This window comes from Trichosurus vulpecula, chromosome 5 (assembly GCF_011100635.1).
Source record: "Trichosurus vulpecula isolate mTriVul1 chromosome 5, mTriVul1.pri, whole genome shotgun sequence".
In the NCBI taxonomy this organism is placed as follows: Eukaryota; Metazoa; Chordata; class Mammalia; order Diprotodontia; family Phalangeridae; genus Trichosurus; species Trichosurus vulpecula.
Window position 1 is genome coordinate 293601747 of NC_050577.1, and position 72089 is coordinate 293673835.

Sequence of the window (72089 nt, forward strand, 5' to 3'; positions counted from 1 at the left end):
TGATTCAGCTAGCCAGCATGGTGGGTAGAGGGTTGGACTTACGGTCAGGAAGATCTGAATTCTAATCCTGCCTCAGATACGTGGGGGCTTTGTCCGTGACCACTTAACATTTCTCAGTCTGTTATCTCATATGTAAAAGAGGGATAATGAGGCACCTACTTCACAAATGAGATAACGAGATCGCGCGTGCGTGTGTGCGTGCGTACGTGCGTGTGTGTGTGTGTGTAAGGCACTTTGCAAACGCTGAAGTGCTCTATCAGAAATGTTCATTATTATTATGATCATTATTCTTAATCTCAGAGGGTGAGTGATTTTTGCCCGGGGCCATACTCAGTATGTACTAGGGACAGAATTCAAAATCAGGTTTTCCTGACTCTGAGGCTGGCTCTGTCCACTAGGCCGCATTTTGTCTTGTGTCTTTCTCATTGTTCAGTCACGTCTAATTCTTCATAACATCATAGACCATGCTGTCCATGGGGTTTTCTTGATGAAGGAATGGTTTGCCATTTTCTTCTCCAGTGGATTTAGGCAAACAGGGGTTAAGTAATTTGCCAAGGGTCACACTGCTACTAAGTATCTGAGGTCAGACTTGAACTCAGGGCTTCCTGACTCCAGGCCCAGCACTCTATCCACTGAGCCACTTAAGTGGTATTTGGATGGATGGATGGATGGATGGATGGATGGATGGATGGATGAATCCGGTGATACATTTTAGTGGCTGCATAGACCCTCCTCCAAATCTCAAATCAATTCTTGTCCTTACCAGGATTTGCCTTAAGCATAGGCCGAGTGGATGACCATCAGGGCTACGTGTGAGTATGTTGTATTAATGGGGACCCAGAAATAGTTATCAGACTCAAAACTATAGGAGAGTAGGGGATACCACTCCCATTCCTTATTTCTGCAGATGTCACTCACTCTCTGAACCATCAACCTAAGATCAGCCAGAAGCAGTTTTAATTGGGTTTTCAACTATGCTGATGAACAGTTCAGACAGGGACACAGAGATGCAGAAAGACCCTAGAGGTATCTTTTTACTCCTGGCTCATCTCAATTATGAAATACAAGAAAGAGCCCAATAGTCAGCACCCTTCATTTGGAGTCAAAGGGTGTGAGTTCAAATCTGAGTTCTGCTATTTACTGGCTGAGCACCTTCTGCACAATTCCATCAAGTACGGATCCCAGTCTAGCCTTCTATTCTGGTGGCCTGGCTAGGGTCATCATTCTAATTCTGGCTCTGATCCCAGTGTTCCTCTCCCAATAGTGAAGCCAGAAGGATATAGCTGAGGGGACTAAGGGGTCAGTCTCTCCTCCTACAATTCTAGCCTCCTTCGTTGGACAATGGGAGTATTTACAATGTCAGACTATGAGGAATCCTTCACTCTGGTGAAGCTACTTGGTAAATGGTGGCCCTCCCTCTAAGTAAAAAACTACCTTCATCTCTTGAGTATACTCAGGCTGCTTGGGGGATATCATTCTCAACCCTAAGCCAAGTATATCCATTCTAAGGGCGTCCTTACTAGATGTTGTCCCTCAGTCTACAGGCATGCCAAGGATATCCTGAGGATATGTTTAGCCTGCTGGTCATCCCGCATTCTAAACCACCATCATCAATCCTTGGGAATAAATTCATTCGGCCAATCTGTGTGTGGTTGTGGTTGTCCCATGATCTAAGCCAGAAAACATCCCAAGGATATGCTCATCCTGCTTGCCCCACACGCTAAGCCAGAAGCTTCCTGGTGATGTAGGCAGGTGTCCCACACACTGATGCAAGGTGAGGATATGCTCAGCCTGTGCGTGGAAATTGTCCCACTTACACCCTAAGTCAGGGACCTAAGGAGGTCTAACTGTTCTCTTTCCCTTCCTCCCTCTGCCTGACACTCTTGGTAAGGATACAATAAGGCACAGATGCACAGCTCCAGGGGAAAGGACAGCTATAAAGCATGGGAGCTTCTCCCCCAAAGCAAAGACAAGGACATCAGCCACATGAACACTGATTACTCAGTGACAAAAAGTCAGGCCATTCACCAACACCTTGGTTTTTTTCAGATGAAAGCAATCAGTCCCTACCAAGTTCTCTGTTTGCAGGTCAGAACATCACTGTGCTTTCTCGGAGAACCACATCAAGCAAGGTGGCCAGGGTTAATGAGACCAGGACCAGGATTTTAGAAGCACTTCCACTCCCTCCCACAAGCCCAATCCTTGGACTTACTCTCGTCACGTAATTTGTCCTCCCTCTCCCAATTCAAAGGCCACAATCAGTCCCCCCATAGTAGGGGAGGATCATAGGGTCAGACACTTGCCTAACAGCCTGCCCACGGAAAGCTGGGCGACCAAATCAAAAGCACGGACCGGTCAAGCCTGACGCAAAGTGGCAGGGCTGACCAAACAGTAAGGGATGAGAGGGGACGAGGTGGCCCCTTGACTGGAGAAGAGAAGAATCTGGGAGAGAAGTGATAGTTGCCTTCAAGTATCTGAAAAGCTACTGAGGGGGAAATAAATGAAGCTTATTTTCCTTGGTCCCAGGGGCAGAACCAGGAACGACTGGTCACAGCTACAAAAAGGCAGCTTTAGGCTTGATGTACGGAATGAAGCAATGAATGAAAAGTTATTTCTCAGACACTTACTCTGTGCTAAGGACTCGTGATAGCCAAACCAAAGTGATATAATCAAGAAGTTCATATTTTTTCTAATGGGGAAGACAATACATTTGGGAAATAGTGGCCAGGGAAAGGAGATGTGGTCTGGGAAGTCCCAGGGGTGCTGACTCAGGGGCAATTAGAGGAAACGCCCTTTGGGAGCAGCAGGAGAATTGCTTTCATTACAAGGTGTGGGGGGAGGGTCTGCAGAGCGGGTGGCGAGATGGCCGAAGCAGACAACTAGGCCGGACTGGGTGTGAAGCATGTCTGATCCGACTCCCACCATTTAGAGAGAGCTACATGGGTTTTGGCTAGCTTACTCACCCATCAAAATACAAAATACCAAATTGAAAGGGGCACCATTCCCCCACAGACTTATAGCATAGCGTCTAGAAGTCTGATCCGGAGTTCTAGGTCAGAAGAAGCAGAACAGGGATCCAGAGGGAGTTAGAAAGAAAGGAGGGAAAATCTCTCTCCAGTCGAATTGGCCACCAATGGGATGGGTCGCCTTGGGAGCAGGAGAGTGCCCCTTCACGCAGTCTGCCACTGAAGGCTGGGTGGCACCTTGTCAGGAAGATCACGGAAGGGGTTTGGATTAGGTTCAGACCGAACTCAACGATCTCTTGTAGCTTTGAGATTCAGGTAACCGATACGGCATGATGCCTGAGATTCAATTCAATTTGACAAATACTTGTTAAGCACCTTCTCTGTGCCAGGCAGCAGTCCGTGCCCTCAAGAAACTTACATTCTACTGGAGGAATACAACATAGAAACAGATAGAGGATGTGGCGGGGGCGGGAAGCAAAGGGAAGATCTGACGCATAATTCTGGAAAGGTGGAGAAGCAAAGGAACAGGAATAACCAGAAGGAACCAGGAAGGCTTCACAGAAGAGGTGGCCCCTGAGCTGAGTTTTCCATTAGGACCACATCCTGGGTGGAGGTTTGTTCAAAGGCACTGAGGTGGGAAATTGCATGTCTAGTTCAGTAAGCAGTTACAAAAACTTCTAGCTGAAAAACATAGCATCCAGGAGAGTAATAGGAAATCAGCCAGAAAGGAACAGATGGTGGTGAGCCTTAAATGGGAGTTTATTTCTGATCCTAGAGGCAATAGGGAGACACTGAAGGTTTTTGAGGAGAACAGCAAGGACACACCTTTGCTTTTTAAAAAATAATAATGTTGTGGCAGCTTTTTGAAGAAGAGCAAAAAAGAGGAGATATTGAAGGTGGGAATATCCTGTAACAATGGTCCAGGCAAAAAGAAACAGGGTCCTGCTAAAGCCTTCACCAACAAAATTGTTTTATTCTGTGAATATTCTAAACACACTTAAATATGTACGTACATGGCATCTCTCCCAATGGAATGAAACTTCCTTGAGGGGTGGAGAGTATGTGGTATCTGTCTTCATAACCTCAGCACCTAGCACAGTGTTGGGCACATAATAGGTGCTTAATAAATGCTTATTGATTGTTTGCACTAGTTAGTTGTCATAAAAGATGCCAAGGTTTTGAGTGGAGGTTGGATTCCATGACTGCTGACATCCCTTCTAATTTTGCAATTCTATGACAAATTGACTTAAAATGGAGAAATAATAGTGGGATTTCAGGTACTCTGGTGGGACATGGTAGAGATAGGGGAGCAGGGGAGGATGACCCTTTAGGGCTTCCCAGATAGTGGCACCTCCTACAAGAGACCTTTCCTGATTGCTTGCTCAGCTGTTAGGGGTCTGATCCATCCCTACCCTCTCCCCCACCATGAAAATTAGTTTGTATATAGCTTGACTTACTTATCTCTATGTACTTTTTATTTCTTCCCATTAAGCTCCTTGAGGACAGTGACTATTTGTTTTTATCTTTGTATAACTTTCCGTCACTCCATTACATTCACATGCCATGATTTGTTCAGGCATCCCACCACTGATGGGCACCCCTTGGTTGCCAGGATTTTTTTGCTTCCACAAGAAGAACTGCTCTAAATATTTTTGTACATAAAGGTTCTTTTCTCCTTTCTTTGATCTCTTTGAGGCATAGGCATACTAGTGATATCACTGGGTCAAAGGATATACAGTTTATTAACTTTTAAGTCATAGTTCCAGCGTTCCCCAGGATTGATGAACAATTTACAAATCCACCAGAAGTGTACTGATGTGCCTGTTTTCCTACAGTCCCTCCAACATGTGTCATTTTCCTGTGCGTCTGTGTCTGTATGTGTGTGTGAACTTTGCCAAGCTGATAGATACGAGCTGAAACCTCAGAGTTTCTTCAGATTTAATTTCTCTGATTATTAGGGAGCTGGAGCACTTTTATGTAGCTGATGATATCTTGCATTGCTCCTCTTAAAACTACCTGTTTAATATCTTTGGACCATTTACCAACTGGAGAATAACTTTCATTTCTATAAATTTGAATCAGCTCCTTATATATCTTGGAAATGAGACCCTTCTCAGAGAAACTCCATGCTAAGGATTCTCCTAGTCATCTCTTTCTATAATTTTAGTGCACTAGCTCCGTCGATGCATAAAAACCCCGTCAATTTTCTTTAACCAAAATTGTCCATTTTATATTTCGAGATCCTCTGAAAGGCAACTTCTTTTTTGCTTCTCTAATTTGTTTACGACGTCACCTTTTATTTGATGTAACTATCTGGAGTTCGTCTTGGTATCAAGTGTAAGATGTTGGTCAATACCTAGTTTCTACCAGATTGCTTTCCAGTTTTCCTAGCAGTTTTAGTTAAATAGTAAATTGTTACCATAGTAGATGGGGTCTTTGGATTTACCAACACTAGGATATTACATTCATAGAATCATATGATTTTTATTTTTTATTTATATTTATTTATTTTTACTTAATCTAACCCACCAATCAATCTACTTATTAACCAGTACCAAATTGTTTTGATGCTCACTGCTCTGTCCAACAGTTTGTCTGTTGCTTCTAAGGTCACTTCTTCCTCGTTTCCTTGAAATTCTCAACCTTTTTATCTCTTCCTGATGAATTTTATGATTATTTTTTCTAGCTCTATAAAGAAATCACTTGGTAGTTTGATTAGCATAACATTAAGTATGGCAACTAGGTAGCACAGTGGATTGAATGCCAGTCCTAAAGTCAGGAAGACCAGAGTTCAAATGTGGCATCAGGCACTTTCTATTTGTGGGACCCTGCGCAAGTCACTTACCCTCTGTTTACCTCAGTTTCCTCATCTGTAAAATGCGGGAAATAATGGCACCTACCTGCTAGGGTTGTCACAAGGCTCAAAGAAGATCATTACTGTAAAGAGTTTGACACAGTCCCGGGCACAAGTAGCAGCCATTATTATTCATTTCATTGAGTTATTATTGTGATGTTTATTATATTGGCTTGCCTACTCATGAGCACTTAATGTTTCTCCAGTTGTTTGAGTCTGTCTTTATGTCTGATCATCAGCACATACGTTAAACCAACAGATGGCATCGATTGGCATTGGCAGGTCCTAGGTTCATCTTGGCACTTTTTACAACCCACCTGAATGAAGTGCTGAGGGAAACACTCAAAAAGTCAGGACCTCCTAACCCTCAGCACTACCCCTCTCCCTGTGGGGCGGCATCAGCTCATCCTCAATGGGCATATGGACTTTGAGGTTCTACCCAAACAAAACGTTGAGCCCCTACCTACTGTCTCTTCTTCTGAACTTGTTGTATTTCAGTGCCCTCTAGTATCATGTCCTAGACATGTAAAGTTTGGCTCCTCCTGGGAGCAGACTCAGGTACTTGAGTACCACTTGTAGCATTTATCAGTAAACAAACAGAGACTATAGTAACTACAGGATGATGTATAATAAACATGGGTAACATCTGCCACATAGCACCATAAGCCAACCATTCTCTCAAGGAAACCCACCGGTATCAGACACTGGCCCCAATATATCTTTCCAGCCTCGTTGGACATTACTTGCCCTCCTGTCATCTATGTTTCAGACAAACTGGACTTGTCTCTATTCCTCCTACATGACCTTAAATCTCCCACTGGAGTATCTTTGCATTGGCAGTTCTCCACACCAGGAACCTCAACAAGACCCTCTCTTCCTTTAAGATTTGCTCAAGCATCTTAGGAAGCATTTCCTGACCCGCTCCCCAACTGCTGGCACCCTCCCTCCCAAACTACTTTCCACCCCCATCCCCCATGGAAGGTAATGTTCTCTCTCCTGGTTGTCCTGTCCTGGAAGGGAAGTCCAGCTGCCCCTGGCCAAAGGTAGCCTAGCCCAGAGCAGAATAACTTGTATTTCACCTGTATTGTATTAATTTGCTGTATTCTTATGCTGTATATGTTTTTATAGCTACTTTTTTGTCTTCCTCACTGGAACGTCAACTCAGTGCAAGTAGGGATCATTTCGTTTTTTGCAATGGTATCCCCAGTGCCTGGTGTGATTCCTGCTTAATAAATTCTTGTTGACTCATTGATTGTCCCAGGCTCATGAGTTATTAATAAGTAGCTAGGTTTATATATGTTTGTAAAGTGCTTGACAAATAGCATCTCACTTTATCCTCATAATAACCCTGGGAGGTAGGTACTACTATTATCCCCACTTTACAGATGCAAACATTTAAAAAGGCAGAGATTAAGTGACTTGTCCAAGGTCCCACAGCTAGTAAGCATGTGAGGTCAAATATGAATTCAGATGTTCCTGATTGCCAGTCCAGAGCTCTATTCATTGTACCATCTGCATTCTAGCTGAGTTCTAGGAAATGTACAGTTTCAGTTTCTGCGGTTCACCACCGTCCCTCCCCTTCAAGTGGGCAAAAGAGTATAGAGAGCACTGTTTACCCAGGATGTCTGACTCATACTTCCTGTATGAGGACCAGTCATCAGAAGCAAAGGCAGAAAGTCTGGAGGAACTCTGATTCTGAAACTTGAGGCCCAAGGAATGGGCACGAAAGCCAGTTAGACTCAAGTAAAGAGCAACCCCACCCTCAAGCACCATGGAAGGTAGGTAGTTCCTCCTGGCGATCTCATCCCCTAGGTGGGGAACCCCAGTGACTTGCAGCCAAAGCTAGCCTAGCCCAGAGCAGAATGGGTGGATTGAACAGGTAGCTCAGAAGCAAGAAGCCCCATTGCCCTCATAGGTCCTGGGGTCCCTTTCTCTCTGACCTTGTGAGGTCACATTCCCTCCCCTTGCAATACCTACCCCCAGCTCCTGATGGATCTAAGCCGCTCTAGAGTGAGGGAGCAGTGTGCCTGGATCCCTAGCACCTGGCCTGCTGACTGTGCCTTAACAGGACATTAATGGATGCTCACTAAACTAAATGTAATTAAAAGGAGCGGCTGCTGTATCTTCTAGGTACATAACTTTGGGCATGCTATTCCTTGATTAGAATGTAAGCCCTTGAAGGCAGGAGCCATGTTTTGGCTATTCTTTGTATCCCCAGTACCTGGAATAGATTTAGTGGTTAAAGAATGTTTGTTGAGAGATAGCTAGGTGGCATCATGGATAGAGCACCAGACCTGGAGTCAGGAAGATCTGAGTTCAAATGTGGCCTCAGACATTTACTAGCTGTATGACCCTGGGCAAGTCACTTAACCACATTTGCCTCCATTTCCTCATCTGGAAAATGAGCTGGAGAAGGAAATGGCAAACTACTCCAATATCTCTGCCAAGAAAACCCCAAATGGAATCACAGAGAATTAGATGCGACTGAAACAAGTGAACAACTGAATACTTATTGATCAGATCTAATCTGTTGGCCAGATTCGATCAAGCTTCTTACCAGTGACTCAGTAAATGCTTATTCTCTGCCTGGGGCAGCCTTACCCCCATCCATCTGCCGACCTCTCTGCCCCCCAGGCACACATTCATGACAGAGGAGTCAGCGGGAATGGGGTACCCACAGCAATCCTTTAGGAGACTGCCCCTAGCATTCCTCTGGTTGCACAGCCACATCTGTAGTGACTAAAGTCCACTTGGCAGGGAGTGCCACAGCTGGAGCCTGGATCCCCATTCCCAGGGCCTTGGCCTTCCTGTCTATATAGCAATAATCTATGACCCATAAATTCTTTGAGCTGTGTAAACACCTTTTACGACAACTTAAACTCTTTACGGGGCCATTGTTCGCTTAGGAACCCCTTCTTCTCTCTTCCCCTCATTCTAGCCTGGCTCTCTTCTTTGGACCCTCTCTGATGCCACTGCCTGAAGTCTCCTATTCCCTCTTCCTCCCCCTTCCCTACTGCCCCATTTACCTTCTTGTTCATACAAGCCCTGCCCTATGAAGGGGATGGACTCTTCCATATTATTGGGTGTGGTTTATTATCTCCCTACCCCCACCCTGGTTACACAGTAATTCCTTACAGGGACCCCAGCCTATCAGGTCCAGAACTGTCTGCCCATTGGACAGAAGGAGACAGAACTTGCCAACATTGACAGATAAGGAAAGTCCAACAGAGGAAGGAATAAGGAAGCAAAGAAACGGGCTGAGAAGGCATCTGAGAGAGGGCACTTGAGACTGGCAAACCCTGAACTAGAGGAAAGAGCATCATACTGGAGAATCAACTAAACCTTCCAACGAACACTACCCTGGATAGTGTGGACTTGGAAAGAGAAAGAGACCAGAATTCTCTAGAGAAATCTGACACATTTATCCTCTGAGTCACCTATCCCCAGAGAAGGACCAAGAGGGACCAAGAAGCACCTTGTCTCTGCACCAGCCCCAAAGCAGAGATGAATTTTGAAGGGTGAGATGACACCCTGCAAAAACAAGCATGGAGACAAGAAGATGAGGACCCTTCTCAGTGACTACAATTTGGTTCTGGCACTTCATCTCACCATTGCTCCCCTCTCTGTGGACTCTTAGTCCCCAGTAACAAGGTGATCAAAAACAGAAAGGCAAAATCTGAACTCTGAGAAGATCCTGAGCCTGATGTCCCAAGGCTGACCAGAGAAAACACATCCAGGATCACTTACTCTGGATTCAGGGATTGATGGACCATCTCTGTGGAGACTGCTAAGGGGGCTCAGGGGTGAATTTTAGCTTCCTGGAACATGATCAGCCTCAGGGAAAGAAATAGTCTAGTTCCCCAAGGCTGTGTTCAGTGGTTTGGATGAGACCCACCAACCCTCAAGAGTTTGGACCTCAACTCTGTTGGATCCAAGAACTGGTCTCTTCTCTTTAATTTTCATTCTTTCTTGTCCCTGTTTCCTTTCTTCATGGGATCTTGTTCCTGCTGACTAATTTATGAAAGAGAAAGAAGACTGGAGTTGGAGAAGATTGTGAACCCAGCACCAGAGGTCCAAGGCCAGAGCGGTGGCTCTGCCATACCGAGGTTACTCCTTCTCTAAGTCTACAGCCTCCAGGACTGCAAGATGGCCAACAACCCATCTTCCAGCTTGCCCAGCAGTACTGGAGTGGCCCATTCTGATGTGATGTGATGTGTGGTTCCACTTCAAAGGCCACTGGGCTCCAGGAGACAGAGTTACTGGAAGTCGGAGAGAATGGGCTGGGGATGGTGGGAGCCTCTGACACAGGGCTCAAGTGTCTCTCTCACCATTTCCTAGGTCTTTAGTTTGGTCCCAAGGACTGCCAGGGAGTCTCTCTCATTTCATTTTCAACTGCCAACCCCAAGTCCTCACTCCCTTCCTCCCCTACCCTTGGCTCTCAAAGAGCTGAAGCTGCCTGACTTTTGTTTGGGACAGAGGGATGGAGAGGGAAAATCTGGACAAATGTGATTGCCCAAAGCAACTGGGTCTGCCCTTCTCCATTGAGGAGATCCTGAAGAAACCAACAAGAAGAGACATTGCCAGGAAAGGTAGAGGGGATGGCCAACAGGGTGCTGCTGACACCCTAAGACAGGAGAACTCTCCACTGGACCTCCCCCAGGGTAAGTATCCCATGAGACTTTGGCTTCTTACCCTAGAAAATATAAGGAAGGTTGGTGGAGTCTGTGTTTGCCTCCTATAGCCCCTGTGCTGAGCACAGATTTCCAGTGTCAGTGGAAAGCTTTTGGTCCTAGAATTATTCCTTCAAGAGCATTCAGCCTGCACATATGCCTGCCCATTTAACAGGTGAGGAAACTGAGAGGTTTTGTGATTTGCCTAAGGCTGATGCCTAAGGCCTAAGGCATAATGAGGTAATTGTACGGGGAGTCAGCACTAGAATCTAGGGCTCTTGGCTCTTAGAATTAAAAGTTGGGAATGTTAAAATTTTTAAAGGCCCACAGAGATCATAAGCCACTTCAGAAGAGCTCTGGGTAATCACAGAATCATAGAGTTCTAGAGCTGGAAGAGACCTTAGAAGCCATTGAATCTAAACACCCCTTCCATTTTGCAAATGAAGAAACTGAGCCACAGAGAGATTAAGAGATTGCTCAAGGTCACACATATAATATTTAAGGCAGAATTGGAACCCTGGTCTTCTGACAGTAATTCCTGTGCCCTATGTAGGTGGTGGTGGTATTCAGTCATTTTTCAATTTTGTCTGTTTCTTTGTGACCCCATCTGGGGTTTTCTTGGCAGAAATACTGGAGCAGTTTGCCATTTTCTTGTCCAGCTCATTTTACAGATGAGGAAACTGAGGCAAACAGCATTAAGTGACTTGCCCAGGGTTACACAGATAGTTAATATCTGAGACTGGATTTGGACTCAGGAAAGTGAGTCTTCCTGACTCTAGGCCCAGTGCTCTATCCCCCGTGCCCTATCCAATGTGCTAGTCTCCCATTTGTCTGAGAGACAGAGAGAAAGACAGAGACAGAAAAAGACAGAGAGAGAGAGAGAGAGAGAGAGAGAGAGAGAGAGAGAGAGAGAGACAGAGAGAGAGAGACAGAGAGAGAGACAGAGAGAGAGCTGTGTGCCAAATGAAAGGCATGGCTTCTAAGCAGACGGCAATGACGTGTTCAGAAAGGAGTGAGAGAACTGACCTCCTCTCAGAATACCTAGATTTAAACCCTAGCACTGAGAGGTTCTGCCTGTGTGACCTCGGACAAGTCACTTAGCTCCTCTGGCCAGCTGTTTCCTCATCTGAAAAACGGCTATAATAATGCTTCTACCAGCTTCCTCCTGGCTTGTCTTGGGAAAGGTTCTACATAAAGGAGCTAAGCCTCAGAGCCCCGAAGTTCACTGCGGCTGACTTAGACATTAACAGCTACTGAGTCACTAACATAATCATGAGAAGCGCCATGGAGCACTGACTAGACGGGAGTTAGGAGAACGACTTTAAATCTTACTTCCGTACCTTGCTGCCTGAGTGACCTTGGGCAAGTCACCTGGGCCCCCAAGGCTCCATTTTCTCATCTGTATAACGTGGGGTCAATAATACCTGTAGGACTCGCCTCTGGAGCACGGGGTTATGAGAAGGTTCAATTGAGATCATACGTGTAAAGCACTTTGCAAACCTTTCAATGCCATATAATGCCTCCTGGGATGATTATAATGACCACTCTCTTGACCAAGGACGTTTACATTTTCCCAGAGGACTCTGGGAGACTTTAATCCAAAGCAATGAGTGCAGAAGGAGCACTCCTGGTGGAGTGGGATGAAGAGGGGAAAGCCTTCCCAGAGCCCTCAAGGCAAACCTGCTTCATTTCCGTATAAGGCCTTCACTGTCCCCACTCATCCATTAGAGGGCTAGGACTCTGGGCCCGTCTGCTCTTCTCAGGCCTGACACTGTGTCTACCAGAGTAGAAGGGAAACTGAAAGTTCTCAGAGAGACAGACCCTGCCCCATGGGTCTGGGGGATAGGGAGGAAGAAGGGCTTCTCCCGGAAAGTCATGGGGAAATGCTTGGAGGCCAAGCCCGGAAATGGGCTGCCTAGGTCTACTAGGCCTACTGTTCTCCCAGCCCAACCCTTTGTCGAAATTAAAAGGGAAAAAAGTCAGATCACCACTGAAGTGAGCTATCACCAAAATTAGGGAATTAGAGAATGTTGTAAGTAAAAGAACATAAACTATCAGAACAAAGCATAGAGGAGCCTGAGAACAGGGGATGTTGGAGCTGGGAGGGGCCTTTAAAGAGGGCAACTATATTAAAAATTACCTAAACCAACCTTTTCATTATACAAAAGGCCCAGAGAGGGAAAAGTATTTGCTAAAACTTTTCCCACTTCAGGGCAGATGTGGAGTTACTCCTGGGGTTGTCCAAAGCTGGCCTGAGCCCACTGTTCCCTTTGCCTTGAGCTGCTGGCTCTTGGGATACTTTCTTTTTCTTGTTCTTCTTCTTCTCCTCCTCCTCCTCCTTCTTCTTCTCCTTCTTCTTCTCCTTCTCCTTCTTCTTCTCCTCCTTCTTCTTCTCCTTCTTCTCCTTCTTTTCCTTCTCCTTCCTTTCCTTCTCCTTCTTTTCCTTCTCCTTCTCCTTCTCCTCCTCCTTCTTCTTCTTCCTTCTTCTTTCTTCTCCTCTACCTTTCTAACCCACTTCCTCATTCTTCCCCCCAACACCCACATATTTCTCTCCTCAAACATGGGACACAAAGGTGTTTCCAGAGATGATCCCATTTAATTCATGGATCTGCCTTTTCTAGGTCCCAGGCTGGTGGGAAAATGGGAGAGGGACCCCCAGCAGATGACACCAGCCACCTCTCCGAGACCAAAGCTCCTTGAGGAGACAACCCCAGGGACATCAGACAGCTCTCCAGAACCCCAAGAGATAGTTTCCCAGCTGACTGACTTCCCGACAGCAAGCCCTGCATTGGAGCCTTCAAAGGAAAATAGGAGCAATGGAGGAGAGGAAGACCACGGGCACAACTTCCTTACTGATCCACCTCTACATGGTAAGTAGGGCCATTGTGATCTACGGACCAAGACTCTTTGTTCCTATGATCCTACATAGTGTTGGGCTTGGAATCAAGAGAATAGGACTCAAATCTTGCCTCTTGTACTTAACCTGTATGACCTTGTCTAAGTCCTTTTACCCCTCCGTGTGCCTCAGTCTTTCCATCTGTAAAATGAGGGGATTGAACTAGGGTCATTGAGTTCCCTTTTAGTCCTAGGCCTGCATGTGTGTATGTGTGATCTACACACACACACACACACACACACACACATAAATATATACATATATATTCACTTATACCACCCTGCCTCCTATTTTTATGTAACATTAAATATTTTCCATTTTATGTGTTTGCATCATAATCCCTTACTACAGTGTAAGCTCCATGAGGAGAAGGACTAGACTTACCTATGTGACTTTAGTCAAGTCTCTTAATTTCCCTGTGCCAGGCAACATAGGAATATTGGAGAAAAGTGCTGTATTTGAAATCAAGAAAACCTAGATTCAAATCCCACTTCAGACATTTACTGAATCCCTTAGAAAGTTACTGAATTCCCTGTGCCTTGGTTTCCCCATATGTAAAATGAGGGGGTTGGACCTGGAGGCCTCCACAGTCCCTTCCCACTCTGAATCTGTGAATCTATGATACAAGATTCTCATTCTCTCCTGGTAGTATGTTCTAAAAGACTGGGTTGCTAGACTGGAAAAATGAGGAAAACAGTTTTCTCTAAGAGTCTCGGGATGGGCTTGGTGTGTGTGTTGGTGCTTGAATTTTGTTTTGATGGTCCAGGGAGCACGGGCCAATGGGTAGACACAATATTCCCCCTGGCCTCAAAGCTAGTGTCTCATGTCTTCTGCCAGCATTTCCAGGAACAAGAGTCAGTACCTCTGCCCTGCTCTGCCCATCCCAACCACTGGGGCAGCACTGATTCTGTTATCTCCAGAAGGGGTGATTAATAGCTCTGGCATTCGAGCACATGGAACCCTGAGCTGGTTTGATCGGAGCAGCCAGCACTGACAGCAGGGGAAGCCAGCATTGGGAGCAGCTTCTTGCTGCCTTGAACCCATAGAATCATGAGGTTCAGAACCGGGGAGGTCCTCTGGTGCAGCCCGTTCACTTTATAGATGGGTAAAGTGAGACCCAAAGAGGAAAAAGCACTTTTCCAAGACCACATAGGTAGTAAGAAGAAAGCTGGGATTTGAACTCGGGTCTCCTGTCTCCAGCTTTAACTAGTTCATTCCCTGCCTTGCCACGCACAGCCTGGCTTCCTGTTTGGCCACTGCATACATACATAAGGATCCCAGAGGCTGCCATATTGACTTAGTTTTAAAATGTAATGTTATCTCTGCTTTATTGTATTTCTATTGTGTTAAATATTTCCCTGTTACATTTTAATCTGGTTTAGGCTGTACTCTAGAGTGTTGCTGATCACATGCTGTGTGTACAACACTTTTGTTTATAAGCAATGGACACAGGTGTGAGCGCAGCTTTGGAAGTAAGGATTGGTTTATATGCCTGAGGACAAAAACGAAAAAACCAGGAATATGACCAAGAAAGAAAGAAAATAGGCTGCAATCCCATAAGGGTACAGTGTGGTTCCTTCCCTTTCTGTAGGCTTTATGCAGGAAGGAGGGTGTAAACTTCCAGGCAGATTTGCTGAAGAAAAATGTTCAAGGTCAATGTTCACTTCCCTGGGCCTTTGCAATGAAAGAGCTAGACAATATGGCCTCTGAGAAGCCACCTGAGATCTAGGAGGCTATGATCCCTAAATACTTCCTCTCTCTGGACCTCAGTTCCCCACCCCCCTTGAAATGGAGGGGTTGGACTACATGGCCTCTGAGGTCTCTTTCACCTCTAGACCTAGGATCCCATGACTAGAACCCCTAATGATAGAAGTAATGAGAGACCTGAAGAAAAAAAAGGGCCAATCAAAGCAGGAGCAAAGAGATTTCTCCATGATAGCTTGAGTAGCTTTGAACAAAGGATGCTTTAAAATTCTTTGCAAAGTCCCCTAGAACAGGGCCCTATGCATAGCAGTTACTCAGTAAATACTTCCTGAAGGTCATTTGGGGGTCGCTGTTGTTCTGTCATTTTTGCTCTTTGTGGCTCCATTTGAGTTTTTCTTAACAGAGTTACTGCAGTGGTTTGCCATTTCCTTCTCCATATCATTTTACAGGGGAGGAAATGGAGGCAAACAGGGTGAAGTGACTTGCCCAGGGTCACAGATAGTAAGTCCCTGAGGGAGGATTTGAACCCAAGTCTTCTTCACTCCAAAGCCAAGCTTCTATCCACTACTCAACACTACCTCTGATTCTATACTATGAAAAGGGAAGGAGACTGAGTCAGTAAAAAGAATATTAGTGAGACCACATAAGCTTGATGAAAGGAAAAGCCTTAAACAGAATCCCACCAAGAGCCAAATGCCGTGGGGTGAAAGTTGTCCCACCTGGCATTCAGTGCCTCATGGGATGGGTCCAGTTCTTATCTCCTACTGAAAAGTACTGGAGCCAAGATGAGGGCTAGAGGGGGTCATCCTGGGCCAGAAAATCAGGGGGATGGTTTGGGCCAATCCTGGCTATGCCCCTCACTACCCAAGCTCCTAAGGTCCTCAGGCCTCAACTTCCTCATCTGTAAAATTAGAGAGTTGCGCTAGATCATTTCTGAGATTGCTTCCAGCTCTAGCTCTAGGATTCAAAATCATCACATCCCTAGGGCATGTAAAGTTAGGGGATCATAGTAAATGGCCTCTGAGTTCCCTTCCAGCCCTAAATGGTCCAATGACTTGCAGACCCAGCTCAGACAACCCAGAAATACTCTCAAGAGAATCTTGAACTCTTGGGGTGGCATCTAGAACCCAAAAGGAGTTTCAAGTGAAGGGAGACCAGGGATCCCCTACCCTGAACCCACCATATTGGTCTGCATTCATTCTCCCCTGTGGAATTAGCCTCACTCTGGATCTTCGTCAAACACTGCTCCCCATGTAGTGGGGTGGATAAATGAGCAAATGAACAAATAAATGAACAGACTAGATAGGTAGATGGATGGATGGACAGATAGACAGATAAGTAGATAGATAGATAGATAGACAGACAGACAGACAAACACATAGATAAGTAGACAGATAGATATCTAGACTGATAGATAAATGGTTAGATAGATAGACAGATAGATAGACAGACAGACAGACAGACAGACAGATAGATAGATAGATAGATGTGGATGATAGATAGATACATAGATAGATAGATAGATAGATAGATAGATAGATAGATAGATAGATAGACAGATAGATAGAGCAAGCACACTAGGAATAGATCTAAGCAAGAGAAACATTGGTCTATAATTAGGTGGCCTAATCACCTGTGTAAATTGTGTATTTCTTATGATCAATGTGCTAAACGGCTCAGGCTTAATTAAGCTTTGCTGACTCTCTCACTTTGAAGGCCCACTGGAGTGTGATGACACATCTCTCACAATTAATAAAAGTACAGGAGGAACTCAGAAGGAGGCATTTCCCTGCTGGCATCTCCCTCCTTCTTCCCTTCTCTCCCACCATGGTGCTTTCGCTCCACACAAACACACATACATGCATATTTCAACCCTCCCTTGCTTCTCTTTGAATGGACTGGGTTTTTACAGATTAGGGAGAGTGAGAGACAGACAGAGACAGAGACAGAGAGAGAGAGACAGAAGTCACACAGTGAATAAAGTGATGGGCTTGGAGTCAGTAAGACCTAAATTCAAATCCGGCCTTAGATACTTACTAGCTTGGCAAGTTATTTAATCACTCTGTGCCTCAGTTTCCTCATCTATAAAATAGAGATAATAATAGTGCCTCCTTCTCAGGCTGTTGTGAGGCTCAAATGAGATAATATTTGTAAAGTGTTTACTTAGCACATAGTAGTTACTTAATAAATCCTTGTTCCCTTTCTTCCTTCTAAACCAAGAACCTACACTGGCTATGAAGTCTCTGCAAGGCAGAAAGAAGCCTAGACAGGGTGGGTTATGGGTTAACCCATGAGAAGGTCTTAGAGTTTGAAGGAACCTTTGGAGAAGTATCTGATCATTAGCCAGCTATCCAACCTTAGATGAAGCACTTCCTCATTATGTCTCCTCATCTCTCCTAGCTCTGGCATTCCCCATTCTAAGGGCCTTCCCAGCTCTGAAATTACCTGTCCTAAGGCCCCTCCCAGCTCTGACATTCCCTCTTCTAAAGTACTTCCCAGCTCTGACATTGCATGTACTATGATCTTCCCCACTTCTAATGTTCTGTGTTCTATGAAGACTCAACTCCCAGTAGAGCTTTCCCAGACTTCCAGATCACACTGATTTCTTTTCTCACTAACCTCATTTTTAACTTCTTAATTACACCTGTACCCTCAATATTTGGTTATATCCAATCCTATTCTGTAATGTATTTCTTACATGCACATCTTGCATGTAGTAAGCCCCTAACAAGAAGAAATTGCTTCATTTAATGGACTTGTACCCTCAGCACCTAGGACAGTGCCTGATGTATAAAAGTGCATTAATAAATGCTTGTTGATTGACTTGTAGATTGATTGAGGCTTAAGGACAGGCAAGCTCTGTCCTCTCTGTCTTCCTTTGTCAGTTGGAATAGCAGAAAAAAGAACTGGATTTAGAGTCAAAGACCTTGGGTTTGAATCCTGGTTCTGACACCTTTATCCCTCGTGTCATTTGGCTTTTCTGGGCCTCAGTTTCTGTATCTATAAAATGGGAAGATTGGGCTAGATAATCCCTAAGGTGTCCTCTCATCCTGAAGCTGTGATCTGGTGATCCAGAGAATGTCAGGGCTGGTAGAGACATTAAAACTCACCATGTCAGTGCTGAGGTAGACCTTAGCAAATGAAAGAGGCTGAACAAGGTGGCATATAAGTCCCCTTTCTGGCTCTAAAATCCTCTGAGACTGCTTCTTCTACTTGCCTCACTTCAGGGACCAGCACAAAGACGGCAACAGCCATTTGTTTGATGGATGGATTAATTAATGATCCCACTTACTCTGATCAACCCCAATTAGTCTGGCTACCCCGTCACTCCCTTCAGAGCCACCCCACAAGTTATGACTATATAATAAACCGATGCTTTGGGGATACTTACTTCATACATGAATGCTCATAGGATGCTTAGCAAAGCGTATTTTCAGTTCCAAAAACACAAGTCTAATTAAGAGGAAAAGTGTGGGTACTCTCTGCTATTGGCCATAACTAGGAGAAGCCTGGCTGTTTCAACCATAAGGCTTTAAAACCAAGGGACAGCTGCTGACTTGATGACAGCATGTCTTAACTAGAGACAAAATTCCCAAGAGCATAGAATTAACATCTTGAATGCTAAGTTTCAACAATCCAGTTGGACTCAACAGTTATTAACACCTTCTGGGTACAAGACATTGGGCCTAGGCCTGGGGATGGAGAGACAAAAACGAACCAATCCCTGCCCTCAAGGAGCCTACATTCAACTGGAGTTTACATATTACATGCAAAAAAAAATCTGGATTTGAGTCCTAACTACCACTTACTAACCACGCAATTTAACTTCTCTGAGTCTCAGTTTCTTCAACAGTAAAGAAAAGGGATAATACCTGTATACTATCTATATTGCAGGCACAGAATGAGAAAACTGATCTCAATGAAAAGGAAAATATCTTTATTAGCTCTAAAGTAAGACATGACTTCACCTAAGTCTTTAAGAACAAGCAGATAACCTCACTCCCTTCTTCGAAAACTTGGGGTCCATGAGCATGGAACATTACATCTTCTGTCAGATTCAGCTGGTGTGATTATTTTGCCTTTTTTTATTCTTTGTACGAGGGTCTATGATTCTCTTGCATGGGGAAAGGGGGAAAGATACAAGGTGTTCCAAAAGTCTTAGTGTGGTTTTAAGCTTTAATAGCTTTAATTTTTAAGCTTTGACAACTTTACATTTTAGACTTTAATAGCTTTAAAGTAAGAGAGGACTTCACATAATAATGTTTCTTTAAGAACAAAATGATAATCTCCCTCTCTTCTCTGCAAAGCTGAGATCTATGGGCACAGAACACTGCATATTTAAAGCTTTAATAGCTTTAAGTCTTAAGCTTTAATAGCTTTAAGTTTTAAGCTTTAATTTTTTTTTATTTTAGGCTTTCAGCTTTAATAGCTTTAAGTTTTAAGCTTTAATACCTTTAAAGTTAGAGAGGACTTCACATAAGTCTCTTTAAGAACAAAATGACTACCTCCCCCTCCCTTCTTTGCAAAGCAGAGATCTATGGACATGGGACACTGCATATTTAAAGCTTTAATAGCATTAAGTTTTAAGCTTTAATAGCTTTAAAGAAGACAGGATTTCACATAGTAAGTCTCTTTAAGGACAAGAGGACAACCTCTCTCACTTCTGTGCAAAGCTGGAGGCTAGGGCATAGAACACTGTATCTTTAAAGCTTTAATAGCTTTAATTTTTAAATTTTAATAGCTTAAAATTTCACTAAGATTTGAGGGACATCCTATATTTGGAAATGAAAGGAATATAAAAACCAAAGATATTAATTTTTAGAAAAGACATTGGCAGTTCTGAAATTAGGGTAAAGGGTCATCAGGGAGAGACACTAAACCCAATTTTCTCATCAAAAGAGTTAACATACATGATACATTTTGCAAACTTTAAAGCACTATATAAATGCTATCATCATCATCATCCCCCTCTTCCTCCTCCTCCTCCTCATCATCATCATTATTAATTATTAAAGGTGAACCACTACCTAATTGTTTGCCTTGTAAATATAGAGACTCTAATCAATGCTGCCAAGAAATGGGGCCAGGGATTCTTAAGCATAAGCGTAAAGGTTCAAGGCACAGCTTGGATTGAAAGGCCTTCAGGGGATCACAAACAGATTAATAGCAAAGAGGGAAGGAAAGTAGGCAGAGAGTGAAAGTGAAGGCAGACAGCGAAATCTTGTTTCCACAACAGAAGTGATGGGGCTTGGTTGATTAGATGGGGATGAGAACAGCCACTTCAGCTCTCTATACAGCAAAGCTTATCTTTATCCCTTATAATGTCTCTCAGTCTGCTTTTGCTCAGAAATGGTCCTCAAGGTAAGGCTGTAGGTATGGAGTTTTAACCCATTAACCTCCACTTGTCTTGAAAAAGAATCTTGGAATTGCCACATGTCAGCATGGGAAGGGACCTCAGAGGCCACCTTACCCAATCTTCTCATTTTACAGAAAAAAAAAGCTGAAAATAATAGTGAGAGTGACTTGTCCTGGGTCCCACAGGAAGTCAGTGGCAGGGTCGAGATCAACCCCCAGGACATCTTACTTTTAGCCCATAGTATTCTCCACGGGCAACATCAACTATTTACTGAGTGCTTGTCTACCCTTTCCCTGCTTCATGTAGTTGGACTTGTGTTCTCTTCAGTATAGACCTGTTTCCCGAACTCTGACTACTGACTTCTCTGGCTTCCTTTAAATCTCAACTGAAACCCCACCTTCATCAGGAAGCCTTCCCCAAGCTCTCTTAATTCCAGTGCCTTCTCTCTTAATTATTTCCTGTTTATGCTGTATATCATTTGCTTTGTATATGTTTGTTTGCATCTAATCTCTCCCATTATACTGTAAGTTCCTTGAGGGCAGGAATTCTTTGTCTCTTTTTGTATCCCCAGCACTTAGCGCAGGGTCTGGAGAAAACAGGTGCTTAATAAATGCTTATTGATTGACCAATTGGTTGATTGCTTGATATACTGCTAATTGTAGAAGTTTCTGCATCTGATGGAGACTTGGAATAATACCATTGCCTCCCTGCCTCCTTGAATTGGTCCTTGAATGCAACCTTCCCATTTTGCCTAAAGAGGCCAGGTCTTGGAGAAAGAGGGTCATTAGGGAGAGAGTTTGAAAAAGAGTGAAGCAATAATGTTGGGACTTACCTCAGGAAACAGTTATAAATGGCATGAATCTGGTGATTTGTGACTTAGAAAACATAAGAGCACAGCACTTTTATTTCATTTGGTCCTCCCAATACCCCTAGGAGGTAAGATCTAAAAGCACTTCTTTATAGATGAGCCAAACTAAGACCCAGGGAAATAACTGGTCCTTAGTCATGCATATTTAGAGCTAGGATTCAAGTCTCTCCTTAATTCCAGAGTAATATGACTAGTAATGAGGTAGAGAAGTCCAGAGAGTGAGGAGTGGAGTGGAGCCTGGGAGTGAAATGAACAAGGCCTGAGAGCATCATGAAATGGTGATCTTAGAGATCCAGCTAGCCCAATCCCCCTCCTACTGTGGGAATCCCTTCCCAGTTGGTAGGTATCCAGTCTCCCCTCAGGATGGTAGCAGTAAAGGCAGGGCATAGCAGCTAGTGACTTGTGAGGACACTACACTGGTTGAAAGACAAAATGGTACTAATCAGCCTAGAGAAAGGCTCTGGATATATTCATGAGTTAATTACCTTCCACTGAAATTTCAAATCTTTTCCATGCTCCTCAACCTCTGCGTCCTTCCGTAACTCCAAACAAATGGCTCCAACTCTAACTATGATGAGAGTATTGAAGCCACAGGAATTACAGAGAATGACTTAAGTGTAAGGGACTCTAGAGAACACCTAGTCTAAGCCATATTGAGTTTTTCACTCACCCTCACCTACACCGCAAAATTCAGGCTTGTTGATCCACTCTCTCTTCCTCCCTTCTTAGCTCAGAGGAAGAAGTGACCCTCTTTCTTGCTGAGGCTGAACCAGGAATTTGGATCCCACCCCTCCCTTTTTTTCTTAGCCACTGAACTCTTTTTCAAAATTTATTTAGTTAGTTTTAGTTTTAGTTTATAGCATTCAGTTCTTCAAGTTTTTGAGTTTCAAATTTTCTCCCTCTCCCTCTCTTCCCTCTCCCCACCTGGGACAACATGCAATCCAATATACCTTCACACTAAACATATTTTCGCAATAGTCAAGTTGTAAAGAAGAACTATAACCAATGGAATGAACCACTAGAAAGAAGAAACAAAACAAAAACAAAAAAGAGAGAGAGAGAGCAAATAGTTTGCTTCAATCTGCATTCAGACTTCATAATTCTTTCTCTGGATGTGAATCACTTTTTTCCATCATGAGTCTTTTGGAGTTGTCTTAGAACCTTGCATTGCTGAGAAGAGCCACGTCTATCAAAGTTAGTCATCAGAGATACCATGTGTCTGTAATCATGTATAATATTCTCCTGGTTCTGCTCCCCTCAGCATCAGATCAGATAAGTCTTTCCAGGTTATTATGAAGTCCATCTGCTCCTCATTTCTTATAGTACAATAGTATTCCATTACATTCATATACACAACTCGTTTAGCCATTACCCAATTGATGGGCATTCGCTTGATTCTTTGCCGCCACAAAAAGAGCTGCTATAAATATTTTTGAACATACGGGTTCTTTTCCCACTTGTATGATTTCTTTGGGATACAGCCCTAGAAGTGGTATTGCTGGGTCAAAGGGTATACATATTTTTATAGCCCTTTGGCCAAAGCTCCGAATTGCTCTCCAGAAAGGTTGGATCTACCAACAATGAATTAGTGTTCCAATTTTCCCACATCCTCTCCAGCATTTATGATTTTCCTGTTTTGTCATGTTAGCCAATCTGACAGGTGAGATGTGGTACCTAAGAGTTGTTCTGATTTGCATTTCTCTGATCAATAGTGATTTAGAGTATTTTTTTCATATGACTATAAACATCTTTAATTTCTTCTTCTGAAAACTGCCTGTTCATATCCTTTGACCATTTATCAATTGGGGAATGACTTGCATTCTTATAAATTTGACTCAGTTCTCTGTATATTTTAGGAATGAGGCCTTTATCAGAGACACTGGTTACAAAAATTCTTTCCCAATTTTCTGCTTCCCTCCTAATCTTGGTTGCATTGTCTTTGTTTGTACAAAAACTTTTCAATTTAATATAATCAAAATTATCCATTTTGGATTTCATAATGTTTTCTATCTCTTGTTTGTTCATAAATTCTTTGCTTCTCCATAAATCTGACAGGTAAACTATTTCTTGCTCTCCCTAATTGCTTATAGTACCAGCCTTTATATCTCAATTGTGAACCCATTTTGACTATATTTTGGTATATTGTAGGAGATGTTGGTCTATGCCTAGTTTTTCCTATACTATTTTCCAGTTTTCCCAGCACTTTTTGTCATATAGAAAATTTTTATCCCAGAAGCTGGAGTCTTTGGGTTTATCGAAGAATAGATTATTATAGTCATTGACTACTGTGTCTTGTGTACCTAACCTATTCCACTGATCCACCACTCTATTTCTTAGCCAGTACCAAGTAGTTTTAATGACTGCTGCTTTATAATACAGTTTGAGATCTGGTATGGCTAGGCCACCTTCCCTAGCATTTCTTTTCATTAATTCCCTTGATATTCTGGGACCTTTTGTTCTTCCAGATGAACTTGGTTATTACTTTTTCTAGCTCTATAAAATAATTTTTGGTAGTTTAATTGGTATGGCACTAAACAAGTAAATTAATTCAGGCAAAATTGTCATTTTTATTATATTAGCTTGGCCCAACCATGAGCAGCTGATGTTTTTTCCAGTTATTTAGATCTGACTTTATTTGTGTGAAAAGTATTTTGTAGGGGCAGCTAGGTGGCACAGTGACTAGAGCACCAGCCCTGGAGTCAGGAGGACCTGAATTCAAATCCAGCCTCAGACACTTAACACACTTACTAGCTATGTGACCTTGGGCAAATTACTTAACCCCAATTGCCCTGCCTACCCCCTCCAAAAAAAAAAGAAAAGTGTTTTGTAATTGTGTTCATATAGGCCCTGGGTTTGTCTTGGCAGGTAGATGCCCAAATATTTTATAATGTCTACAGTAACTTTAAGTGGAATGTCTCTTTCTATCTCTTGCTGTTGGGCTGCCACTGAACTCCTAATCACCCCCTTCAATCTATTCCTCCCTTCTCATTTCTCTTGAAGGATCTTCATCATCTCCCCCCCAAAAACAGTTCCCATCATAGATGAATTGAATTCTGTCAAGAATAGCACCATTCTCCCCATCTCACAGACTCAACTTCTTGTTGTCGGCCTTGACTTGTCTCTATCTTTCTCCCACTCTATGTTCTTATTGACTTTTCCTTCAGATTGTTGTTAAGTTGTTTTTTAAGTCAAGTCTGACTCTTCTATGACCCCGAGGTTTTCTTGGCAGAAATACTGGAGTGGTTTGCCATTTCTGTCTCCAAAAGGAAACTAAAGCAAACAGGCTTAAGTGACTTGTCCAGGGTCACACAACTAGTACATGTCTGAGGCCAGATTTGAACTCATGGGGATGAGTCTTTGTGGTCCCAAGACCAGTGTTCTATCCACTGAACCACCTAGCTTCCTTCAGAACATTCCCCCAATTAATCTTATTCTTTTTAATCCTACTGTCACCAACTTAATCCAGGCTCTCATCACCTTAGACTTGAACTGATATCATAGTCTTCTTAGTGGTTTCCTTTCCTCTAACCTCTCCCCTCCCCCCCCCCGCCTGTAATACTGAGTATACAAACACCCCTTCTTTCATTAGGTCTTATAACTGGATGTGACCTAAGAGAGCCTCTGGTCCAACACCATTTATTGCTCTATTCAATAAACCACAATGGCCCCCTATTGCTTACAGAACTAAGACTGATGTCCTTACCCTGGTTTTAAAGGCCTTTCATCTCTGGCCTCAATCTTTCTCTCAACTGCATCCTCCATGATTACTCTAGTGAACCCTCCAATCCAGTCAGTCTGATCTGTTTAGTTTCTCACCTCTTTGCCTTTGCTCTCAACATTTTCCTTGCCAGTCATACCTACCTTCCTCCACTCCACTCAGCCAAGTCCTACCTGACTTTCAAGGCCTAAGGATGGTCTGGCCTCTTCCACAAAACCTAAAGGGATAGTTCTTACCTCCACTGAATTTCTCTAACACTGATTGGCCAGACTTCATCCAAGACACATATTAAATCTTACCTTGAATTGGTATAGAAAACATACATACATACATACACGCACACACACACACACACACATATATATATATGCACATATAACACACATACATATGTACATACATATATATGTATATGTGTGTATCTGTCTCCATCTGGGCTGTAATTTCCTTGAGGGCAGGTCCTGTGTCTAATTTATCTTTTCCCCCCATGGTGCCTAGCGGAGTGCCCCAAACATGGTTAGCATCCACACCCTGTTGATGACAGAAGAAGAGAGAGCAGGGAGCTTTGCCAGATCACAGAATATGTGGGTGGCCAAGTAAAAAATAAACCCAGAGAAAGTATGGCCTAGTGGAAAGAGTGGAATTTGGAGTTAGCAGACCTGGGTTTGAAGTACCTAGCCTGCTACTTCCTCCCCAGGTGACTGTGGCCATTTAGGTTTTTTGAGACTCAATTTCCTCATCTCTAAAGAGAAGGGAAAAAGAATAAACTAGATGACCTTGAAGGTCCTTTCAGTTTTAACAGTCGATGATCCTGTGAATCATGATGCTTGCTTCCTAGTTATCAAGTTGGACTAAGACCATAGATGAAAAAATTATAGATTTTTAGGACAGGAAGGAACCTTAGAGACCACTTAGTCCAACCCCCCACTTGTTTCAACCATCTTGCTAGCAGCTGCTGTGGGGGGTGAAAAATCAACAACAACCAGCTCACAGAATGCTGCAAGCTCAGGTTCTTTTGATCTGCTTTACTATGGAAAGCAACGTTAAGGGGTTAAGAAGCTTACAAATACCATTCACTTAGTTCAGAGGGAAAATCCAGCGCCCTGAACTTCAGAGCAAATACAAACGAATTACAAACAGCTCATAACAAGGGCTGGCCCAGAGTTACGTGTGCCATCACGGCTATGGGTAAGAGCTCCAAAAAATAGAAAGCCAACCTCTGGTTTTATATCTGCTTCAGGGTCAAGGGTGAGTCACACATGCAACTCATCCACATGACCTAAAATCGTCACAAAGATGCAACTTAAACCCACGTGGTCTAAAAGCCTCTGATGTCACAAACATGTCACTCAAACCCATGCAAACTAAGCTTTCCCTTGAGGCAAGGAGGTCATCAAGGACTCCTAATTTAATCAAGGAAATAAAGGCCAAACTCTTCAAGGGCACTTGGTTGAACTAAGTGCTAAGAGCCCATTTTGATTGCCAACACACCACTCCTCACCGCCAATTTTTTACACATGAGGAAACTGAGGCCCAGTGGTTTGCCAGAGGTCACACACATTATAAGTGGCAGCCCTGGGATTCAAAACCAGGTCCTCTAAGTCCAAATTCTGCCCTCCAGCCATTGCACCATGCCCCACAGCTTCCCTTCTCTGGGCCTCAGTCTCCCTTTTTCTATAAAACAAGGGGGTTGACTTAGATGATCTCAAGAGGCCCTTCCAGGTCAAGGTTTGTGATCCTAGGTCCCAGGCTTCAACACACACAGCCCTCTGTGTGTGGCCAAACCTGCTGCTGTGTCTCTTTAAAGATGAAGAACTCAGAAAGCTTTCTTTTCTCTTTTTTTACCCCTGGAAGGTCTGCCAACCAGCAGGCCAGGCCCACCATGTGGCATGTACCACAGCATGTCCTTCCCCTCCCCCCTTGCCTTGATAAAGGGAATATCTCTGGCACACTTCAAAAGGCCTTGGAATTTTCCAGCTTTTATAAAGAGAAAAACTTTGTGAACAAATAGATATTCAAGTCCCCTGGTGACTCATTCAAAGCCAGAGTCATAGCTCTTCCATCCTCTAACTTTGTTTTTTTCCCCCCACACATGATTGGTCTTTGGCTTGGGGTGTTTTTCTTCCTCAAAGGGGAGATCACACAGGAACTAAAAAATCCTTAGTTATTTAGGCAAAAAAAAAAGTTGCCTTTCCCTAGTGGAGGGTAAGAGTCTATAGCAGACTTGAAGGGAAATGTGTATGTTGGTAGCAGAGTTGTAACTAGGGTGGGACAATCAGGGCTTTTTCCCAGGGTGTCACCCTGAAGGAGCACTTCCCTCTGTCATGGTCTAAAGATCTCTCTCTCTCCCTCTCTCTCTCTCTCTCTCTCTCTCTCTCTCTCTCTCTCTCTCTCTCTCCCTCTCTCCCTCCCTCCTCATTCTCTGCTGGAATGCCCTAAGCAGGGCACCCCCATTCAGGCTGGGGACAAGCCTTCCTCTCAGAATCCCTACTCCCAATATACCTACCACTGGAACCTGATTGTCTTCTGATAGACTGACCCCTCAATATGAGTGGATTGTTTTGTCTTCCTGGTTGGGATTTGCTCCTTTCAGCCTTGGGACACACAATTCTCTCTGGACAGAATGTCCTAAAGGAGGCCTGGCCCTATTCCCCCCACCCTCAAACATCCAATCACAGCTACCAGTCTGGGGGCAAGTTCCCACATCTCTTTCTCTCCTTCCCTGACTCCCCTGCTGTCATCAGCTAAACAACCTTCCCAACCCTATTCCACACTGTTTTTCTGCCCACACCATGAGAACCAGCAGCAGGTTTGGCCACACACAGAGGGCTATGTGTATTGAAGCCCAAATGCGCTCCCCTAATTTGTTTATAGTTTTTGCCTTTATACCTAAATCGTGTACCCATTCAGACTCTATTTTGGTATACAGTCTATGTTGGTCTATGCCCAGTTTCTGCCATACTATTTTCCAGTTTTCTCAGCAGCTTTTGTCCCAGAAGCTGGGCCTCTCCACTCTGAAAAGGCCCAGTGGTGCCCTGGGTGTCTACTGTCCAAGACCAGCCTACTTAAGTTGAGGAAGGCCCATCACCAAAAAGGTTGGCCACCAGGTGACAAATTTGGCCTCCAAAAATCAGGTATTAAGGCATAAAGAGAGGGAATATACATGCCAAGGGAAAACATATTTGCACACACATACACATATGTACACATACATCTGTGTTTGGTGGTATACATGGTTGTGTGTATATGTACATTGTGTCATATGTTTACATATGTGTGCATAGATATAAATATATAATTGTGTCTATTAATTTTTCAATTCAATGTATGTATAGACATAGATATATCTGTGGCCATAAGTATGAATATAGAAATAGATTATATATAGACATAAAAGATCTAATAGATATATGGATATATGGTAGGGGGATAAATATAGATATAACGGATCCTTACAGTATTCAGGTATATATAGACATGAAAGGGATTAGGAAGGTTGGATAAGACCCAGTTAATTCATTCAATCCATTCTGCAAGCATTTATTAAACACCTTCAGTGTTCCAGGCTCTATGCTAAGTACTAGAATTTTTTTTTTGAAAAGCCTATCTGCCTTTAAGGAGCTAACATTCTGTAGGAGGGGAACAATAGGAACACCAATAAAGCCATAGGATTGTTTTTTAACCAGACCTGTGATTCCTGCTCTGCCATTTGTCCCTGATCTTATGCACCCATCTTTCTAAAAGGCAGGGTGTCTATTCACTCTGGTGAATAGACAGCTGGTCTCACAGGGGAGACCTGGGTTAGAGTCCTGCCTCCTACACATACTGGCTGTGTGACTCTGAGCAAGTCACTGAACCCCTCTGGGCCTGGGTCCCTCATCAGGAAATGAGGGGGTTGGGTTGAACTAGGTCCCTTCCAGCTCTCTATATGTTATCCTACATTATGGGCACAGAGAAGTCCCTGTGAGGAATCCCCTCCACCAAAGCATATTGCTAAGAGGAGGCTCTTAGAAAATGAATTAGGAAGAAATAAAGTGACGTAAGCTGAGAATCACACAATCAGGATACATCAAAGGCAGGACTTGAATCCAGACCTTCTTGAACACATGATAAGCTCTCTACCCAATGTACTACCCTGCCTCTGTATAAAGGAAACTTCTTGGGGGTGGGGTGGGAAGAATTCTACAGTTCCTGTCCTCCTGGAGCTTACAGTCTGGTACAGGGATATTCCACTTATATATATAAGCATTCTGATATAAGCTAGGATATCATGAAGGCAAAGGAGAGATGCCAAACAGTATTTGAAATGTAAGAAGGCAAAGAGAACATCTGGATGGAGCTGTAAACGTGGGAAGGCTCCAAAGAGTCAAAATTGGGCCTCGAAGGAGGGGTAGGATTGCAATGAGAGGAAGGGAAAAACAGACTCTCCTGGCCTGGAGTAAAGTAAAAATGTAGAGGCTGGAAAATGCTGGGCAGAATCAGGAAACAATGAATTATCTGGAATGGTTGAAGAATAGACCATATATAGGGAGAATAGTGTGAGTTGTTTAATCATTTTCGGTCATGTCTGACTCTTCATGACCCCATTTGGGCTTTTCTTAGCAGAGATACTGGAGTGGTTCACCATTTCCTTTTCTAGCTCATTTGACAGATAAGGAAACTGAGGCAAACAGGATCAAGTGACTTGCCCAGGGTCACACAGCTAGTGAGTGTCTGAAGCCAGATTCCTGACTCTAGGCCCAGCACTACACCACTGGGTCATAGAATAGCATGAGACAGGGCCTCTAAAATGAAGGAAGCACCAGCCTGGGAGATAGTGATGGCGCAAGTCAGACCAAGGGGTTTGGGGAAGCCAAGAATCCCAGCCCCCCAGAAGGGCTTTCCTGCCCCCAAAGGCCCATGCCTGTGAACAGCAGATGAATTTGAGGCTTCAAATCCTCCCTCTGGGAAAAGACCAGCTCTCCGTCCTCCAGATCACTGTGCTGAGTTCTGAGAGGCCCATGGAAGGAGTGACAGGTTTGAAGTCAATGCCGTCTACTACCTGGGTGACCCTGGGCAAGCACTGGTGGCCCTCTCTGGACCTCAGCTTCCTCCTTTGTCAAATTAGAGGACTAGGCTACATGGCCTCTGAGATCCCTTCCCACAATCCAGACCTATGGTCCTGTGATTCTAACTGTGTGACCTTGGACAAGTCACTTGTGTCAATTCCTGGGCCTTGGTTTTCTCTTCTAAAAAAAATGAAGGTGGGGGCAAGGAGAAGGAATTCTGGATGGCTTCTGCAAATCTCTCCAGCTCTACATCAATGATCCCAGTTCTGCTGTGGGAGATGCCTCCCCTCCACCAACAGCCCTCAGCAGAGACCATCCATCATCAGCCAGCCTGCTCCTGGGAACACTTAGTCTGAAGCCAGGCTAGCTTCTTCTGCCCTCCTTTCACACTCTGATCCCTGCCAGCTCTGGGACCCCTCTGCTTCACAGCTGGGGGCTAGGAGCTAAGCCTGATTAAATCAGGAGTCCCTTCAGGGGGTCAATTCCACACCTCTGACTCATAAATTTCACTTGACCAAAAGCCTGCTTTTGGCTCCCATTCCTTCACATTTATTTACAGAAACAACTTCTCCATATGTATTTTTTTCTCACTTCTCACCCCCCCCCCCACCCCCAAGCAAGTTTCACCATGGAGCCCCAGGCAATGTGACCTTCAAGTTACTTCATTTGTGAAGCCAAGTACCAGATTGTTTTCTGGACAGTCACGTTTCTGAACAGACATCCAAGGAGAGATGGGGGAGGTGTGAGAAAGGCTCTGCTCCCTTTGAGTCAAATCCAAGAAAAAGATGCATAGAGACTCTCAATTATTCTAGGATTAGCTAGCTAGTCAGGAATTCAGAAGCAATGATCCATCTCCTTCTGGGTGCAGAGAACCCAACGGTGACAAAGATACAAGATACAATATGGCCCTTGTCTTAGAAAACCTTGCAATCTTCTTGGTTACTGCTGATGCCTGGAACCTCATTGGAGACTCTGGCAAAGAATGGGAATGGCAGGCAAGTTTGGAATGCTAGACCTAGGAGGGGCCTGAGAACACAAAATGTCTGAGACTGGAGGGATCTTAGAATGAGGAATGTCAGAGAACAGAGAAGCTTTAGAATGGAAAACATCAGAGACCACAGAGAATTTAGAGCACAGAATGTCAATGACTGGAGGGAGCTTAGGACGTGAGCTGGCAGAGCTAGACGGGGTTGGAGAATATGAAATGGTAGAGCTGGGAGGAACCTTAGAACATGTAATATTAGATAGAATTAGTTAGAATTAGAACACCAGAGCTGAAAACACTAGAAGTGGGATTAGAACCTTGGGACATAGAATGTAAGAAATGGGAGGAACCCAACATGTCTAATGTGAAAATAAGTTTAATATGAATGTATAAGCAGAGCCTATATCAGATTGCACACCATCTTGGGGAGGGGAGGGAGGGGAAAAAATTGAGAACTCTAAATCTTATGGAAGTGAATGTTGAAAACTAAAAATAAATTAATTAATTTTTTTTAAAAAGAATTGGGAGGAAACTTAGAACAAGTAATATTAGAACACTGAATGTTACAAGTCAAAGGGTCCTTGGACTATTGAAGGAGAGAACTGAAAGAAAAGAATATTTTAGCATTTGAAGGAAGTAGGGGTCACCTAGTCCAGTCCCAACATGTTGAAGTTGAGGAAACTGAGGCCCAGAGTCCTTAGGTGATTTGTCCAATGTCACCTGAAAAGCAGAAACTAGAGCCCTGGTCTGAGCTGGGACTCTTTCCATCACTCTGCCTTGTAAATAAAAGTCAAACTTTGGCTCCTTTATAGATTAGTCTTCCCAAAGATTCGGAACAGGTTTATTAACATGATGCTCCTAGACGTTTATTCACCAAAACATATAAAGCACCTACTCCGTGCTACACTGTGCCAGGCATTGGGGGAGAGGAAATAGGCATAAACAAATGCAGCCTGGCCCCTTCTCTTCTGGAATTTGCAGCCTAATGAAGAGCATAATCAACATGCAGAGATGAGTATACCAGATTCAGAGATGATGAGATTATCATATCAAGTGGAAGGAATGAGTTTGAAATCCAATGAAGGAAGTCATTGAAATTTTCATGGAGGTGGAGTTTGAAGGCTGAACTGCAGTGATGGCAAGAGGATTATGGAATGTCAGAGCAAAGAGGCAAGCAGGACAGCCCCAGGCCATGTCCAAGGGGCAGCAGAGCTTAGTTAAGTTTGGCCAGAACATAACAAATCTGAAGGAGAGCAGTGGAAAGTAAATGGATACCCAACTGCAGAGGGCCTTAAATGCTAGCACCAAGCCACAGATTTCTGCTTTTAGCCTGTAGCCAATGGAGTAACATCAAAGGGTTTTCAGCGGGACTTGAAAGACAGCTTGAAGGACTATCCTGATGTCAATGGGGGAAGGCAGGGAGGAAAGGGGAAAGGGACTGCTGTTAAAAGGAGACCTCTTTACCCTACAGAGGAGAGGAAAGGCAAGCGAAGAATCCGTACCACGTTCACCATGGAGCAGCTTCAGGAGCTGGAGAGGACGTTTCAGTTCACCCACTACCCAGACATCCATATCCGCAATGAACTGGCAGCCAAGATCAACCTTCCAGAGGCCAGAATACAGGTGAGTGCCACATGTGTGCCCTCATGCCCAAATTTCAAAGGTTCTTGGACTACTTCTGAGGGCATTTAGATAATATTTTAGGGGCTCAGTTTCCTCATCTCTAAAATGACAGGGTTGAATAATATGGCCTCTGAGCTCCTTTCCAGCTCTAGATCTACGATCCTATGACCTAGATTGAAACCCTGGCTCTGCCAAGTACTATCTGGGAGCCTTGGGGAAAACACCTAACCTCTTTGGGCCTCATTTTCCTCATCTGTAAAATGGGATGGTTAAAGGAGATGGCCGTAGTAAGCCTTGGGAGCAAGACTCATAACAAAGTCATCTGACTCCAAAGCCCACATTCTTCCATAGTACCATCGGGCTTGCTCAAGATCATGTTGCTAGGTCATAGCAGACTGACTTAGGTTTATTCTTTCCACTGCACACGTTCCATCCCTAGAAGGCCAGCCCGTTGGCCACACATCCTACTAGTCTAGGCTGCCCTAATCTTGATCACACTCCCAGAGCTAATGCAACACAAGTTTTCCAGGAAAACCAAAGGTCAAACCCAGGTGTCCTAGCTCATGTTCTCTCAGCCAAGAGCACAGATCAAAGGCTTGAAGTAGAAGGGGCCCCAGAGGTCAGCTAGTCCAACCTCTTCATCTTCCAGAAGAGGACCAGACTCAAGGAAAGGAAGTGACTTGCTTAAGGACCTACAGAGGTCCCACCTGGAGGTGCAACTCAAAGCCAGGTCCTCTTATATGGCTTCCTGAGATCAAACTGTTACATCACAGAATTCAGAGTGGGGAGAGAACTCAGATGCCAGCTACTCTAACCCATATCTCAAAAAGGATTGTTTTTACAACAATGTAACAATGATGTTACTTGCAACTACTGTGGCTGCATAAGGCCAACAACATCAGCATACAGGAGGGCTGCTAGCACAGGTTCTTTGATCTGCTTTTCTAAGGAAAGCAACTTTAAGGGGTTAACAATCTTACTTTAATTAAACATACATATATCATTCACTTAGTTCAGACGGGAAAGCCAGCACCCTGAACTTCAGAGCAAATACAAAGAGAAATTACAAATAGAGAAAATATAAACAGAGCAAATAACATAAATCAACAGAAAGGCTTCTAGTTGTCTGACCAAAGCTATACATATATACTAACCAGAGAAAAGCACAAACATCTGAGTTTTCAAAGCCCAGTAGGGGGTGGGATGGGGAGTTCCTTAACAGCTACCCAGAGTCTCTATACCAACACTCTTCCAATGAGTGAGCCCCGAACAAAATACTAACCTCAGAGTATATGTATACTTCTTTAGGGTCAGAGGGCTTCACACCTCTCCTGACCTAATTAGCAAAAGGATGTGGGCTTTCCTACAAATAAAGGCAAGACTCAATCAAAGGCACTTGATTGCCTTAGTGCTGAAAAGCACTCCAAAAAAAGACAACAATAAGTCCCACTTCACTTGCCATTACAAGCAGTCTCAACAAATGTCATTAGACCTGGGCTTAATCACCTGCAGGGATGGATGACCCACTCCCTCCTGAGGCAGCTTGCTGAAATAAGATCATCTTCTGCCCTCCTTAGATCTCATCTGGAGCTTTGTGTTGGCTTAGGAAGGATGTTGATAAGGTAGAGAGTATCCAAAGGAAGAAGGGGGATGAAAGGCCTTGACTTTATGCCACAGGAAACTCAGTTGAGAGAACCAGGGATGGTAAGTCATAACGTGGGAATAACAGTGATCATACCATGCACCTCACAGAGTAATTTGAGGATCCAGTGAAATAATGCCTGTAAAGTTCTCTGAAGCCATAAGATAACATCTAAATGCCAGCTGGCAAGACAATGATGAAGGTTTTATTCTATCCCCTTTCTCTTATTATCTCTCTCTCCTGTCCTCCTTCCCCCTAGATCTGGTTCCAGAATCAGAGGGCCAAGTGGAGGAAACATGAAAAACTTAGCAGTTTCAGGGGCCTGCAGAATCTGACAGACATGGACGTTATCCCAGCACCAAAGTTGGACACGTCTGTAAGTGGCAGACAGACCCTGGACAGGAATATCAGAGAAGAGGAGGAAAGACTCTGAGATGGGAGGGCTGACCTACCTGGGAGCACCCTCATCCTGGGCTGAAAATGAGGCATTGTGCTGTGTCTTGGTGACAACATCCAAGTGTGTTAGCAGGAGCCTGAAATTCTAGTCTTAGCTTCGTTGCTAGTGACATCACCACAGGCAAATCACTGTCCTTCTACCCATAATGGGGGTGGAGGAGGCTGGACAGACCAGAGTAAATCAATCAACCAATGAGACTTTCCTGGTTCTCCCAGTTGTTGATAGCCACTCATCCAGCCATCACTGTTTATTTTGTTCTTTCTATTTATCTAATTTGTTTTTGTTTATTTATGTTATATGCCCTCCCAGTAGAATGGAAGTTCCTTGAGGGCAAAGACAATCTCATTTTTCTTTTGGCATTGCCAGCACCTAGCACAATGCTTGAACACATAGTAGGTACTTAATAATGTGTGTTGACTGATTGACTAAATGACTCCTTCTAATTCTAAGATTCTATGGACTGACATTCTTTTTCTAAGACCTCTCCCAGCTCTTATTTCCTATTCTAAGCTCCCTCCCGACTCTGATAGTCCCTGTTCTAAGGCCCCTTCTAACTCTGCCCTTCCCAGTTCTGACAACGCCTGTTCTAAGTTACCTCCCAGCTCTGACCTTCCCTGTTTTAAAGGCCCTCCCAACTCTGATGTTCCCTGTTCTAAGGCCCTCCTAACTCTGATATTCCCTATTCCAAGGCCTCTCCCAGCTCTGACACTCTCTGCTCCAAGGCCCCTCCCAGTTCTAACAGTCTCTGTTCTAAGAAACCTCCCAACTCTGGCATCTATTCTAACATCCTTCCCAGTTCTGACTTTCCATGTTCTAAGGCCCCTCCCAGCTCTAACATTCTATGTTCTAAGACCCCTTCCAGCTCCAGCATTCTCTAAGACCCTTCTCAGCTCTGATATTCCATGTTCTAAGGTCCCTGAAGTTTCCATATTTTCTATATTAAGGGCCCTTTCAGCTTTGACCTTTTCTGCCCTAAGTTCTCATCCCCTTCTCCCACTCCTGTTTTTCCCCCAGCAGACTCAGTCCTGCTTTAGCCCTCCCCCTGCTTTCAACCCAAGTCAGGCCCATCTCCAGGTTTTTCCTGAGCCACCCCTTCTTGTGCCTGGCCCAAGCCTTACTTTGATTCTGATCAGTCTCTTTATCATCGCCCCTCCCCTCCTGCATCCCTTTGATGTCCATGAGACTGAGTCCCTGAGGCCTCACTGGGAACCCTGCCTTAAATAGAGAAGTCTGGATACCTGGGCTCTAGCAATAGCCCCATTACTAAACAACTATGTAGCTTTAGTCAAGTGAGCCCACTGATCAGTGTCTCAGTTTCCATCAGCTGTCAATTGGGATGAGGGTAATAACCATCGATTCATAGATTGTTAGAGCTCAGCTGCACCTCAGAGTTCATTCTTAAAATGGGAAAATCAAGGCCCAGAGCCACTGAAAAATTTCACACCACTCCCAAAAAGCCAAGCCAGGAAACAAACCCAAGAATCCAGACGCCTGCGGTCTGTCTCCCTACCTCAGGGAGGGTTGTAAGATCAAATGCGAAGAGCAACATCAAAGTGCTTTGAAAAGTTAGAGAATCTCTATGCACATACAGCATTGGCATTAACGCTCCCCTTTGCCCCACATCAAAGCCATTGCCTGAATTTTGATCCAAAGGGCATTCCTCTGGTTCACAGTTCCAGCAAAAACGTAGCTTCTCCCTGGCCCCCTGGCTCTTCACCACGTTTCCATTGGCCACAGATGAGGTCTGGTAATCAGCTAATGTCCATTAATGATCCCTAAAAGAATGGGCTGAGTCCACAATGACACTGTAGACCTTGACCTAATAGTGTCTTCATATAATTTGTTCTCATTAGGGACTCAGCACATCAGAAGAGTTGGCTTTTATGAGACTCCCCACAATTATCCTGAGAGACAGAAAGAAAATGGAAGTTTCCCAGACTCAACTAATTCTCTTTTGATGAGCTAACCCCCTGCCCAGCTAAAACAAGAAGTAGTGGAAAGGTGGAAAAGTAGATGGATTTTGGGGTCCAAGGACCTGGATTGGAAGCTTTGCTCTGCCATCTAAAATCTGCTTGGCCTCAGGGCCTCATTTTCCATATCTGTAAAAATGAAGGGATGGAGTTAGATGGCCTCTAGTGTCCTCTCCAGCTCGAAATCTAGGATCCTAACCAAAAAGTGTCCATATAGGTAAAAATGCCCTTCACTCGACCATACCATTTCCTTAAGCTCTCTAATTAAGTCTCTAATCACAGAGGACAGTCCAGTCAAATAAGTTTATCATTCGATTCAGTTCATTTTATTTTAACTCAAAAATATTTTTTCAGTGCCTGTAAGGAGGAGAAGGAGGAGGAGAAAGATGAGGAAGAGTAAGAGGAGGAGAAGGAAGGAAAGAAGATATTCAAGGCATACTCACATTAAAGACTGGGGACAAGGGGCCAGTGAAGGAGACAGAGTGGGAGCTTATGGAGAGTCAGGGGAAAAAAACACGAGAGGGAGGTGTCTGTAGTGGAAGAAGTTGCTTATAGGGGGCAAACCTAAGGATCAAAAGCTATAGAGAGGCCTAAAAGGATGCAGACCCACCCTACCCTCCAAAAATAGGCCATTGAATTTAAAGACTAGCAGGGGCAAATGCCTTGTTGTAGAGGAATAATGACTGCCTGGAAGAGAGGGAGTACAGCTATTGTAGGATGTCAAGGCTAGTACAAGTGAGCATTCTCTGACATGTGACTAACCCTTATGTGCTAATATTTCAAGAGAAGACAACAGCATTCGGTTACATGAACGTACTATTTTGTTGCAAACAAAAACTATCAAAAGAACCACAATCTACTAATTTGCTGCTGCTGCTACTGCTATTATAACTACTACCACCACTAGTACTACTACTACTACCACTACCACTACTACCACTACTACTACTACAACTAATAATAATAACAATAGCTAGCATTTATATAACACCTACTATGTGCCAGGCACTGGGCTAAGTGCTTTACAAATATTATCTCATTTCCCACAGCAACCCTTGGAGGGAGGTGTTATTATGATCCCCATTTTACAGATAAGGAAACTGAGGCAAATAGAGGGGATTTTTAATGACTAGCCCAGGATCACATAGCTGATAAGTGTCTGAGGCTGGATTTGAACTCAGGTCTTCCTGACTCTAGGCCCAGTGCTCTATCCACTGTGTCATTAATCAATAATGACATTGGACTTAAAGACAGATGATCCTGGTGTTGGGATCCAGCTCTAACGCTTACGGAATTGTATGAGTAAGAAGAAGTCAATATTCAGCCTCTGCTAGACACCCTCTGGTGATAGGGAGCTCACCTCTTGAGGCTACCCATTCCCATTTTGGACCACTCAAATGGGAAGGAGGTTTTTCCTGGCATCTAGGCTAAATTTTTCTAACCTCCTCCTGTCCTTCCTGGTCCAGTCCTCTGGAGCCATGCTGAATAAGTAGATGGGAGTTTACAACTTCTGGGAAAACCAGGTCTTTGAAACAACCATGTATTATTTATAATTATTCAACAGTGGAGTGAGATCTTTGGGACAGCCTGAGGTCAAGCATATGCTAGAGTAAGTTCCATAAACTAATTTTCTCTCTTCTCTCCTTGAAACAGGGATCCAGCCTGACTCCCGGGGTGCTCCCCAGCCTAGTATACCCAATTGGATATCATTTTCCCATCCAAGGACAGCTGATCTCTGCCTGGTTTCCTCCCTACTTTGTACCCAATCCATGGAACATGCTATCTTTCCCTAGCCCTCATCTGCATCTGAAATGTGTCCCCACATGTGGCATTCCTTCTCCCCAATATCCTGAATGGGGCAGTTTCTGTGCTGGTTTCACATAGGAAAAAAAAATCCCTCTCTGGGCTGACATCTCCAGCACCACTGCCAAGCAGCAGGTGAGGCGAGCCAGATGGGACCCTAGGAAGACCCTAGGGACCATTTAATATAATGAGTCTGACAGCTTTGAAAATCACTAGCCTGCTCCCCAAAACCAACACATCGAAGCCTAGGAAAATGGCTTGGAACCTCCCTTTGAGAAGTTACAGGTGGACCCTTGGACAAAGAAGATTCTCAGAATAATAGCCCCATGATCTTTGGTGTTGTGGAGAGAGAGCCAGCCTCTGAGAAAGGAAAACCCAGGTTCAAGACCAGGCTCTTACACACACTGACTTATACATACTGTGTGACCCTGGGCAAGTCAGTTAATTTCTCAATGCCCCAGGTAACTCTCAGATAGATTGCAGAGAAGGTACTCATCTATACTATTGGAGGGATTTCCTCACTGAGAAGTCCCTACACCAATGAAATCACAAGTCTTATTTTTAAAAAATCAATGTTTCCCTCCATTGTCCTAGACATGGAAGCCAACTTGTTCTAACTTCTGTCCTTTGTGATAAAGCAAAAAGCTCAAGATGAGAAAGCACAAGAAAAGGTCAATCCCCAAAGAGAATTTAATCCCCCCCATCCTTCTCTACCCCAGTGGCACATTTCACAAGGCCACAACAAGGACTTCCTGAGGCAAAGTCCAGACTGTCCTTTGGATAAAGTGTGCCTTAATGAATGTTTTACTCCATCTAGAAATGTGGTGTCTAACCAGAATAAAAGGAGTGGAGGTAGGTTGATTTGAGGAGTCTTCCCAATGGGACACTCCATTGGCCTAGATGGTGATCTTATGCTAGGAACACTCCTGATATTTTGGTGGAAAAGCACCTGAGGTCTGCCATATTGAGACTTCTAAGTCATTAGCAAAGTAATGCTTCCAGAAGTGGACTATTTTCAGGAGGGAGAAGTACACCTCCAGAGACGAAATGGATCTCACCCATCCTCTTTATCATCTCATTTGGCTTGTGTTTACAGGACTCATAGCTGATGCTTTCCTTTCAAGCTAGAAGTTATTGGTCACAGTCTATCCCTGGGCAGAAGGATGCCCCAGGTATTGATTCCCACCTACACATAGGCACCTCTATGGGAAAGATGGAAGCTGTGGTCTAAGTGGCTGTACCCCCTCTTCAACACTCAAGTGAATTCACTTGACTCCTTGACCCAATTCCTCCACAGATGATCAATGCAAAATGGAGTAGTAACTAGGAATCAATAGACCCTGAATGGAATCCAGGCCCTGCAACCAACTCCCTATGTCCCATTGGGCAAGTCATTTCTTTTCTCCAGCCTCAGTTTCCTCATCTGCATAATGGGGTAACGGTATGTACCTCTCAGGGATTCTGTGAAGGTCAGATATAAAAGTGCTTTGTAAGAATGAGACACTGATTATACTGAACTGTTCTGACTCCCCTCTATGGAGGAATGGACAGCTTTGTCTATCCAAACAGCTCTTTCTGGATAACCTAGAGTTCCATGAAAGAACTGTCAGTACAAGAGACCTGAGTTCAGATCTGGACTCTGTCACTGACTCTGTGTGACCCTAGACAAGGCATCAAGTGTCTCTGGGACTCAGTTTCTCCATCTAGCCAATGGGGACAGAAATCTTTGCCCTATCCTGCCTACCTCATAGGAATGTTGCAAGACTCGAAAGGATAAATGGATGAATAAATGAATTAAAGCCCTGTACAAATGATGTTGTTATTTTTGAAGTGCATATTGTTTTCTGGTTGTGGTGGTCATGGTCAATATTCTTGGTGTTGATCATCACACTACAACCGATTCAAAAAAGAAGATGAAGACATTAGAGTGATGGAGGAGGAAGGAGGTCACATGACCAAAATTAGCCCTTAACATGGTGACCTAGAGAACTCAGAATTGATGCAAGGATGTGTCCTGGGCATTATCAATATTGGCTACCATAACATCACATTCAATGACCTTCCCATGCAGGGCTGGATCCCTTTCCAACTGGACTAGCCTAGGTCCCTGATAAAACCCACAGCTGGCCCCTAGTCAGACCACATCTAGAATACCGTGCTCCATTTGGGATGCCATGCTTAGTAAAGGCAATGACAAGTTCAACTGCATTCAGAGGCAGCCAAGCAGGCCAGGGAAGAGATTGGAGATTAAGCTATACTGAGATCAGTTGAAAGACCTGGGGCTGAGGAGTCTAAGAGACTCGGTGGAGGATAGAAGATCACAGGGCCATAGATTTAGAACTGGAAGGGACCTCAGAGGTCATCTAGTCTAGCCCCATTGTTTAATAGAAAAAGAAACTGAGGTCCATAGAGATCAAGTGAGCTATGGTTATGATAAATGTCTTAAAGTATTCAAAGATGCCATGGGAAAGATGGATTTGACTTGTTTGGTTTGGCCCCAGAGCAGAGGAGCTGGAAGTGAAGTGTTGAAGGCAGTTTCAGTTTGATGTAAGGCAGCGTTTCTGAACAATCAGAATTGTTGAAGAGAGGAATGGGATGTTTCATAAGGTAGTGATCACCCCATGACTGAAGGCCTTCAGGTCAAAGTTGAATGACTACAAGTCGCAGATACAGAGGAAATTTTACATCCAGTTAGACCAGATGCCTCTGAGGTCCAGGTTAGACCAGATGGCCTCTGAGGTCCAGGTTAGACCAGATGCCCTCTGAGGTCCAGGTTAGACCAGATGTCCTCTGAGGTACAGGTTAGACCAGATGTCCTCTGAGGTCCAGGTTAGACCAGATGCCCTCTGAGGTACAGGTTAGACCAGATGTCCTCTGAGATACAGGTTAGACCAGATGTCCTCTGAGGTACAGGTTAGACCAGATGTCCTCTGAGGTCCAGGTTAGACCAGATGCCCTCTGAGGTCCAGGTTAGACCAGATGTCCTCTGAGGTACAGGTTAGACCAGATGCCCTCTGAGGTCCAGGTTAGACCAGATGCCCTCTGAGGTACAGGTTAGACCAGATGCCCTCTGAGGTCCAGGTTAGACCAGATGCCCTCTGAGGTCCAGGTTAGACCAGATGCCCTCTGAGGTCCAGGTTAGACCAGATGTCCTCTGAGGTCCAGGTTAGACCAGATGTCCTCTGAGGTACAGGTTAGACCAGATGCCCTCTGAGGTCTATTCCTACTGCAAGATGCCAAAATTACCAAGAAGAAGAGCTATCCAAAAGTGGAATGAGTCAATTCACGTATTGTGGATCTCATCATCATTGGAAGCATTGAAACAGAAGCTAGATGACTTTCTTCAGGAGTGGAGCAGAAAGGAGTCCTACACTGAGCAAGAGTTTACCAACATAACCTCTAAGGCCCCTCCCAACTATGAGTCACCTTGAAGATGGGCTTCTCAGGAGACAGATTCTTTTAATCACTTTTCTCCCATGTTATGATACTGACTAACATTTCTATGATACTCTAAAGGCACTTTCCATCCATGATCTCATTTGAATCTCACAATAACCTTATCAGCAGGGAATATGGACATCATTGTCCCTATTTTACAGATGACAAAACTGAGGCTCAAAATGGCACAGAGATTTGCCCATGGCCACACAGCTCATAAGTGGAAGAGTGGGAAGTGGAACACAAGTCATCCCAACTTCTACTCCAACTCTCCATCCACTACACCACACTGCCTTTCCTCTATGTAACATGGTCAATCCAAAATTCTCAGAGCCAATGGACCCCTAGAATTCATTTAATCACCTTTGCCCCTCTCTGATTGATTTCCCTAAGGAAGCAGTCCTCAAACCTCAAACATAGTAAAACCTCCAAAAAATGTGACTTGTGTAGGGGAGACTCTAGCTTGGGTGAGAAGGCTGGAGATGAAGGAGATCAGAGAAGGTAGGAGCCCGGTGACTCCATTGCCCAGTCGCAATTATAAGCATCATGGAATAATGGAAAGAGAACTGAATAAAGGCTTCAAATCCTAGTTCTGACGCTTAACTAACCTTCTAACCTTGGACAAATTACTTCTCTCTGACCTCAGTTTCCACATCTATAAAATCAAGGCAGTGTGGAGTAGTACTTAGAGAAAGGGAGTCTGGAAAACCTGAGTTCCAATCTGACCTCAGACACTTACACTCAGACACTTACTATGTACCCTGGAAAAATCACCTAATCTCTCTGGGGCCCAATTACCTCCCTCACCTATAAAATAAGGGAGGATTGGACTTGATGACCTCTATGGCCCCTTCTAGTTTTAAACCTGTGATCCTACAATCCTATGACTAAGTGATCTCAAAGGTCTTTTCCATCCCTAATAGTCCATGAATCTATGAGCAAAAAGACCTAAGTTCAAATCCTGCCTCATACTTTTGACAGCTGTGTGACCCTGGTCAAGTCACTTAAAGTCTCTCGACCTGTTTCTTTATCTGTAAAATGGGGATCATAGCAGAACACTGTTGTAAGATCAAATGAATTATTAATACATAGAAGATACTTTGCAAATCCTAAAGCACTATGTCAGTGCTAGTGATTGTAATTATCATTATTATTATTAATGGCACTAGATAACCAAGGCTTTATCTCCTGACACTGCGAAACATTTAAAATTGTCCCCTGAAAGTCACAGTTAAAATATACATGTTACCTAGGAAACCTTATCATAATAATAACTCACAATTGTGTCTTTACTTCTGTGAATTACGTCCATATAATCCCTGGGTTTGTCTTGGCAGCTAGACTTAGAGTTATTTTCTATTGTCTGCAGTTATTTGAAATGGAATTTCTCTTTCTATCTCTTCCTGCTGGGTTTTGTTGGTAGTACATAGAAATGCCGATGATTTATAGGGATTTATTTTATACCTTGCAACTATGCTGAAGTTCGTAATTATTTCAACTACTTTTTAAGTTGATTCTCTAAGTGTACCATCATATCATCTGCAAAGAATCATAGTTTTGTTTCCTCTTTCTTCCTTTTATTCCTTCAATTTCTCTTTCTTGTCTTATTGTGATAGTTAGCATTTCTAGCACATTATTGAATAAGAACGGTAATGATGGACATCCTTGCTTCACTCCTGATCTTATTGGGAAGGCTTCAAGTTTGTCCCTGCCACAGATAGTACTTGCTCTTGGTTCTAGATAGATACTACTTATCATTTTAAGAAAGGTTCCATTAATTCCTATCCTTTCTAGTGTTTTTAATAGGAAGGGGCGTTAGAGTTCATCAAAGGCTTTTCTTACATCTAGTGATATAATCATATGGGGTTTTTTTGCCATTATTATGATATGGTCAATCATGATGATAGTTTTCCTAATATTGAAACAGTCCTGCATTCCTGGTATAAATCCCACCTGGTCATAGTGTATAATCTTTGTGATATTTATTGCTGGAATTTCCTTGCTAGTAATTTATTTAAAATATTTCCATCTATATTCATTAAGGAAATTGGTCTAGAGTTTTCTTTCTCTGTTTTTGCCCTCCGTGGTTTAGGTACCAAACCACATTTGTGACATAAAATGAATTTGGCAGGACTCCTTTACCTATTTTTTTTCAAATAGTTTATATCATATTGGGATTAACTGTTCCTTAAATGTTTGGTAGAATTCACTTCTCAATCCATCTGGTCCTGGGGATATTTTTACGGAGCTCATTTATGGCTTGTTAAATTTCTTTTTCTCACATACATTTTTTAAGTATTCTATTTCCTCTTCTGTTAATCTGGGCAGTTTATATTTGTGTAAATATTTATCCATTTCACTTAGATTGCCAGTTTTACTGGCATATAATTGGGCAAAGAGGCAAGTTACTCAACCCTCCCCACCCGGTCTCAGTTTCCTCATCCGTAAAATGAAGGTGTTAGCCTAGATGAGGTCACATGCATCTCTAAATCCATTATTGTATAATGCTATAAGCAGTTGTCCTTCACTGGGCCTCAGTTTCCCCATCTATAAAATGACAGACTAGATGGCCTCCAAGGTGCCTTCTGGCCCTATATCTGTGACCCTTTGATCAAGATAAATTAAGATCCTATGAACTTACAGTGCATCTAAATGTGGAAAGACATTATGGAAGATGAAAAACAAAGAATAAATGTCCATCAGAGGGACATAATGACAAAACCGCCCATTTGAAAGATGTATGGGAGAGATGGTGAAGGTCTGGAAGAGGAGGCGGGGGAGGAAGCAGGAAGAAAACATTACAGCTAAAATCCAGAAAAGAAAGAAAAACCTTTGCACCTAGCAGACTCTGGATGCTTGCTCCAAGAAATGGTCTGGCACAAAAGAAACAGACCCAAGTCACTTTCTCCAGAGATATTAGAAATATGATCAATTTTTAAAATTACCCAAGGGGTCTGTGAGAGAAGAACAGCTAGACAGAAGGGACAGGAATGAACGACTAGCAGAGGAGGATTTGGAGATGGCGGCTAAAGAGTGTTTTTCCTAATCTATCAGAACTCTACAAAATTGTTTTAGCTCTAATTGAAGAATAATCTTTTGCAATCTCCATTTCCTACTCAAAATCTCTGGAGTTTTCTTTCATTACTGTGGTCACTTTTATTAACCCCATCCTATCATCTGTCTGTAAAACTGCACAGGTTGGCAAAGCACTTTCCTTTTTTTCTTTTTATATCTTTTATTTTTCCTCAATTACATTAAAAACAATTTTTTTAACATTTGATTTTTAAAATTTTGAGTTCCAAATTCTCTTCTTCTCTTCCCTTTCCCCTCATTAAAAAAGGCAAGCAATTTGATATAGGTTAATATAGGTGCAGTCATGCAAAACATATTTCCATAGTCACGTTGTGAAAGAAAACATAGGACCCCCCCCCAAAAAAGGTGGTGGTAGTAGTTGCTGTAGTTATTAAGTATGCTTCAATCTTGATTCAGAATCCAGCAGTACTTTGTCTGGAAGTGGATAGAATTTTTCACCATGAGTCCTTTGGAATGGTCTTGGATTTTGGTATTGCTAAGAATAGCTAAGTCATTCACAGTTGATCATCTTACTATATTGGGGTTACTGTGAACGATGTTCTCCTGGTTCTGCTCACTTCACTTTGCATCAGTTCGTGTAAGTCTTTCTAGGTTTTTCCAAAAGTATCCTGTTCATTTATAGCACAACAACATTACATCACAATCATATTTCACAACTTTTTCAGCCATTTCCCAATTGATGGCATCCCCTCAATTTCTAATTCTTTGCCACCACAAAAAGAGCTGCTAGAAATGTTTTTGTACAAATAAGTCTGCAAAAGTACTTTTCTGAAAATAACCCTACAAAAGAGATAGGGTTAGTATTACTATTCTCATTTTATGGAGGAAGAAACTGAAGCTCAGAGTCACAAATAAGCATTTATTAAGGACCTACTATGTACTAAGCAAGGTGTTAAATACTGAAGATACAGAGAAAGGCAAGACCAAGAATTGACAGCAGCTACACATTCATACATCTTGATAAACAGACAATCAGTCAGTATTTATTAAACACCTACTATGTTCAAGACATTATGCTAAGTGAGGTTATTGTAAGAAAGGCAAAAAACAGTTACTGTTCTCAAGGACTTCACAGTCTGATGGGGGAGACAGCATGCTAACAACTACTCACTAATAAGATATAGACAGAATAAGTTGGAAATAACCAACAAAAGATATGAATTAGTATTAAGAAAAATTAGAAAAACTTCCTGTGGGATGTAGGGATTTTATTTATAATTTAAAAGGAAGCCAGAAGGCAGAGATGAGGAGAAAGAGCATCCCAGACATGGGACACTGCATGGAAAAATGCCCAGAGCAGAGAGATGGCATATCTTGTGTGAGGAACAGCAAGGAGACCAGCATTATAGGAGCATAAAATACTTATGGGGAAGTAAATTGTAAGAAAACCAGAGAGGTAGGAAGGAGCAAAATTATAAAAGACCTTAAGTGACTTAACCCAAAGTCAGTGTGTCGCCAAAGATATAGTGAAATTCTAACTAAAATATTGGATTTGGGAATTTTGTGTCAAGGAAATGGGTTGAAAATTTAAAGATTCAGTCAATTTAACTGGGTGGTAAACAGAAGGCAGACTGATACTACCACAAAGAGAAAGTGTAGTTCCACTGTGGGGTCAGGTAGGCAGCAGGTGCTGCCTGCTAGTAATGAGACCCAGCTCCTTCCAAATACGTCCATCGCTCTATCCACTACACCATACGGCTTCTAGAACACTGGAGGTCATGTTATTCAGTGAAAGAAAACTAACAGGAACTTCTACTTATCCTGTGAGGAGTTGATATGGAGCCTGGACTATAGAATAGGAATCTTTACATATTCAGTTTATCATCAAAAAGAAAGTCCTTTGTAAACCTTAGATGGTTATATGTGTGTGTGTTTGAATTATTACTGTATTTGTAAGTCTGTATTGCACTATCAGTCAACAAGCATATGTCAAGTACAAAGACAAAAGTGAGACAATCCTTGCCCTCCAGGAGTTTAAATTCTAATATGGGACAGACAATACAGAAAAGGAAACTGAAGGAGAAAGTCCAGAGAGTCAGGACTGGAGCCAGGAGAGGAATGAAAATATGGCTGTCCAGGGCTCCTTCCTTCAAATGGAGGTTCTGGATCAGAAGAAGGGGCTTCAGGAGCAGAGTACTTCCAGTGTAAGAGGGTCTCGTGAATGAGGAGGCTGCTATGAGAATGACCGGAAAGTCAAAGGCAGAGCCCAAAGAGAGATGAGTATTTTTAAAATACATACCAAATAAACACAAGTTAATTTGGGGAGGGGAAGGCACTACCAGCTGTGGTAGGGGCAAGCAGGAAAGGCTTCATGGAAAAGAGAGCCCTTGATCTGAGCTTGAAGGACAAAACCCTGAAGCCCTCTCTGTCAAACTTTGTGGTTGACCACATTCACCTCTCATGAATGGTCCTTCCTTCTTTAACCACATTGACCTCTTCTCAGGCTTCATCCCTATTTGTGACGCCTAGGATTTAAAAATCCTCAGAATAGGAGGTTTTGCCCTTCCTTAAGGAAATCTGACAGCTGTAGCCCTATTTTTCAGATGAGAACAACAAGCTTTGTAGACAGGAAGTAGCATCTGCCTCTGGGTTCCACTCTGACAGCTTCTCTCTCTCTCTCACCCTGAATTCTTCTCCTTCTGAAAGAGATAAATATGTGTTTGTCTCTCATCAGGTTGGCAGCATAATAATTGCTGAAACCACAGGCTAGAAAGAGGGAAGAGAGAGAAAGCCAACCAAAGCAAATAAACAAACTTAAAAAAAAAGATTAGACCAGCTTAATTAAAAGATAACAAACTAATGAAATCAACACAATTGATGGCCAGCCAGGCATGATTACATTTGGCTGTGTTCACAAGAAGTCGTTGTTCTCCCCTCCAGCCCAACCTCCTTTCTCCCAGAGGGGACACGTTCATGATCAAATTTCACGGTTAGTTAGATTAGTTTGGGAATCTTGTTAGAAACCTTTAGAGATTCAATCTGAATCTTTCATCCCAATCCAGCTCTCTACAGCATCCAATCCATTCTCTAGATGAGGTTACAGAGCTTAGGGAAAGAAGGGTAGAGAGGGATGCTATCAGGGTTATACTTCCTCTGCCATCTGTCCCTGGTTAGGCTTGAGTCTTCCAGAAGGAAACCTGGGTTAGGGAGAGGCTCCTTTCTTTGTGGAGATGAGGATGCACATCCAATCATCCTGATCAGAGGACTGCAAATCCAAACAGGAGCTCCTTGTATCACACACACACACACACACACACACACACACACACACACTCACATACACACTGAGGACCTCAGAATCCAAATAAGTAAGAATCCTGTACTTTTGAGTCAAATAACCTGAATAAGATGGTGACATTACAAAGATGAGAGTGCATGCCAATGTAATTCACAATTCATTATAAAACTGAAGGCAAGCTTAGAGATCACCTACTTCAACCCCTTATCATTAGAGAAAGGGGAAAATAAGACCCAGAAAAGAAATTACTTTTACAAGATTGCATGGCAAAGTAGTCATTAAGACAGAAATGGAACCATAATTAACTAACTATAGTTAGTGAGATAACTATAATTATAGTTAACTAACTAGAACCATAACTAACTCTTAATCTAGGGCTGTTACCACTCAACTACCCTATTAATGTTTAACAAGAGGTCGATATCAGAGTTCCTAAGCATGGACTCATGAACTGGTGCATACACACACACACACACACACACACACACACATACACATGTGTGTGTGTATGTAAACAGACATACATACAAATATATACACAGGAATATATATGTGCTTACATACACATAACCGTATTTTGATTATTTTGTTTCCTTCATAATCCTATGTGTTTTACTTCATGCATTTAAAAACATTAATATGAAGACTCTATCAGCTTCACCATACGCGAAGGTTAAACTCTCCTGGTTTATGTAAGCTGAACAACAACCATCACCACGCCAGCAATAGCACTAGCAACTCTTCTTGTTGGGCCGTGGATCTTTGAGATGTGAACAGTTGAATTGGCTTTCTCAGATGAAATCTATTCAAGAAATCCAAGGTGAATCAATGCAAGAATTGGATATTGTCCGGTTTTTTTGATACCTGGTCATTACTCAGTTGGCCTGACTACTATTAGATATTGAATAAACAGCATGCTATATTAACTAACTTTTTTGGCCAGAGCCATAATATAAGGGAACAATCAGGAGACTTACAGAAATCTCCCCTAAAACAGGAATTAGTATAGAAATGATTCAGTCTGCCTCTCTAGGACTCTGCAAAATTCCTAGACAGCTAAGAACGTGAAGGGTCAGCAACTGGAAGTAATTTGTTTTCTCCAGGAATAGAAATAGCATCCATGCTAATGGATATGATTCCAGTGTCTGGGCATTCTCTTGGTTCTGCTCATTTCACTGTTCATTATTTCATGCAAGTCTGTCCATATTTTCCTAAAACCAATCTACTCAGCACTTATTATAGCACAGTAGTCTTCCATCACAGTCATATACTATAACTTATTCAGCCATTCCCCAATTGATGAGCATCTCCTCAATCTCCAGTTCCTTTCCACCACAAAGAGATCTGCTATAAATATTTTGTGTAGGTAGGTGGATAGAGTGTCTGGCTGGAGTCAGGAAGACTCATCTTTCTGAGTTCAGATCTGGCTTCAGGCACTTACTAGCTATGTGACCTTAGGCAAGTTACTTAACTCTGCTTGCCTCAGTTTCTTTATCTGGAAAATGAGCTGGATAAGGAATTGGCGAACCACTCCAGTATCTTGGCCAAGAAAATCCCAAATGGGGTCACAAACTCAGACATGACTGAAAAATGACTGAACACCAACAATAACAACAACTAAATATTTTAAAGCATATAGGTTCTTTTCCTTTTTCTCTGATCACCTTTGGAAACATACCTAATGGTATCAAAGGATATATATAGTTTTAAAACTCTTTGGGCATAAGTCCATATTGCTCTCCAAAATGGTTAGATGAGTTTACAATTCCACCAAGTATGTATTAATGTTCCAATTTTTCCCCTCCAATATTTGTCATTTTACTCTTCTATCATTTTAGCCAATTGAACAGGAGTGAGATGGTATCTCAAAGTTGTTTTAATTTGCATTTCTCTAAACAATCATGATTTAGAGCATTTTTTATATGATTAGATGTATTTTTGATTTATTCCTCCACAAATTGCCTGTTCACATCCTTTGACTATTTGTCAATTGGAGAATGACTCTTGTTCTTATAAATCCGACAATGTTCTCTCTATATTTGAGATATGATGCTTTTATCCAAAAAAGCTGTGTATAAATTTTTTTCATTAATTTTCTGCTTTCCTTCTAATCTTGTCTACATTGGTTTTATTTGTACAAAAATTTTTTAATTCAATGTAATCAAAATTACACATTTTATATCTCATAATGCTCTCCATCTGTTTATTCATAAATTCTTCTCCTACCCATAAATCTGATAGCTACTATGTTCCATGTTCTTCTAATTTACTTATTATAACTCCCTTTATGGCCTTTAATTTTCAGGATTTCCAATTTGGTATTTAGTTTTTTAATCAAATACTCAATCCATTGATCTGCTCCTCCTCTATTTTATTGATGTAAGCACTAAGAAATATAATTTTTCCTCTGATTATTGCTTTTGCTGCATCCCATAAGTTTTGATAAGTTGTCTCATTATCATTCTCTTTAGTAAAATTATTTATTGATTCTACAACTTTTTCTTTAACCCACTCATTTTTTAAGATTAGGTCATTTAGTCTCCAAATTATTTTTAATCTGTGTTTCTATGGTCCTTTACCTTAGTAATTTTTATCGCATTATTATCTGAAAAGGAGGTATTTAATTTTTCTGTATTTAACTATAAAATTTTTATGAACTAACGTTTTCAGTTTTTATAAAGGTGCTATATACACATGAAAAATAGGTATATTCCTTTTTAATTCCCTTCAGTTTTTTTTCCAGATTATCATATCTAGTTTATTTGAGATTCTATTCATCTCCTTGACTTCTTTCTTATTCATTTTTTGGTTAGATTTATCTAGATCTGATAAGGGAGGGTTGAAATTCCCCACTATTGTAGTTTTGCTATCTATTTCTACCTGTAATTCATTTACTTTTTCCTTTAAAAATTTAAATACTATAGCATTTGGGGAATATATGTTTAGTATTACTGTTACTTCATTATCTATGGTACCTTTTAACATAACATAGTTTCCCTGCTTATCTCTTTTAATTAAATCTATTTTAGCTTTAACTTTGTCTGAGATCGTGATTGCTACCCCTGCTTTCTTTGTTTTTACAACTGAAACATAATAAATTCTACTGCAGTTCTCTATTTTTACTCTATATATGTCTGTCATTTTTAAATGTGGTTTTGCAAACAACATATTGTTGGGTTCTGAATTTTTATCCATTCTGCTGTATGTTTCTATTCTATGGTGAGTTCACCTGATTCACACTTAATATTATAATTATGAGTTGTATATTTCCTTCCATCCTATTTTTCCTTGCAGTTTCTCTCTCTACCTCTCTGTGTCTCTGTCTCTGTATTTCTCTCTCTGTCTCTCTCTGTCTCTGTCTCTGTCTCTCTCTGTCTCTCTCTCTCTCCTCTTCCTCCTGCTCCTCCTCCTCCTCAAAAGCCCAAAAGTCTAATCTACTTCTGACCACTGCCTTCCCAATCTGCATTCCCTTCTAAGAGTCCCTTATCCTATCCCCTTGCCCTCCTATTTCACTGCAAGTTAAGAAGATTTTTAAACCCTACTAAATGCATATGCTATTCCCTCTTTAACCCAGTTCCAATGAGAATAAGGTACCCACACTAACCACCTTCTACTCCATCCTGCTCTCCACCACAACAATTCTTCCATTCACACCTCTTTTGTATGAGATAATTTGCTCCATTTTACCTTTCCCTATCAATTTTATTTTTTAGGATCATCCCATTATAATCAACTCAACCCCAAGCCTCCTGTCTATGTATACTCTTTCAAAGCACCCTAGTAATGATAACATTCTTTAAAGTTATAAATAACATTTTTCCACATAAGAAGTAAACAGTTTAAACTTATTAAAAAACCTTTCTAATGAGTCTTTTGTGTTTACCTTCTTATGTTTCTCCTAATTCTTGTAAGTCAAATTTTCTACTACTACTACTACTATACAACTCTGGTCTTTTCCTCAAGAATACCCCAAAGTCTTCTATTTCATTACATATCTATGTTTTCCCTTGCAGGCTTGCAGTCAGTTTTGCTGGGTAGGTTATTCTGGGTTGCACCCAGTTCCTTTACTCTTCAGAATACTATATTCCACACCCTTTAGTCTTTTAATGTAGAAGCTGCTAAATCATGTGTTATCCTGACTATAGCTTCACAATATTTAAATTATTTCTTTCTAGTTGGTTGTAATATTTTCTCCTTGACCTGGGAGCTTTGAAACTTAGATATAATGTTCCTGTGAGTTTTCATTTGGAGATCTCTTTTAGGAGATGATCAGTTGATTTTTTTCAATTTCTATTTTACTCCTAGTTCTACAACTTCAAGGCAGTTTTCCTTAATAGTTTCTTGAATTACAGTGTCTAGATTCTTATCTACTGGGAAAGACAACATGTGCCCTGTATAAGTATATACATATAATACATAAACATGAGTTAATGAAGGTTGGAGAAATTAGGAAAGGCCTCATGGAGTAGATGGCTCCTGAGCTAAACATTGAGATAATAAGAGGACAAGATGAGGAGGGAATATATTCCAGGGTTGGGGGAACAGCTTTAGCAAAGGCTAGTTTGCTCAACCAGAAGAAACTCAAAGTCCCCTTCCATTTCCAAAGTCTTTGATCCTGGAAGACTTGACAGTCTCTGAAATGGCTCCATCCCACAGCCAAGGCTGTCTCCAAGAAACCCTATGACTCATCATTCTGCCCAACCTGGTGACTTACCTCCAATTTCTTGACATTTGGCCCCTCTGTGACCCTTTGGGTGGCTGGAGGGAGGGGCTGTTTGGGTAGAAGGGGGGAAGGTACACTGCATGTCAGTGAGTGAGAACAGCCCCACTATCTCCAGGAGGCAATAAAGTGATTTCGGGTAATTAGAATCCTAACCAATTTAAGAGGCTTATAGCTCCCAGGTAATTACACAGTGGCGCTTATCTCTCCTAGGGTCCTAAGATGTTATTTGAAGGAGGCCATAAAACCTGAAGGGGTGTTGAGGGAGCAGGGAAGGAGGGCGATTGGGTGGGGAGGAAAGGAGGAGTCAAATGAAGAAATATGGCAGCCTTAGGTGCCATCAAGGGGAAAATGTTAAAGGGCCATTGGCTCATTCCAGCTCACCACTCTCAGACAGGAAGCAGGCAGCTTGTTCCTCCTCTGGTTTAGAGTAATTACAGGATTTAGAGCTTGAAAGAACTTTCAAGGCCATCTAGTCTAAACCCCTGATTCGACAGAAGAAACTGAGGCCTGGAGGGATAAAGTATCCAAAGTCACACAGAAAGTAACAGACTTTAAGTTTCTCTGATCCCCAATATAGTTTTATTGTCTTCTGGACCCCACCCCATGCCTCCTCATAGTAGAAAGTTACCCATTGCCCCACTCCCTACATTGGAATCCCTGAAGGCAAAGCTTACTCATCCCATAACCCTGGGGTTAATGGAGAAATGGAAGGCCTGCTTGGGTTCTCTCCAATGCCTAGAATTATTACCCTTCTCACCCCTGCCTTATAGAATTTCTAGTTTCCTCCAAGTTTATCTTATTATCTTTCACATCAAGTCTTTCGTGATCTTCCCAGATGCTAGCACCTTTCCCCTCAAAATTATCTCATATTATTTTTATCTATCTATGCAGCAAATAAGTACTGCTAGGAAGCACAGTAGATAGAGGGCTAGACTTGGAATCAGAGAAGACGCATCCTAATGAGATCAAGTCTGGCCTCAGATGCTAGCTGTGTGACCCTGAGCAAGTCACTTAACCTTGTTTACCTCAGTTTCCTCATCTGTAAAATGATCTGGAGAAAGAAGTGGCAAACCATTCTAGTATCTTTGCCCAAGAAAACCCCAGAATGGGGTCACAAAGAGTCAGACATGACTGAAACAACTGAGCAACAAAAGTGAAGCAAATGTGCTCTGGCCCCTTCTCCCAGAGCTAGGCTACTACATCTCCCCAGGGTTTCAGGGTATCCCCCAAGTATTTGGTGGGTATCTTTTCTCTACTTCTCCATCATTTGTGTTTCTCCCACTGGTAGAGTCAGTCATTTGTGCTCCAATTCCATTTAACCACTTAACATCAATTCATTTTTACAAAGAAATATTTGGTTCAAAGATATAGTAAGAACAAATGTACAACTATTCCTCCCCACCTGCTCGAAAACAAAAATAAACCTCAGGAACACACTGTTCCCTATGCCACTCCAAACTCTAAGGGGCAGGCTCAAAATTTAGCTTGGCTCCTACAGAGTATTGATTCTACTAAATTCATGTTCAGATGCAGCAGCAGTGCTAGATGAGTCCTCATCCCAGCTCAAAGTGGCTTAGGTCTAGAATGTCATTCCTCATTCCTTGGGGTTTCAATACTGGGTTGGCTACAAAAACTATTGGGGTGCAAAGGCACCCTTGGGATCTTTTAAAATTGGCAAGGTCCTAAAGGCTCCATTCCCTTCACCCAGAAAAGAACAAGAAGGCTTAATACCAAGGCCTTTTCATGGGACCATATAGCTTCAGAGTATATATAGAAGGCCCCTGCCTCTCCTCTTACAGAACTGTCTTGATCTAGACTGAGTCTAAGAATCACCAGAAGGAAGTAGCTGAAGCTCCCAGCCCTTCTTGAATGCCTTAAAAGCCAATCAAACAGCTTCTTCTTCAACATACATGGTTAACTGAGCAGAACCATTTATAATACATGCACATATGCTTCATTTTGTCCAAGACATTGCCATCCAGCATTAATCTGTCTTTCCCAAAAGCAAACCCCTTAGCTTGTCCATGTGAAGATATTGCATCAGCTAATCTCAGTTATACTTATCATCACCTTTAACTAAGGCAGGGCAACTCAGACTTTACCCCAGGGCCCTGAAACCCAGGGAGGATGCTCTTCCATACCACAATTGTCCTTCAGCCTGCCATCCCTGTGTCTGATGGTCCTCTAATGATCCACACCTGGCAGTCTGTCTGCCCCTCTCTCTCACCCAGTCCTGGGCTGCCATGACCAAAACGACAAGACTAGGATGACTTTCTTCATTTAACCTCTCTAGGGCCTCTATTTCCACATCTGCAAAAATGAGGATGATAAATTTAATGAATTCTAAGGTCCTTACAAGCCATAAGTGTATGATCATGTGATCCAATGTTTTACCCTTATATAATTGAGATCTATATGCACATGGCACACTGTTTCTCACGTAAAGAAGCTAGGAAGCCTGTTTCTGAGGGAATCAAGATGAAGCATGAGGCAAATACCCTGAAGGACAACGCAACATGTGTAGGCATTCTGTTGCTGGTTCTGGTCAGTTAACTATGTGTTAAAGAAGAGAATGTTTAATTGGCTTTGAAGACTTTCAAAAAAGACCTAGAAACTTCAGCTACCTCCTTTTTTGCTTTATTCTTTTTTGATGAGACCATTTTGACCTTGGGAGTTTCCTAAGGTTGTGAGAAAGAACCACAGTAATCTAGAAGTCAGAGTTCAGCCTAGCTTTTGAAGACAGCTCAGCAACTATGGCCTGAAGAGCAAAAAGCAACCTTTGGAAGTGACCTTCGGGACCTGGGCCTGGCAGTAGCTGAGATGCAGTCTTTTCTGGCCATCATACCTTATTTGGATATAAATTTGGTGGGACCAATGCACTGTAGGAATTGAACCCAGTTTCAAGACTACTTCCCCCAGAGACTCCCAGGTGGTGTAGGGAAGTGTATGCCCCAGGTATAGGGGGGAAAAGATAGTCGTATATTTGTTCTTTATCTTTGGGGAAAATATCCCTTTGTAGGAGCTAATTGATGCTAAGTGGTTAAAAGATATCAGAGAGATTGTCATTGGCCTCCTACCAGTGAAGGGAGCACAGCCAGTAAGGACTCAAACCAATCACTGTAGGGAAATACAAATATTCACAAGCCCCTCAAGATACCATTCCTCCTACCAGTGAAGGGAAGATAGCCAGTAAGGACTCAAACCAATCACTGTAGGGAAATAGAAATATTCACAAGTCCCTCAGGATACCTTCTTAAAACCAGGGGGCAGGAGTATGTCTCTGGGAGAGAAGGGCCAAACACAATCATTATACTTGCATCCTCCACAAATAGGTAGGACCAACTTGACCCAATACTTAGTAACAGTTCACTAAATCATGGTACAAATCTTCTCTATACATGTTGTACCCTAGCAGAGAACATTCACACTTTGCTGATGTTTGTTGACTGACTGATACACTGAGTCACACGATCCACTATGGAATGTATACCTTTGGCAGACAATGGTGATAATTTAATTTTATTTCTTACCCTTCTTCATTTCTACCTGTCATATACCATCTCCTCCCTGGAGTCTTCCCTGAGACCCCACATGAACATCATCTTTCCTTTCTCAGATTTTCTTCTAGTGCTTTGCTTGGTTCCCTACTCTGTCCTTAGAAGAGTTCAATTTATAGTTATTTCAGTATAGGTCCTAGCCCACTCACCACCACCCCCCACTACATGTAAACTCCTTGAGGGTGGGGACTATATCATTCAGCATTTGGGGGAGAGTGGTAGTGAAATTCAGACAAATAAAATGGCAAATGGAATTGTCCCATTGACACTTTCCCAGAAGTCACCACTTGGAGAGAGAGAAAACCTAGTGGACATACAATTAGAACATGAGTTAAACTGAGAGTATTCTATTGGTCCTGAGAGCACAGACTGCTGAAAATGAATTTGTTTAATCACACACTTCCCACCCAGTTTGCCTTGGTGACAGAATATTAAAACCCCCTTTCTTCTCTAAAATTTGGCATTTTTTCCATTGGTAGCTAGAAATAACATAGACCAAAATTTGCATACAATGGTAAAATTGACCAATTCTCTTGCCATGGCCTAAATAAACGAGAGTATAGAACACTGTAACAAGAGTGTTCTATACTCTTTATATACATGTGTGTATATATGTGTGTGTGTGTGTGTGTGTGTGTGTGTGTGTGTGTGTGTGTGTATGTTATAACATCTTTAGATTTACAAGGCATTGTAACAAGAGTGTTCTATATTCTTTATATACATGTGTGTGTGTATATGTTATAACATCTTTAGATTTACAAGGCACTTATCTCACAAACAATAAAATAAACAGTACAAATTATATTATCTCCATACAATGAAGGAAGGAGCTCAGCCTCATGCAGGCTAAATTGCTTGCACACAGATACACAGCTAGTAAAAGTCAGAACTTGGATTTAAGCCCAAGTGTCTTGATGTCAAGTCCAGTGTTTTTCCTATGGTATCACATAAAATGGGGTGATTGAATGCGACCTTACAGATCACCCGGTCCTACTTCCTCATTTTACAAACGAGTCAATGTGGTCTCAGAAGAGAAAAGAACTTGCCTTAAGGAGAATGTCTTGTGATATTTAGTCCACATCTTTCCCTTTCATTGCACCAGAGTCCAAAGTCCCAGCCTTGACCAATATGGCCGCTATGCTCAGTTGAACTAGGCTCGGCACATTTCCTTTCCCCACCCCTGATTTAAGCTGCCTTGGATCTCTGGGGAAGTTCCTGCCCGTACACAACCAGCCTCTAGATAGTGTCTGATCCTCATCAGGCTTCCATGTACAGTACCCCAGAGATGACATCTTCATGCCCACAGGCCTCCTCATGTTAACTCCAGTCTTCTAGACTCCTACTGTACTTTATTCAGGCTTTAAATCACTTTCCAAAACCGAGAAAACTCAGGAATTATATGTAGTCTTACTGGCCAGGGATTCTGCATCTTCAAGTCAGGCAAAGAGGAAAGGATCATAGGGTCAGAGATTTAGAAAGGGAAGAGATTCTGGAGGCCAGATTCCAAGGCCTAGTGCTTGCCAGGGAGAATATTCTCTGGAAGAATCTTGTCCTCTTTGTCCTTCTCACCACCAAGTATATATCCATATTCCTAGCTACTTTCTCCTAGCTCCTGATTACATAAAAGTATCCTGCCATAGAAAAGGTAGAAAAGGTGAGAAGGGGTGCTGAAATTCCTGACTTAGGAAAGGGAAAGGGACACTATAGTGAAAATTCTCAGACAGGGGCCCCTGACACTGAGGAGGATCAGGCTCCTCTATCCTTAGACTAGAGTTGACATAAGACATGTAACTAGTTTGGGGACCCACTGAGATTTTGACAAGTGAAAGTACTAGCCTAGACTCAAGCCTTAGCCTACAGCATTGGCCTCATTTTCCTGTTGGGTAAAGAGACTAGATATTTGATTTCATTGATGTCAGAAACTCTCAAATGAGGAGACTCTCTCAACCAATGCAGGATGGCAACTTCTTTGCAATGTGGAGCCTTAAAGAGCTATCCACCATGCCATGTTGTCTCTTTTGAGGTCAAATAAATAAAAACAAATCTTTAAAATTGGAGGATGGACTCCATGATCCTAATGTTGATCCCAAATTAACATCCTACTCTCTAGTCTACTGGCCCTCCTAGCTTTTATGTTTTCTCCTCTTCCAGCACAAGTGCTAAAAAGTAATGAAAGGGAGCAAAGAGAATTCATCCCCTTTGGTAGAACTCAAAATGTTAGCACTTAAAGAGACTTTTTGATGGCATATACTCTAACCACCTCATTTTACATTTGGAGAAATTGAGGCCAGTGAGGTTAAAATGACAGCAGCTAGAAAACTGCTGCTCAGCATGGCAGGTGTGATTCCGAAAAAGAATATCAGCTCCTTTTGTTTACAGTACAGCACTCTGTCCATTAGCCTACATGGCCACAGGGAGAGATTTAGAAGAGTCTTCATTTTCACTGTCACCAAAGCATGCCACCCAAGTATTTATTAGGTTCCTTTTATAAAGAGTGCTACAGGGAGGAAGAAAAGGAGGAGGAAGATGTGATGGTGGTGGTGGTAGTTAGTGACAGCTGTAGTTATTGCTATGGTGGTGGTAGTAGTAGTTGTAGTGGTGGTGGTTGATGTATTTAAGAAGCTAAGAGATAAGAGCTTTGGGAGAGACTTATATGTTATATCTCCAAATGGGACATATGGACACACTAGTTAGCATCTCAGTGAGATGATTGGGGTGGGGGCAGTGCAGAGTGTTAGCAGGTGAAACAGTGGTGAACAGCAGCAAAAAGATTCTGGCTCATTGTACTAGAAAAAAACTAGAGAAGCAAAATTGTGGTCTGGGGCTGGAGGTGTAGCAAGGGACCCAGCCACAATGTAGGAGAACAGATTTGGCCTTTCCCTACTCTATAGTGTTAGTCCAATGATTCAGAACAACCAAAATTTCAGCTCTTTTCTAAGTCAGAATCCAAAGCCTTAAGATATTACTGTAAGAGTGATGGCCTATATAGACCCCTAGGGAAAGAAGGGATTCACACGTTATAATAGACTGATTCTCTAGGAATTCCAAGTTTGTTTTCCTTTGAGACCAGAAGAGTACAAAACCTTAGGGTAGTACTATAAGGCTAAAGCATGACAATACATAAACAACAATGTGGAAGACTAGACATTTTCTCTGATCCTCACAACTTCTCAAACTTTTCCAAAATAGGATTTATTAACAAGAGATAAAGCAATTTCAACCATCTCCATGGTCTAAGACACTAAGAATCTTATGAAAATAAAACCTGATAAACTAACAGCAGAGAAGGCTAATCTCTAGCCTCTAACATGTTCACTCAGCACCCTTTCTCTCACAGCCCACTACACTCTGGAGGGCTCTGCAAGCTGACCTATGGGCTTGCATCAGAACTCAACTGTGGAATGCTTTCAGAAAAACCCAGGAAGACTTATATGAACTGATGCAAAGTGAAGTGAGCAGAACCAGGAGAACATTGTACATAGTAATAGCAATATTGTATGATGATCAACTGTGAATGACTTAGCTCTTCTCAGCAATACAGTGATCCTAGACAATTCTGAAGGATTTATGATGAAATATGCAATCTACTCCCACAGAAAGAATTGTAGGAGCCTGAAGCAAATTGGAGGATTCTTTTTTTACTTCCTTTATTTTTCTCTATTTTTGTTTTGGTCTGTTTTCTTTTGCAACATGACTAATATGGAAATGTTTTACATAAGTTCACAAGTATTATCCATGTCAAATTGCATGCCTTCTCTAGGAAGGAGAGAGAAAAATTGGAACCCAATTTTTTAATTGACTGCTAACTTTTTACATGTATTTGAGGAAAATAATAAAATGAGAGAGAAAAACTTCAACTATGCCCTCCTACCTCGCAATACCAAAGAAACCAAAAGGCAGAAGCTTTTGCTGGCTAGGATAGTAGCACAATAGTGATGCAACAGAACTCAGCCGGAGACCTGAGGAACAGAGGGAATGGAGGTAGGATGCCAGTCTGAATAGCTATATGGCACTACACCAAGTATAGGGGAAAGAGCCCAGCATCCAGTTGGGACCAGCTTTATCCCTCCAGAAGTCACTTGGAACAGAAACTGGGACTGCTAAAATATGAATGGTCCTGTGTGAGAGGAAGCTGAGATGGCTTTGAGATCCAGCCCCCAGGGAAACTGCAATAACAAAGGAAGGAGTCAGAAAGTGAGCAGTAGGGAATATAAAAATGAAGTTATGAAACACAGTTAAAGACCCTGACCATAAGAGGATAAACTAACAGAGAAGATATTAAAATATTAAAAAGACATTATAAAGATATTATTAAAAGGTATTAAAATATGACCTCCAGCTCAGCTAAACAAGTCCATACATCCATGAATAAGTATTTCAAGAAAAAGGAAAATGATAAGACAGAGAACCCTTTGAATTTCCAAAAGAACATGAAAACACAACAGAATGTTCCTAGATAGTTTAAAATAGAAATAAGAATTGTGAAAGCAGAATTTATGACCTGCACAGTAGAAATAGTTGGCAGAACAAAAGGCTAAAGGACTATATTAACCCCTGGGAGGAAAGAAGATTTCAATGGAGAGGGAAAGATGAATGTCTTGAATGTTAGTGGATTCATAGTATAAATCCTTTATTTCATTTAGAACTTTCTGTGGGGCCAAGTAGAGGCTAACTTGTATCTGCTATCCCAAGTTAAGTGCTTTAAGGGAAGTTTAAGGGAACCCACATTTGTGGAGACATAGACATGAGCTAAATTCAGAGGTTCCCAGGGAAATCTGGGAGGGGACAAAATAAGCTAAAAATAGTTGGCGTAAGGGTTGGTTTTTTTGTAGATGACAACGATCCGGGGTAATCAGGGAAGGTTTAACTTAGTAGGTGAGACAGGGATGGAGCTTAAAGAAAGCATAAAAATAGTAATTATAGTTGACATTGATACAGTACTTTTAAGGTGTGAAAAGCAAGTTACATACATTATCTCATTTGAGCCTCACATCAGCTTTATGTGGCAAGTACTAGTGCAAATATATAAAGAAAATTCTCTCTATCAATCCAGGTAAATATATTCTATGCAATTTTTAGTCTTCAAGAGCTGTCTGAGGTACTAAGAGGCTAAATGACTTGCACAGTCACTAGCCAGTACATATCAGAGGCAGGTAATCCATTAGAAACTCTAGGCCTTGTTCATATAAACTGCTTTTTAGTCACATCTCCCTCAACTCCTTCTTGCGAAGTTGATTTTTTGGACCCTAATAAAAGAACTTACATTTATTCTTATTAAATTGCAGCCCATCATTCTAGCCTTTCAAGATCTTTTTGGATCCCAGTGATGTTAGCCAATGTATTGTGTATCTCTCCACACTTGGACTCAATTTGATAAGTATGCTACGCATACTTTCATCCAAGTCATTGATAAAAAAAATTGAAACAGAACATTTCAAAAGAAAAATCCCCATGGCATTCCCCTTCCAGAGGCTTCTCTCCAGGCTGACACCGGTCTACTATTAATCAATATCCTTTGCATCTAGTCAAGTATCGCTGACGTCACTAAACCATACTTTCATCTTATCCACTTCTTTCCAACTTGTATGTAAACAAAGAAGGTAAGTCTATTAAATACTGTCTTTAGCAATAAGTATACTATCCCAATGGTGTCCCCAGATCCACCTGTTAATAAAAGGAAAGGAGGTAAACCTGTCCCACAATGTTCTGTTGGCTTTTAGTGATCCTTGCTTTGCTTTCTACATCCAGCAAAAGGATCCATTGGATAATCCACTCTAGAATTTCAGCAGGAATCGACGTTAAGCTTGAAATAACCATCTTCTTCCCCTTTTCTGAAAAGCAAAACAACATTTGCCCTCATTACTCCCATGAAACCTCCCTGATTCTCAAGTGGCCCAGAGATCATTGAGAGTAGCTCAGAAATAACACCTGCCAGTACTGTCGGTTGTCATGGATGTAGTTCATCTGGGCCTGATGACTTGATCTTAGAGACAGCAACTGCATACTCTCTTACCATCTCATTTAACTCAGGTTTCCATTCCACATTAAATATTTTATTCTGTTTTTTATTAACAAGGACATTCCCCTTGTTACAAAAAATTTAAAAGGCAAAAATGAGATACTACCACTTTTCCTGAATCAGGCATTGTCATCTTCCCATTGTGCTGGAAGGGGACCACAATGCTGACTGCCAGAATCCCCTGATTTCTGACAGGGGCACACCTCAGAAGAAAAGGAAAGGCCTCTTCATGTATTTCAAATGCAGGTGCCACTGATCCTATGATATGGAATCATCATCATTTTGCCCTTTGCTGGACTCCGTACTCAAGACCTCAGGCTTATTGCAGCACATTCTAGTATATGAGATTTTGCCTAGGAAAAAACCCTATACAAGAGAACACAGACAATTCCCAAGACAACCAGACTCACCAGCGCTGCACTGATTTTTCACAATGAAACTTGGCAGTGCCTTGGTGGGAAAAGATGGGAGAGGGATATCTAGAATGTTCCATTTTTCGCAGATCCTGTGAAAATTTTCTAGAATTTTGACTGAATTACAAGGTCAATGTGTGGCATGATGATCAGAAACATTAATGCTATCCTAAGCTGCATTGAGATAGCCATAGTGTCCAGAATGAGACATGTGATAGTTTCATTGTACTCTGCCCTGGTCAGGTAACATCAGGTGTACTGTACCCATTCGGGTCTCTACATTTTAGAAAATACATTGACAAGATGGTAGTAAGACCAGAAGAAGGGGATCAGAACAGTGAAAGGAATAGAGTTGTATGAGGCATGGCTGGAGGAATTTGGGCTTCTCACCGTGGAATAGCATTCAACAGGCCATTCTCCCTACCTAGTACAACACTCCCACCTCACCTGCACTTCTCAGAACTCCTTCCTTCCTTAGTTCAATTGATACCCTCTACGTTAAGTCCTTCCTGATCTTGCCACCCTCGAAAAATCATCTTGTGAGGTAGTTAGGTAGTGCAGTGGATAGAGCACTGGCCCTGGAGTCAGGAGGACCTGAATTCAAATCTGGCCTCAGACACCTGACACTCACTAACTGTGTGACTCTGGGCAAGTCACTTAATCTCAATTGCCTCACAAAATAAATCATCTTTTATGTCTATGTATATTGTATTTATCTCTGTTGTACATATACAATACCTATATTGGATATAGATGTTGTATACAATATATCTATATTGTCTACATTGTATATCTATTGACATTATATAGATAGATAGTATATCTTTCCATGTCACATACGTAGTATTTACATTGTATCTATATTGTATATGTATACTCTATATTATATATCTAGTGTATATATATTGTATATTCTATGTATATTATATACACACCTATACATGCACACATTGTCTCCTCCAATAGAATGTAAGCTCCGTGAGGGAAGAAACTATTTTGTTTTTGTATCTCCAGGACTTAACGTGAGCCTGATCCATAGTAGATACATAGTAAGTGCTTTCTGAACATCTAAATTAAGACTTTGAACAGGAAAAATCTGTTCCCTCCTTAAGCACCACATGCTACCTACTTCCTATCCCCTTGCATCTCAGCAAAGGACCTGGCCTCCTACTTTACTAAAAAATGGAGACCTCCTTCTCCCCAAAACCTGTTGGAATTATCAATAACATATACATCAACCAGCATTTATTAGTTACCTACTGTCTCCTCCTTTGTTCCTCTGATCATGGCCACCCCCTCTCTAAATTTCAGTTTCTCCCTGTCTACTAAATCCTTCCTTGCTGCCTATAAGCATGCAAAGGTCAAACTTTATTTTAAAATTCTTCAATTGATCCCACCATGCCCTGAAGGTAGGAATGGATGCTTCTCTTCCTTTTTATAGATATAAAAAGCTATCTGCACTCATGGCCTCCCTTCTCACACTCGGCCCCTGGCAGCCTGGCCTCTGACCTCATCACGCAACTGAAGCTACTCTGGACAAGGTCAGCAATGATCTTGACATGCCCAATCCAGTGGCCTTTCCTCGGCCCTCATCCTTCTGAATATCTCTGTAACATCTGACACCATGGACTTAGATCTTTTCTCTTGTCTAGATTTTTGAGACATTGCCCTCTTCCTGGTCCTTCTCTTTTGTGTCTGACCTCCCTCTTCAGTCCCCTTTGCTGGGTCATCATCCATATCTCACTGCTAACTCAGGATGCTCCAGGACCTAACTGCAGCGCTCTTCTCTCTATATAGACTTTCTTTCTTGAAGATCTCATCAATTCCCTTAGATTCAACTATAGCCTTTATGTAGTCAACTCAGAGATATTTATACATAAAAATATTATCACATATGATAAAGATTAGAGCTAGAGACACTATAGATGAAACCTTCATCTCTCTCCTGAGCTCCAGGATTCTATCACAATCTACTACTAGCATATTTCTCCTGGCTGTTTTATAGGCATCTTAAACTCAACATTTCCATCCCAAAAACACCTGGCTACTTTTCTAGCTTTTTAAGTCGGTGGCTTAGTGGATGAAGGGCTGGATCTAGAATTAGAAAGACAAATTCTCCCTCAGATCCTTCCTAGCTCTGCACCCCTGGGCAAATTACTTGACCTCTCTCAGCCTCAGTTTTCTCAACTGTAAAATGGAGATAATAGCCCCTGTTTCACAGGGTAGTTGTGAGGATCAAAGAGACAATGTATGTAAAGTGCTTTGGAAACCTTAAATCACTACATAAATAGGAGCTATTATTTCTACTGAAGCTACTACCATTTTGCCAATCGCTCAGGTTCACCACCTCAGAGTCACCTTTGACTCATTTGGCATCCCACATATCCATCCAGCTTCCAAGTCTTGATTCCACCTCCCCAATGTCTCTCACATCCATCTCCTTCCCTCCACTCAGTCACTTACTCAGTCACCATCACGCATTCTCCGTTCTAATCAAAATGGCCCATTGCTGTTCCCTGTACATGACATTCATGTCCCATCTCCCCACCTCTACATAGGCTATACCTCGTGCCTGAAATGCATTCCTGACTCACCTCCATCTCTATGAATCCCCCACTTCCTTCAAGACTTCACGCTGATGCTATCTTGTGTATGAGACCAACCCTGACTGGCCACCCCCAGCACCCTGCCTCCCCAAATTAGACTATATGTACACACACACACACACACACACACACACACACACACACACACACATGCACGCACACTGTCCTAGGGGTCAGGGATGCTTCAGGGAAAGGCCGAACTAGACGTAGAACTCTGCACTCTCTTCCAGTCTTAGCTTCTATGACTCCAGCAGGAACCCCTGAGCCCCAAGGCCACCTGGTCCCATGGCTGTTTACAGGACACCAACCTCCCAGAAGTCCCTCAGGTGCAGAACTCCTGAACGCCTCCTCTCACCTTTACCTGACCCCACCTGAATGGCTTTATGGCCCCAATTGCTTTACAATCCCTGACTATAAATTCATCCCCTGTTCTTTTTATTATACTATGGACGGAAATACTGCGCCTGGGCCCTGGCACTTCCTTGCCCTTGGTATTTATAAGCAAAAGTAAGAAGGGATTCACAAGCTGGGCCAGTGGTCAGTGGATCAGAGAGAGGAATAGAGGGAGCCTCGGCCAGCTCTGGGCTCAGTGGAGGGGCTGGTTGGGTGAGGGATGAAATCTACAAGGTGCTGATGGGGCTCACCATCCTGAAGTTCAAATCCTCCTTCCAATATCTATTATCTGTATGATGGCAGAAAAGTCATCTGACCTCTCTGGGCCTCAGTTTCCTCATTTGTGAAATTGGGATGATAATTATATTGTAATTATATCATAGCAGGGCTCTTTTTGTTTTTTAGAAAAGTGCTGGAGTCAGAAATTCATAACCTGGAATCTGTGAACTTTCTAAAATAATATTTTGATAAGTATGTTTCAGTAGAGTTTGTTTCCTTTGTAGTCCTATGTATTTTATCTTATGCATCTAAAAGCCATTATTCTGAAAAGGGATCCCAGATCACCAAAGGGGTCCAGGATACAAAAAATGTTGAGAATGCCTGTAGGTGAATGAGGGTTGTTTTATTCCCTGCTCCCTCTCTCACCACTGGGCCAATCAATCAATAAGCATTTATTGAATACTTACTGTGTGCCCTATGCTGTGCCAGCTACTAGAATACAAATACAAAAATAAGCAGTCCCTGCCCTCAAGGAAAGCCGATTTGGGAAATAAATCGTAGAAATAAAGGCACTAAAGAAATGCAGACCCATGAGGCACTTAAGACAGTATGTAAGACACTGGGCAGGTAAGTAGAGGGCCTGCAAAGAACCTTCATCTGGCAAATAATATATTCATGAGAAGCAAAAAGAATCCAGATCGATTAATGAATTATTGGACTTTGTGCCCTTGGACATGGTAGACTCTTCTGAGAATTACTTCTTGAAGCCTGTTTCATCATCTCAACATTGGCCTGTGGTGACTGGCACTTGGAAGAGATCATGGAAAGAACCTTGGAAACCTAGGCTCTCATGCTGGTTCAGGCATAAGTCACTTTGGCCAAGGTATGAGCTATACCTCCATGAGGGCATTTTGCTTCTTTGAGCTTCAGTTTCCTCCCATGTAAAATAAGAAACTTGGACTCGCGCTAGATAATGTCTTTTTGTACAATACCCTTCTAATTCTAACACGATGTCCAAATTCTTTTCAGATCTAATGTTATAAGTTATAAGGCTCCTCCCAGCTCTGAATTCTCTGTTCTAAGGTTCCTCTCAACTTTGACATTCTATGTTCTCAGGACATCCTCACCCTAAAGTTCTATGACTCTAAAAGGTTCTATCTTCTCTCAGAGCTAATCTCTGCCTTCAGGCTACAAATTTCTAAGAGAAACAAGCCTAGTGTGAATGGGCTTCCCTCACTGGATTATAAACTCCATGAAGGCAGGGACCATTTTTGCCTCTTTTTGTAACTCCAGTGGTTAGCAGAGTGCTTGGAACATAGTACAGGTGCTTAATAAATGTTCATTGATTGAGGGAGTACAAATGCAGGAAAGAATCTCAGCAAAATTCTCCAAGAGGTGGAGGAAATGACACAGGAAATTATCATTCTAGATCTGATTCCAGCTAAGTGGCAACTGTTCACTGAAATAGAAATGCCGGGGTCCTTGGGGTGGGGGCAATGATTCCATCTCACTATTTTTTTTATCCAGATATAATGTGAAAGGTACCATCGACTCCAGGAGAACAGTTTTCAAAAGTTTCAGAGAATATATAGGTAGGATTCCACGGCCTAAAATTCTGTAAGGGAAGTCAGTCTGAAATGACCAGGAAATTCAGAAGGAGATTGTGATAACAGAAACACAAATTCATCTTGCAAGGAAGGATAGAGGGGACCTTCCAAGGAAAGTGATGGAATTAAACCAATAATTAATTAATCAATCTGTATTTTTTTGCTGCTCGTTAATACATTATTTGTCAGATGAAGGTTCTTTGCAGGACCTATACTTACCTGTCCAGTTTCTTATATGTTATCTTAAGTGCCTCAGATACATTATGTATTGCTATATATATGCATATGTGTGTATTCATAGGCATATACTAATATATACTAATATCTGACTACACAGTCTTTATAGGTACAAAAATATAGACTTAAAAACAATAATTAATTGAATTAACATCCATGGCCTTTCCCACAATTAGTTCCAGGTGGCAATAGAACAATGAACTTGGAGTCAGGAAGACCTGAGTTCAAAACTTGCCTTTGATACTTATTAGTCACGTACATAATCATGAACAAGTCATTTCCTCCACTTTCCTTGGTCTCAGTTTCTTCATCTACAAAATAAAAATAACCATAATGCCAACCCCCCAGGATTTCTGTGAGGACAGTATTTGTAAAGTGCTTAGCATAGGGCCTGGCACATAGTAGGTACTATAGAATTGTTAGCTATTACTATATAACAAAAACAGTCCCCTGGGAGTTAAAACTCAAGATAAATAAAGAGATGGTCAACTCAGTGAGAAAATATCTTCCATCAATGAGATCAAGTAATCAGGGCTTGTAAGAAGATTATCTTAAGATATTGGAGTAGGGGCGGGGGCGGAGGGGAACTAACAGATATGATTTGTGAATCACTGCAAATAGTGGAAAATGGAAGATGTTCCACAGGACTGGATTTAGGCAAATCTCCCCAACATGAAGAAAGGGATGAGGTTAGATAGCACACTGAATGATAGGATCCAAAAACATGTTGAGAGATTAGAAAGATGAGGCAAATGTAAAGGAGCTGAAATTGACTAGAAATAAATGCATAGTTTTTCGCTTTGGTTCAAAAATATACCTGCACAAATTCAGAATGAAGTATAGCTAGACAGCAGCAATTCACAGAACAAGGATTTGGGAGTTTGGGGGGTTTTGTTTTTTTCTTTCTGCTTTCTTTTTTAAAATTTTTTTTATTTTCAATTCATGGAACACAAGCATTAACAGAGACCTCAAGTGCAACACCTGTAAGCAGTGACAGCCCTCCAAAAATGTTAAGGAAACTCCAGGTTTCATTAAGAGGGGAAGGACACAAGAGGCAGTGGTCTTACCCTACTGTGCCTTGGGCAGACCATGCCTGGAATCGGGTGTTCTGTTCTGGGGAACACATTTTAGAAAGGACATTAACAGTCTAGAGTCCATCCAGACGAGGATGAGCAGCCTCAGAAGTCACTTCTAACTCGCTGATTTTTTTTGTGAAAACTCCTTTGCCATAGTAATCCTTCCAGACTTTGTTCTGGTCCAGAAAAGATGACAGAGTCCATGATGTTCTACTCTAAGATTTATGCTCCCATAAAAGTTTGTTTGCATTAATTGAGTTAACTTTTAACTTATCTTGAATACGGCCTGCCTCCCCTTTCCCATAGTGAGGATACAGCCAGGTACCATCGAATTCTCTGTCCAGGCTCTCAGGCAATCCCACTATGACACAGCCAGATCCCTTCATGATCCACCCATGACCCCCTGGGTCAGGTTTCCAACTGGAAATTCTATCCTTTCTATCTAGGGAGGTGAAGTCTCCTCATTCCTTTTTCTTCCCTCCTAGAGGCTGGCATTTCTCTCACCTTTCCTCTACCTGTTCACCTCTGCATGACCCCCAGGTTTATGATATAATTATATCTCACAAGTTGAAATCAGTCCACTTATCGCCAGCCTGATTACTCCTAACAAGGTATAAACCCCCCTCCCTTCTCCTCTGATAGGAGTCCAATTTTAAGCTCTAATTGTTTTATAGACTTTTCACACTCAGGAAAGTGAAGGAGAAAAATGCCGCTGCCATCTGTTGTCTTGGATTCACTCTCCACCCACCCAGTCCTCAGAAAGTGCCTCTTGGGCCAAGGTCACCAAAGGGACCACGGAGTCCTGCAGGGAACAGAGCACCAGAAAAAAGACTGTTAGTGCCCAAGAGTCCACATCCGAGCCTACTGGGCTTTCTGAATGGTCATGAGGAAGTTTCCAGAAAGTTTTGTTCTCCTATGGGTGGCGGGAGGCATCTGGAAGCCTTGCACGCACACTCTCAGGCCCTGGTTTTGGAGCAGACTAAATCAGGAGGATGGGTGAGGTCTACCCACTAGGGTACCACACCCACATATTTGCATTGAATTTAAGAAAATCTGGTCCACTTTCTCATAGGAAATTTTTTTCTTGTTTTATTCCTTTTTTTAAAGAAGAAAATCATTTTGGTACTATGGATGGAGTACTAGATTTGGAGGAAGTGAATCTGGGTTCAAATCCTGCCCGTCAGTGGCTTCTGTTTTGAGTGTTCTTGAGCAAGTCAGGTTACTCATCTGTAGAGTGAGGATGCTGGACTATATGACCCCTGGGGCTCTTTCCACTGTTAGATCTACAATCCTATGATTTCTCATCAAATTTAGAAGAACAGATTTAGAGGTGAATGAGACCTCAGAAGTCAAAGGACCCGAGATCTAGAGATAGAGCAGGAAGGGATTCCAGAAACCATCCAGTAAAAGTCCCTGTTTTACAAAGAAAGAAACTGAGACCAAGAAAGGTTAAGTGACCTGGCCACAAAGTCTGGATTTGAAGCCAAATCCTCCAACTTCAAAGCCATCACTCTTTCCAATGGATCACACAACCACTCGATAGATTAGGGTTAGGGGACAATTGTGGGAAACAATACTTATAGACTCATGGTCTTGGAGACAGAATGGAAAAGACATTGAAGATCTTCAGGTTCAATTCCTTCATTTTACAGATAAGGAAACAGAGGCTCAAATAGCAGAAGTGAATTATGAATGATCACACAGCTAATAAATGGAAGAAATCAGGGATTGACTCCAGAATCCCAAGTCCTTATGGTTGTTGTCTCAAGGTGCCTCAGTTGAATGGAAGAGGATCCACAGAATCACTAGGAGAAAGCTACATGTGGTAAATGCGGCCAAGTTCATGGCAGACTTGTTGGACCAGCACATACATGAAGCACATGTTCTGTCAGGGAAGATCAAATGATAGAACCCTGGAGACTCTAAAGAAGCCTTAGTTCTCTGCTAATAATCCTCAGCACCAGTGGAGTCCTTCCTCTTTGGAAACCTCCTAATTTCTACCCTTAACTAGCCCTACTATCAGAAAGGCTACTTAAAACTTTCTTTACCAAGCTTCAGAAACTCTTTCATCCAGGAAGATAACTGGAGCCCAAGAATTCACACCCAAGAAATACCCTACATTGGACAGCTCCCCCAGAAGCTCCATCTTGGGAAGATTCCTAGGGCAGCCATCTCTGCATTTCCCACTAGGCTGCTCTCCTTTGAACTTCTCCATCATGCTCCCACATGGAGTACTTTCTTCCCCTGCCCCACCCCAACTTCTCAGCTTCCTTTCATGTGTTGTATTCTCCATCTGAATGTAAGCTCCTTGAGGGCAGGGACTATCTTTTTGCTTGTATTTGTATTCCTAGCATTTAACACAGTTTCTGGCACATAGTAAGTGCTTAATCAATGCTTTTCTACTGATTGAAACCAAGGTAAATGGTAGAAAACCACTAACCTAGAATAAACCCAGGACGGGCTATTATGTAGACTTGATTGCCAGTTCTGAACCATGAGATGATGTTCCTAAACCAAACTCAAGTCATAGACACTTGAATTTAATTTTAGAATTTGATCCAGAGCTTGAAGGGGCCATTCATTTTAGAGTCAGTCAGTCAACAAGTCAGTTAACAAACATTTATTAAGTACTTACTATATCCCCAGGACTGCACAAAGTGCTGGGCATTCAAAGAAAGACAAAAACAACCCCTGAGGAATGCACATTCTAATGGGAAATAACACGTGAACTATGGAAATACAAGATAAATACAGTGTAAAGGGAGGTAATGTCAGAGGGCAAAGGGAGAGAACCAGGAAAGGCCTTCAGCAGAAGGTATAATTTAAGCTGAGTCTTGAAAGAACCCAGGGAGGTCAGGAGGCAGATATGAGGAGGCAGAATGTTCCAGAGATGAGGGACAGCCAGTGAAA

The 72089-nt window shown here is 42.3% G+C and overlaps 1 protein-coding gene across 1 annotated transcript; it reads left to right on the forward strand.

Annotated features, from left to right (window-relative positions):
* The first annotated feature begins 10300 nt into the window (after positions 1-10300).
* Positions 10301-38703, forward strand: ISX (intestine specific homeobox). Its single transcript, XM_036761576.1, has 5 exons — positions 10301-10481; positions 13112-13360; positions 32537-32688; positions 34590-34706; positions 38411-38703. The coding sequence occupies exons 1-5, from the start codon at positions 10301-10303 to the stop codon at positions 38639-38641; spliced, it is 930 nt and encodes a 309-aa protein (XP_036617471.1). The 3' UTR covers positions 38642-38703.
* The last annotated feature ends 33386 nt before the right edge of the window (positions 38704-72089 follow it).

What these genes read in the sequence shown, in the direction of transcription:
- ISX (XM_036761576.1), top strand. Translation starts at nt 10,301, where the DNA reads ATGGAGAGGGAAAATCTGGACAAATGTGATTGCCCAAAGCAACTGGGT. An exon ending in TACTGATCCACCTCTACATG is followed by an intron (nt 13,361 to 32,536) that starts GTAAGTAGGGCC and finishes TTTACCCTACAG; the next exon opens with AGGAGAGGAAAGGCAAGCGA. An exon ending in CACCAAAGTTGGACACGTCT is followed by an intron (nt 34,707 to 38,410) that starts GTAAGTGGCAGA and finishes TCCTTGAAACAG; the next exon opens with GGATCCAGCCTGACTCCCGG.